Genomic DNA, 72,089 nt, shown 5'->3' on the forward strand with positions numbered 1-72,089 from the left:
GCAGCCTGCAAATACCCTACCCAATCGACATTACCCTCGAACTACTCCTTCTCTGCTGATCTTATCGCTGCCTCTCGCCCGTCAAATGGTGGCCTGGTTGGAAATCTCTGATTCTAGTCTTTCTCTCTCTCCTCCCTCTCTCTCCCTTAAGGGGTTGTTCTTGTGTGGAAGAAGACAATGAAGAATGATGGAGGAAAGCTTATCCGGATGAGACCGGATTGCTTCCGGGTGGATGAAGACATGAAGGGTGCTGACTTTGAAGATGTTGGAAATTAAATGAGGGCTAACACGCAGTCCCATAGCAAAACTGAGATCCCAAGACACAAAGCCTAAGCGGTAATTCAATTTTTATGAAGAAAAAATGAGTTTTTATGCTATTTGGGTGATGAAATATTGTTCCCATGGGCTGATTATGCATTATGTTGTTGTTTGCTATGAGTTTGATCAGTTTATGCTCAGAAATCAGAAGTGTTATGACTGAAATTAATGGTATAAAACCCGTAAAACACGCGTTTAAAGGGCAAAATGGGTTTTTTTTTTGCAAAATAAAGGGAAAACATGAGATATAACATCAATAAAACCTGAAATTTTACTGTCAAAGAACCTAAGGGCCACAGCCCACAACCAATCTCAATTTCTAGTCATTTTTTATTGAAGAAAATAGAGAAAAAATACAAAAAATGGTGGAAAATTGATTTTAAATGGGAGAAAATTAGGAAACGATAAAAGAAAAATGTCAAAAAATTACATAAGTGTTTGTGCAATGTATAATGAAGGTAGAGCATGAGGTTAGCCTCGGTTTACCCTCATTTCTATGTTTCTGTCCGTATTTATTGCTTTCTTTACAAAGAAATACACATAAAATGACTCTTACACCTATCAACGATTGCAAAACATTAAATGGTAGGGTGAGAGGGGAGTTTGAGCATCAAAATACAATCTTAAATATGATTTATGTGTTGCATCATGGCTATAGGATGTTGTTTTTAAAATAAAGGAAAAGGCATCATGAGCGTAAGGCTCAGTGTCTCTCCTCGTTTCAATACATAAACGTTAGCATGGAAATCATGAAAAAATTGGTTTCGCACGATGCACAATGCTGATTTTCTATTGCTTTTGCACTAAACCATTCACATTATGCACTATGCATGGTTCATAGTATTAAAGGAAAATGTCTTGGACCGCATAGCAATTGTTTTCTTAGGACTTTGACCCATGATTGAGAGTGTGAGGTTATCCCTTGCCATAGGATAGAGGGTCGGTTTCCTAAGGGACTGTGAAGTGAGGAAGCATGGTATATCTCCTGGAAATACGAGAAAGATAAAAGAGAGGAGTTTGTGCTCGTTTGTGTTATATGTTTAGTAGTGCATCAAAGGGCCAATCCCTGAGATGTAGGAGAGCTGCAGTGGGGCTCCGACTATTAGTCGGTGGAGTGTTGAGATATCGAGCTCCACTCGTGATATGCCAGGGTGACCATTGTGCATTTATGTCACCGACGTGTTAGTTGCAGATGCGGTTGGTACACCGCCCATGAATAATAGCTAGATGACAGCTATCCTTATCTACTCTAGTTATTGGCTCAGTTAGTATGCCACCTTAGTTAGTTGAGTTTGGTTTAAGACCCATATATAGGGTTCTTCTATTTCTTTGTACTAGAGTTCTTTTGGCTTACACAACTAAGAAGAGGAAAACTGTTTTCAGCCTCTACCTGTGTGTGTATTCTCCCATTGTGCAAGCAAAAAAGCTACAATTGACACTCCTTCCTTCTCTCCCACAATTTTGACATGGTATCAGAGCCTTGTTCGTGGTAAGGAGCTCAAGAAAGAAAACCAAGTTCGCGGTGTTCTGGTAAGAGGACCAGTGTTGCTTTCATTTTTCTGTTTTGGGAGCAAGTCTCTGTAGGTAGCACAGCCGGGAAGTGCAAGAGTGCATTGTCTCAGGTTGAGACGCCCTTCGCGATGAAGCAAGAGGGCAGTATATGCTGCGGGAGAGGGCTTTAGCCCATGGCGACCCTGTTTTTTTGATTTGAGGCCATTTCGGGGCCTGTTTTGGAGGCAGAAGTTTTCTGCACGCACTTAGGAAAAGGCCCAGTTTTATGCTGTGCGACCACTGTTCTACAGGTCGGTGAAAAGTTACTGTAGAAATTGCATCGTATGCCTGTGCGCAGAGACATTGGGAGTTACAGAATCATCCTTGTTGCCTGTTGATGCAAAATCGTCACTAGGAAGTGACTGCGTGGTCAAATATCACTTTCATCAGTTTTGCAGATTTTCCCTTGTGAGACTGAAGCTGTGTTCTTTGCAGTGACAGAATTTTTTGCAGTGTTCTGTAATGGCGTCTGATTCTCTTTCACAGATTGTCACTGAAAAGCTTGACAAGAACAACTTCCAAGCATGGAAGTTCAGAATGACGAATTTCCTTATGGGAAAAGGATATTGGGAATTTGTTGCAGGAAATGAAGAAGAACCAGTTCTTCCTGATGTTCCCAATCAACAACAAATGCAAGCATTTAAAGCATGGCATGAGAGAGCGAGGAAAGTTATGTACTGACTGTCTATCAGTATTTTGAGACTCTATGATTGTGCATATTCAGAATGCAAGTACGCCAAAGGCGGCATGGAATACTTTGTAAAAAATGTATAGCATAAATACGCAAGCCAGGAAAATGCAGCTCAAGCAAGAGTTGCATAATGTGCAAAGAGAAAGTATGAGCATCAATGACTACCACATGAAGGTGAAAAAGATTGCAGATGCACTTGCTTTCATTGGGTCGCTAGTGAAAGATGATGATTTAGTTTCTGTGACCTTGAATGGTCTAGGAAAGGATTATGCACAGTTTCAGACATCCATTTCAATTCGTGAAAGATTTCCTGACTTTGAGGAGTTGATTGCTCTTCTAATTTCTGAGGAGCAGAGAAATGGTGGTGCATCTTCTTTAGGAGAACTCAAAAGAAGCTGTCTTCTACTCAAATGCTGGAAGAGGTAGAGGCAGAGGTAGAGAAAGCCGATCTGGAGGCCGTGGTAGAAATCAGAATATGCAGCAAACTCAAGAAAACTAGTCCTATGGAGGAGGACGTGGTAACTCTAGAGGTAGGGGGAGCCAAAGAGGTCGTGGTGGATGGCAAAGAGGCCAAAATGCAAACAGTAATGTTGAATCCTACTACTATGGTAAAATGGGTCATATGGCTAAAGACTGCTATAAAAAGCAGAATGACATCATGAATGGAAAATTGCAACAAGGGAATTATGCATCTTCTAGTAGACAGGGTGATGATAGAAATGAGCATTTGTTTATGGTGCAGCACATGAACAATTCTATGTCAAGTGTAGAAGAAAGCAACGATGTATGGTATGTTGACTCAGGTGCATCAAACCACATGACAGGTCATGTAGAATGGATGGAGGATGCAAGGAAAATGGAAAAACTAGGATTTGTGGAGATTGGTAATGATACTGCACATCCTATTGTGTAGATTGGAAAAATTCCTTTGTCTATGCAGGATGGAAAAAAGAAATACCTGTCCGATGTATTTCATGTCCCGAATATCACCAAGAATCTAGTTTATGTTGGTCAAATGGTTGAGCAGGGCTTGTAGGTCAGATTTAATCCTCATGGATGCTTTGTTGAGGATATGAAAAATAAAGGTCGCTTGATAGCAAAAGGAAAGAAGAAGGGCAGAATGTTTACGTTGGATGCAGACATGTCTGAATTGAGTGCAATAATGTTTGCACATGGGACCGATGTAGTTGTAGATATTGATATCTGGCATAAACGCATTGGTCATGTTAATGTACAACGACTTAGATCAATGCAGGCCCAAAATATTGTTGCAAGATTGCCTAAATTCAAGGTTGCAGAAATGCATAAGGTATGTGAAGCCTGCCAATTTGGAAAACAGGCAAGGAAACCATTTCCTAGACATGTTCAAGAGAGTAAGAAGCCATTGGAATTAATCCACTCTGATATATAGACTACTAAAGCTGCATCTCTTGGAGGCTATCATTATTTTGTCACTTTTATTGATGACTATAGCAGAAAAGTTTGGGTGTATTTTATGAAAAAGAAAAGTGAAGTTTTTGGGCATTTCAAAACTCTTAAAGCTATGGTTGAAAAAGAAATAGGTCTACAAATAAAATGCCTAAGGTCAGATGGAGGGGGAGAGTACCTCTCAAATGAGTTTGCAAGGTTCTTGCAGGAGCATGGCATAAAGCAGCAATATTCATGTAGTCATATCCCACAACAAAATGGAATTGTAGAAAGAAAAAACAGGCATATTGGAGAGGTATCTCGCGCCATGCTCAATGAAAAAGACCTGCCAGATTTCTATTGGGCTGAGGCAGTTGCTACAGTAGTCTACATAATGAACAGGACTCCCACTGCAGCAATACATGAGATGACTCCAGAGGAGAGGTATACTGGTAGGAAACCAAATATTTCTCATTTGAAGATTTTTGGTTGCATTGCCTATGTTCATGTGCCAGATGAGTTGAGATCCAAGTTGGATCCAAATCTGAGAAGTGCATCTTTATTGTTTACTCTCTGCAAGAAAGGGTATAGATGCTATAACCCTTCTACTCGTAAGTTTACAATGAGCAGAGATGTTGTTTTTGATGAGACGAGTAGTTGGTATAAACCAGTAAATGTGATTGATAATGTAGATGCACAAAGTGGTAATGCTACATAGAATTCACAGCAGCAGTCACAAGATATTAGTAGACCTGGAGCGTCCTCTAGCAGTGGTTCACATTCTTTGCCATGGACAGGCAGATTGAGATCAGGAGAATCTTCTCAAAGCAATGCAGATAGTGGTATGCAAGTATCACGAAAAGGAAAATAGAAGGTAGATCAGCCCATGTTTGATGTGAATGCAGGTCACTCTTATGTGGATGGTGAATCCAGTGGCTCAGAATAGAGCATTGATGATGAGTTGGGTATTCCTTCTATTGTTACACCTAGAGTAAGGAAGACCAGGGATGTTTTGAGAGCACCTGGGAGTGAACTTACTTTGCGTAGGTCTACCAGAACTAGGTATCCTGTGGATAGGCTGAAATATGATGGATTTACAGCCATTCACTATGCATATATGGTCAAAGTGATACAGGAACCAGAACCCACTTCTTTTGAGCAAGCCATGGGAAAAGAAAAATGGGAGAAAGCCATGGATGAAGAAATGGATGCCTTGGAAGCAAATGCTACATGGGAATTGGTACCTGTACCTAAAGGTAAGAATGCAATTGGCTGTAAGTGGGTTTATAAGGTGAAGCACAATGCATATGGTTCTGTGAACAGATACAAGGCAAGATTAGTAGTTAAGGGGTATGCACAAACATATGGCATTGATTATGAAGAAACATTCAGTCTGATTGCAAGGATGGCAATCGTAAGAGCAGTCATTGCTATGGCTGCATCAAAGGAATGGTCTTTACATCAGATGGATGTAAAGAATGCCTTCTTGCATGGTGATTTGCAAGAAGAGGTATATATGGAGCAGCCACCAGGTTATGTGCATGCTGTTCATCCTGAGTTTGTTTGCAGGTTGAAGAAAGCATTGTATGGCTTGAAGCAAGCACCTAGAGCATGGTCTGACAAGATAGGACAATATCTTGTCACTATTGGCTTCAGATTTCCAAGGCAGATTTCTGACTTTATGTGAGAAAAACGGAGAAAGGTATTATGCTGCTTGTCATTTATGTTGATGATTTGATTATGACAGGTGACAATGATGAAGATATCCTTCATGTGAAAATGCTATTGAAGCAGAAGTTCGAGATGAAGGATTTGGGAGAGCTGTGTTATTTCTTGGGCATTGAGGTGATTAGATCACCAAGTGGGATACGGCTCTTGCAGAGGCAGTATGGATTGGACATGCTGTCCAAATATGGGATGATAGGCTATAGGCCTATTTCAGTTCCTTTGGAGCAGAATGTGAAGCTGAGCGCAGATGCAGATGATCTTCTGGAAGACCCTACTATGTACAGACACATAGTAGAAAATTTGATTTATATTACCAGGCCAGATTTGAGCTATGCTGTTGGATTGCTAAGTCAGTTTATGCAGGCTCCAAGGAAACCGCATTTGGATGCGGCTAGATGCATACTCAGGGATGTGAAGTCCACATTGCAGTATGGACTACTTTATGAGACTAGGGTTCAGATACAGTTGCATGGATACACTGATGCTGATTGGGCTGGTAGCATTTCTGATAGACGATCTACCAGTGGATATGTGTTCTCTTTTGGGAGTACTACAGTCACTTGGAGTAGCAAGAAACAACCTACAGTTGCCTTGTCGAGCACAGAGGCTGAGTACAGGGGTGCAACAATGGCTGCATGTGAGGTAGCTTGGTTGCATAAGCTACTTTATGATATGCATGAGCCTACAGATGGGCCAGTTGTCATTTATTGTGACAACATGAGTAGTATACACTTGGCAAATAACCCAGTCTATCATGCTAGAACAAAGCACATTGAGGTGTATTATCACTATGTGTGGGAGAGGGTTTTACTAGGTCTTATTGATCTAGTTTATGTTAGCATAGAGGATCAGGTAGCTGACATATTCACGAAGGCATTGGGCACAGAGAAGCTGCGCAAGTTCAGAGACCTGCTTGGTGTGCAGGAATTGGGATTGAGCTCGAGGGTGAGTGTTGAGATATTGAGCTCCACTCGTGATATGCCAGGGTGACCATTGTGCATTTATGTTACCGACATGTTAATTGCAGATGCGGTTGGTACACCGCCCATGAATAATAGCTAGATAACAGCTATCCTTATCTACTCTAGTTCGTGGCTCAGTTAGTATGCCACCTTAGTTAGTTGAGTTTGTTTTGAGACCCATATATAGGGTTCTTCTATTTCTTTGTACTAGAGTTCTTTTGGCTTACACAACTAAGAAGAGGAAAACTGTTTTCAGCCTCCACCTGTGTGTGTATTCCCCTATTGTGCAAGCAAGAAAGCTACAAGTGAGACACCTTCCTTCTCTTCCACAATCTTGACATGGAGTGCCTCCTATATGTGTGTGACGAGGTGTTATGCCTAAGTACTTTGGGATCTCTGTCTGAGGAGTTTTAGGAAAATATTGGACTATGAACTATAAACACAGGAATTAAGCTTTAGGGCAGTTTGTCCTTTAGCATTAGATTGGCGCTCTTGGTCCGTGAGGCCGTGAGGGTGTTTGTGTGTCATGAGCATGAGGTCCGGCTAGTGCTATAGCCAGTGCCGGCCCGTTTTAGGTCCCATAAGTGGTGCGTCTACCGGGAGCCACTTATAAGTGGTGGCTTTCGGATCTAGGGTTTCTAGGGACCAAAAGGAAGTTGGTTTATGTCCTTTGACAAGGACCGTCAAGCCGAAATCCAGAAAGCAGAACGTGCTGAGAGGGCTAGACGGCAGTTAGAGATTGTAAGCCGTTATTCTTCTCAAAGGAGTAGCCCAGTACGTATAGGAAGCAGTGGTCTTAGTCATTTAACTACTCCACCTATTCCATTAGGTGCAGGGGGAAGTGTAAGATCTTCTTCTCCTCCACCAAGTCTACCCACTTCAAGTGGGGGTGTGAATCCACCACTTCAAGCTCCTACTGCTAATCCGATTGTCACCATGGCACAACCTATTACGATTCCTGCAGGGACGCCGGATTTACCAGCCTTAGGAGTTCCCTTGCCCATTTTTAATGGGTTAGCGGAAGAGGATGCAGAATTTCACATTTGTGAATTTCAAAGATTGATTTTCAATTATCGCATCCAAGACGAGAGACATCTCATGATGTTCTTCAATATGACGTTAAAAGGAAGGGTTGCGGTATGGTATCACAGCATAGAGTCTGGAACCATAACCACCATTGATCAATTCTATGCAGCTTTCCGAGCAGAATATGCCCCTGAAAGAGGTGGCCAATATTGGTTGCGGGTCTTGAATGTAACACATCAAGATCCTCACGAGAATGTGAAAGCATATGCTAAGAAGTTGAAGGAAGTATTTCGTAAGTTGCAAACTTATATTCCCATTTTTCCGGCTGCCCAATTGCAATACTTTTTGCATGGGTTAGATTTTAATATCCAAGTACAATTGAGCAGTGTGGCCTTGGCAGATATAGACACTGCTATTACGCGGGTAGAGGGAGTGGAAGCACGATTACAAACGGCCTACTCCTCTCGAATGAATGTTAATGGGGGTTTAGTTGGCGGCAATCCATCATTGACGAATGGAAGTCAAGGGATGCCTATGACTAACCCTATTGGGAGAGGGAGTATGGTTTCAAATATACCTTTACTACCGGCTCCTCCCAGTGTGACTATGCCTATGGCAAGTCACTTGGCTCCACCAAATGTTGGAGGCCAAGTTTCAAATTCTAAGATTGTTCCTGTGGGTCAACAGCTAGTGCCAAATTAGATTGTTAGGCCAATGGAATGGCGGGTTGACGATCGAGGCTACGAGTCGAGTGCATCTAATGTCCTTGGCGAAGTTAAGGACATGATGAAGCATTATACCGATATGATTTCCAAACAATATCGACAAATAGCTGTCAACGTTAATTTTTTGAAGAAGCAACAAAACCTAATAGGGAGTCGACGCCCTGAAGAGGGTGGACCCTCTAGATTTAGTTGTAAATGGTGTGGTGGACAGCACTTCCCTAGAAATTGTCCAAATGTGAAATGTGACATTTGTGGGAAGTCAGGCCATTTAGCTGCTACCTGTTGGAGTAAGATTAGTTCTCTCCAACAAGGGAGTAAACAACCGGGCCCAGTGAATCATAGAGTGCAAGGAAATAACTTGCAGCATAATGATGCACCAAGACAAATATTGCAGAGGGGAAAAACAAATATAGAAGAGTTGCCACAAGGCAATGGAGTCAGCCTTATTAAGGCTGTACAAGTTAATGATGCTGAAACCTCTAACTTAAGAGCCGTGACAAGAGGCCAAAAGGCTAAAGAGGTTGGTAAAGATAATGCAAAACCGGTTGAGGCAAACCCTAAACAAGGGGATAAGGAGACACAAGTCCAGAATTCTAGCATAGAAGGGGGACCGCTAAGGCCGGTTGACAAGAAAGTTGACCCTAAGAAGGATGAGGAAGTGCCAAGAAAGAAGGCAAGATATGCCTTTTGAATTGAGGGACGGGCTATTTGAGGAGTTGCAGAAGCTAAGGAAAGTTGGTTTGATCTTCCCTGTTCAGCACACAGAATGGTGTTCACCCGTTGTTATCAGGAAGAAGAAAAACAAACAAATCCGATTATGTGTAGATTTTAGAGAGCTGAATAAGCAGACAGTTAAAGATTACTACTCCTTGCCATTTATTGACCAGATTTTGGATCAATTAGAGGGTAGGGAAATATATTCGTTTATAGATTGCTTTGCAGGATATAATCGGATGGCAATTGCAGAAGAGGACAAGTTGAAAATGACTTTTATTACTGTCTTTGGTACTTTTGCGTACCATGTGATGGCCTTTGGTTTATGCAATGCACCTGGATCGTGGCAACGAACAGCAGACAAGACCTTTGGTGACATCTCCCCAAATGAGTTGAAAGTATTTATTGATGACCTGGGGGCAGCCACTGTAAGGGAAAGGATGTTGGTTATTTTAAGAAAATGCTTTGAGCGTTGCAAACAATTTTGCATCGCTCTTAACCCACGGAAGTGTGTCTTTGGAGTGCCTTATGGGCTATTGCTGGGCCATGTGGTCAGTTCAGTAGGGATAGCAATTGACCCTGAAACGATCAAGGTTATAGTTGCTATGAGCCCACCACGCACTCTGAAAGAGGTTCATAGCTTTCTATCGTCGATAGGGTACTATCGGAGGTTTATAAATGCCTTGGCAGAAAGAACGTTGCTATTAACTAATTTATTATCCTTTAGCTGCTCATTTGAATGGAGCGACCCTTGTAAGGTAGCTTTCGAGGATGTGAAATAGGAGCTAGTAAAAGCACCCATTTTAAAAGCACCTAAAAGAGGCGAGGTGTTCTATATATTTTCAACAGCCACCATGCATAGTATTAGCTCTTCTATTTAGCCCAAATCTGGGAGGACAAGTGGTATCATCAGATAGCTTTTGCTAGTCGAAAATTGGGCATTTTAGAGATCAATTATATCTACATGGAGAAGTTGTGTCTTGCGATGGTCTTTGGGACTAAGAAATTCAGGCACTACATCCTCTATGAAAAGGTAGTGTTCTATACAAAGGTAGAAGGGCTTAGATTGCTTATGAACAAGCTACATCCACCTGATCATTTGGCAAAGTGGTTAATCACTTTGTAGGAGTTCGATTATGAGATTAAGAGTAAGCCACCAAGGTTGCAGGGTATTGTGGAATGCCTTGTGGATTTCGGGGAGCTGAAAGAGACTTTGGCTGAAGGAAGTGATATTGAGGAAATGTTTAAAATTGATACAGCTTCTATCCCATCTTGGTATGCTGCTATTACGCATTATCTATCAACAGGAGAGACGGGAGCTGGTTTGTCAAAGTCTGAAAAGAGAAAAATCAAACAACAGGCTTTGAAGTTTTCCTTGATCGCAGGGACACTATATCGTCAGGGTATTGATGATATCTACCGTCAATGTGTGATGCCTGACGAGGTTCCTTTTATCTTAGAAGAGTGCCATGACTCTGCATGTGGAGGGCACTTCGTTGGACGGTTGACGGCGCAGAAAGCATTAAGAGCTAGATATTGGTGGCCGTCCATCTTCCAAGATTCCTTTGAGTATGTTAAGAGATGTGATACCTGTCAAAGACATGACAGTAGAGAGAATAAGAAACGTCCACTTATGCCTATCATGGCTATCCTTCCATTTGAGAAGTGGGGCATTGATTTTGTGGGTCCTATTACCCTGTCGTCTACTACCCAGAAGAGGTACATTATATTAGCAACTTATTATTTTACAAAATGGTCAGAAGTGTGGGCAACGAGGCAGGACAATGCAAAAGAGACTGCAAGTTTCCTTTTAGAGTAGATTATCTGCCATTTTGGTCCACTGAAGGAATTAGTGTTGGACCGTGGAACCCATTTTTTGAACAAAGTGATCAAAAGCCTGACAGAAGCTTGGCAAATCAAGCACAATAAAACGACTCCTTATAATCCGCAAGCAAACGGACAAGTTGAAAGTACTAATAAGCAGCTTGTGGGAATCTTGTCTAAGATAGTCTCTGAGAAGAAACAAGACCGGGACATGAAGTTGTATGTGGCAGTATGGGCGTATAATACCATGTTCAAGCGAGCTACCGTCCATACTCCATTTAAATTGGTTTATGGGGAAGAGTGTGTGTTACCCCTCGAGATTGAGTTGCCAACCATACGGTTTGCAATTAACCATTCTTTGGGAGATAAGGATTCCCTTTTTGAACGTTTCACGACTATAACCCACCTGGAAGAATTGAAGTTGCAGAGCTTGTTACACCAGGAGGTAGCTAAATATCGGATGATGTAGTTGCATGACCTTAGAGCAAAGAAATATACCTTTAAAAAAGGGCAATCAGTCCTCTACTATGATGCGCATAGGGAGTTGTTTCCAGGGAAGTTAGAACCTAAATGGGATGGCCCCTACAAGATTGTCAAGTTAGGGAAAAATAGGTCTACGGCTCTATTAGCTGATTTACAAGGAGTAGAGTTTAAAAATAAGGTTAATCTTAATAAGATTGAACCTTATTATTTCTAAGTATGCTAATACAAAGAAAATGCATCGCAGGTCCATGCTGGGGATGATCTGAGACCTACAAAAGAGCTTAAAGTTGGTTGATGGGTCGGTTAATTCCTTATTTGGAGCACCCATATATGGAGCAAAAATATCATCAGGGGAAACTTATCTGGTGGAGCAAAGGATACAAAGTGATTGAGCAAGAAGACGGAACCTTTGTGTGGGAGATTAAAGTCTTCTGCCATCACTGTCTACGACTGTTGACAAGTATCCCTGTTGAGTTCAATGAAGAAGGTGGGATGGAGCCGTCAGTTCATCCTCCCAACATGCTAAACTTTGATTACCATAATTACGAATAGAGGAGTTCTGATGGCCGGCTATGTAAACCCATTATGGACGTATATATTATATTTTGACGGAGCGTCCAGGGGCCCTAATAAAAAAGGGAGTGTTGGAGTAGTAATCCGAGATCCCCGACGAAGAGTTATGATGAAGTTAGCTGCTTATCTCAGGGTAGGATTCACTAACAATATGGCGGAGTATAAAGCCTTGATTATGGGACTGCATATTGCCAAACAAGGTGGTATTCATCGGTTGTTGGTAAAAGGGGATTCCCAGTTGATCCTGAATCAGCTAGATGGGACATACACAGTGCGGAATCCCATTCTTTGTATGTATCATCGGATTGCTATGACCCTACTTGAAGAGTTTGAGAGAGTGTCTTTTCAGCTGATTCCACGTTACTGGAATCAGTTTGCGGATTCACTGGCAAATCTTGCTTATGAGGAAGACCTCTTCTTCAATTGTGGTCCTAGTTTGGATATTGTGTTCAATGATGAAACAGGACCCGGTCGCTTGTGGGGAATGTTATCAGAGCATGCAATATATGGCAGACGATGGTTGATATGGGTGATGCAAAGAGTAGCCGAGACCAATCTACCGTTATTATCCTGGACCCATAGGTTAGTTAGACAACATGTTATGCGTACGCCTCTTGCTATCTATGCAGGAGGGATGGGTCATAACCTTATGCATTTAGTTTAGGGCTACGAGCCCTGTGGTTTTCTCCTTGAAAAGGAGCCTATTATTGTATATCTGGATTCTTTTAGGGAGGGATGTGTATGTGCTATTCTGTTTGATTTTATAAGGCCAAGAGGGCCAGTGTTGCGAGGTGTTATTACTTTATTTCGTTAGGCCAAGAGGGACAATCCTTTTTTGTGGTGAAGTGTTTTATTTCATTAGGCCAAGAGGGCCAGTTGTCTGTTTAGTGCAGGTGCGGTTAATGGTTTCTTGTTTGAGTTTTGTGCTAGACAGGTTTGGAAGAAGAGCTTGGAAGGAGCCTTTGTTGCGTAGAAGCTTGTCGTGGCCCTATCCAGGTGATATCTCTCCTTTATGAGTACTGTGGTTTTTATGCTATATGTGTCTGAGTACTTGTAAGGGGGTCTTTCTTTCTTGTTGGGGACCGGCGTCCAAGGCATGAAGTCCCAAGTTTAGGTTGGATATGTCTGAGGGAGGCTTGAGTAGTCGTTGCCTCCTGTAAAGACATTGTCAAGCATCAAAAGACCTCTTTTAGACGGGAGTCCTAGTGACCCTGTTCTACTAGCCTGCTAGGCAACCATTCTAGGAGTTCTTGTTAGTTGTGAGGCAGTTAGAGAAGCCTGCCAGAAGAAAAATAATGATGATAAAGGGAAAGAAACCTTGAATATTTTAAAGAAAATAAAAATATATAGAGGTGTGTAAAAAGGGGTTCTAACCCCTATAAAAATAGAAAATAAAATAAATGAAAATTTATGAGCAGTTGATCATTGCCTTGCGAAGGCCTGGTAGGTTCCTGTGGACGAGTCAGACCTGGGGCCGATGCCTTGTCTTCCTAGGGGTGGCATCTTGCTAGAAAAGAAGAAAGTAAGGAAGGTCGGGAGCAAAAATAAAAGTGAGCATCATAAAAGGATTAAGTGTCGCCTTGCGAGGGCTTGGTAGGTTCTTGGGTATCGAGACAAGACTTGAGGCCGATGCCCTGTTCTCCTTGGGTCACTACACTCAGCTCCCTCCTTTTTACATGCTCGAGTATGAAAATCATAAAAACCCTAAAAGAAGAAATGCGCTAAAAGAAAATACTTCTTGATCAGGCTATAGGAGTCCTTGCCTAATAGGAGCTCCTAGTTGTGTTGTCCTTAGTTAGGTAGGTAGTTTAGACCACCACTTAGGGCAACCTCTTTGACAGTTCTTTTTAGTTTAGCAGTGCTGGAGCAGTTGGTTAGTGACTAGCTTCAGACCTTTTATCAGATTATGCTAGGCCTACTCCTTGTGGATGTCATGCCTTGGTTCTGTCAGGGGGTAGGGTGAGCATTGTGCTGTGTTTTAGTATATGTCTATTTTGTATCAGCTTGATGCTTCCTTTGGTTGTTTTGTGCAGATCTACTGTGGGATTCGACGAGTTGAGTCACCCTATCCCATGGTGGCCAATGAGAGTGGAGTTTTGATGCCGAGAAGTGCTTAAAAATAGCTAAAAATTATGAATATCAAGGGAAAAATATTCAACGTCGAAGGCGGCGGCTCGACCTAGGACGATTTTAAGCGTTAAGTGCTTAAAAGGCGCCCGAGCGATACTTGTTGATTTTTGATAAATTTTCAGACTGTCGTGCAGGTTTTTAGGAGTTGCCGGCCAATGCAAGATGTCAAGTCAGATGCCCATGATTTTTCAGAGCTCGATTCGGAGTCCGAGCGGGGAAATGGCCACAAGTTGGGCAAGATGCGAAGGGGTGGACATTAGAGAGGCCAAATGAGATGTGCCTTTTGGGAGGTTGGGGGCCAAAATTTTAATGTAGCGTCAAAAAGAAGAATCATGGTGAGAGAAAGATGGAGGAGCAGGCTGCCTATTGGACGCCGAAAATTGTGCCAACATGGAGAGGGATCATGGTTGCAGCCTGCAAATACCCTACCCAATCGACATTACCCTCGAACTACTCCTTCTCTACTGATCTTATCGCTGCCTCTCGCCCGTCAAATGGTGGCCTGGTTGGAAATCTCTGATTCTAGTCTTTCTCTCTCTCCTCCCTCTCTCTCCCTTAAGGGGTTGTTCTTGTGTGGAAGAAGACAATGAAGAATGATGGAGGAAAGCTTATCCGGATGAGACCGGATTGCTTCCGGGTGGATGAAGACATGAAGGGTGCTGACTTTGAAGATGTTGGAAATTAAATGAGGGCTAACATGCAGTCCCATAGCAAAACTGAGATCCCAAGACACAAAGCCTAAGCGGCAATTCAATTTTTATGAAGAAAAAATGAGTTTTTATGCTATTTGGGTGATGAAATATTGTTCCCATGGGCTGATTATGCATTATGTTGTTGTTTGCTATGAGTTTGATCAGTTTATGCTCAGAAAATAAAAAAATCATAAGTGTTATGACTGAAATTAATGGTATAAAACCCGTAAACACGCGTTTAAGGGGCAAAATGGGTTTTTTTTTTCTAAAATAAAGGGGAAACATGATATATAATATCAATAAAACCTGAAATTTTGTTGTCAAAGAACCTAAGGGCCATACCTCACAACCAATCTCAATTTCTAGTTATTTTTTATTGAAGAAAATAGAGGAAAAATACCAAAAATGGTGGAAAATTGGTTTTAAATGGGAGAAAATTAGGAAAGGAAAATTTCAAAAAATTACATAAGTGTTTGTGCAATGTATAATGAAGGTAGAGCATGAGGTTAGCCTCGGTTTACCCTCATTTCTATGTTTCTGTCCGTATTTATTGCTTTCTTTACAAAGAAATACACATAAAATGACTCTTACACCTATCAACGATTGCAAAACATTAAACGGTAGGGTGAGAGGGGAGTTTGAGCGTCAAAGTACAATCTTAAATATGATTTATGTGTTGTATCACGGCTATAGGACGTTGTTTTTAAAATAAAGGAAAAGGCAGCATGAGCGTAAGGCTCGGTGTCTCTCCTCGTTTCAATACATAAATGTTAGCATGGAAATCATGAAAAGATTGGTTTCACACGATGCACAATGCTGATTTTCTATTGCTTTTGCACTAAACCATTCACATTATGCATTATGCATGGTTCATGGTATCAAAGGAAAATCTCCTGGACCGCATAGCAATTGTTTTCCTAGGACTTTGACTCACGATTGAGAGTGTGAGGTTATCCCTTGCCGTAGGATAGAGGGTTGGTTTCCTAAGGGACTGTGAAGTGAGGAAGCATGGTATATCTCCTGGAAATACGAGAAATATAAAAGAGAGGTGTTTGTGCTCGTTTGTATTATATGTTTAGCAGTGCATCAAAGGGCCAATCCCTGAGATGTAGGAGAGCTGTAGTGGGGCTCCGACTATTAGTCCGTGGAGTGCCTCCTATATGTGTGTGACGAGGCGTTATGCCTAAGTACTTTGCGATCTCCCTTTGAGGAGTTTTAGGAAAATGTTGGACTATGAACTATAAACGCAGGAATTAAGCTTTAGGGCAGTTTGTCCTTCAGCATTAGATTGACGCTCCTAGTCCGCGAGGCCGTGAGGGTATTTGTGTGTCATGAGCATGAGGTCCGGCTAGTGCTATAGCCAGTGCCGGCCTGTTTTAGGTCCCATCATGCTCACTGAAGAGATCAACGTGCAGAGTGAGACATCTAAAAAAAGTGGTGAACAGGTCCAAGATTTCTACTCCAGTTCAGGAAGGGGACATGGCAGGCTCTCTTCAAGTGGCAGTGGTATAGGACGTAGTAGTGACAACCAGCAAAACAGATTGAATCAGCAATTTGGCGATATGTAGGTTTTAGGAGGTCGTGGTAACATTAGAGGCAGGGGGAGCTTTAGAGGAAGAGGTGGATGGCAGAACAGTGGTTCTAACAACTCTGGTATTGTGTGTCACTATTGTGGAAAAACAGGTCATATTGCAACCCAATGTTATGCTAAGAAAGATGATATTCACAGTGGTAAGTTGGAGCAAGGAAACTATGTATCATCTTCATGACAGAATGAAGACAAACATGAACATCTATTTGTTATGCAGCATATGCTGGATGCTGTTACAGGAAAGAGAACCCATGATGATGTTTGGTATGTTGATTCAGGTGCATCCAATCATATGACGAGCCATGCAGAATGGTTTGGAGAGATGCAAGATTTGCAAAATGTAGGTTATGTGCAGATGGGTGATGATTCATGCCACCCAATTTCACACATTGGAAAAGTTTCCTTGTCCTTGCATGATGGTAAGACAAAGAGTCTTTCAGATGTATTACATGTGCCATCTATTACAAAGAACTTGGTGTCAGTCGGTCAGATGGTAGAGCAAGGGCTACAAGTCAGATTTAATGCAAAGGGCTGCTTTGTAGAAGACTTCAATGACAAGTGCAGGTTAGTTGCAAAGGGAAGTAGAGTTGGATGTATGTTTACTCTGGATGCTTGAATTCCTATTATGAATACTGCTATGTATGCTAAAGGAAAAGGTTGAAATTAATGCAGTCCAAAGGGTTGGTTACAGGTTTGCCTACATTTAGAGTTACAGAATTTCATAAGATATGCGAAGTATGTCAGTTTGGTAAGCAAGCAAGACAACCCTTTTCACATGACAGAGATGTAAGCAAAAATATCCTTGATGTTGTGCATACAGACATTTGGGGGCCTACACAAAATGTATCTCTTGGAGGCAGTTCATACTATGTCACATTCATTGATGATTGTTCTAGAAAGCTGTGGGTATATTTTATGAAGGAAAAGAGTGAAGCATTTGAGCACTTTAGAACTTTCAAGGCTGCAGTTGAAAGAGAAACAGGATTGAAAGTAAAGTGCTTGAGGTTAGATGGAAGGGGAGAGTACCTCTCAAATGAGTTCAATGATTTTCTAAGGTCTCATGGGATGAAGAGATAGTTCACATGCAGGTATACCCCACAACAAAATAGGGTTGTAGAAAGGAAAAATAGCCATATTGCAGAAGTTGCACGTGCCTTGATGGTTGAAAAGAATATGCCTATGCATTTTTGGTCTGAGACTATTCATACTGTTGTTTATATTATGAATAGAACTCCCACAGCTGCAGTTCGTGGGATGACTCCTGAAGAATGCTTTACTAGCAAGAAGCCTGATGTATCGCACTTGAAGGTATTTGGCTGTGTTGCATACGTTCATGTGCCAGATGAGCTACGAAAGAAGCTTGATCCAAAGGTAGAAAAATGTGTCTTTATTGGATACTCTTTAGAGCAGAAAGGGTATCACTGTCATAACCTTGTCACATGTAAGTTCAGAGTGAGCAGGGATGCCATCTTTGATGAAATGAGCAGTTGGTATGCATCTAGTGGTGATGCATTGGATGATGATGATGATCATGACACTCATGTACATACTGAAAATCAAGAATAATGGACTCTTAGTGGACCATAGACATCATCTGGTAGTCCTTGGTCTGGGAGACTAAGGAGTAGCTCTACATCTTCAGGTGCGTCTAGTAGCCCTACATGTAAAGACAAAGGAAAGAATAAAGTGTCAGATGGCATCGATGTAGTTCTTGATGGAGACTCCAGTGGCTCAGAGAGCTTGGATGATGAGCTTGGCATTCCTTCTGTCAGGACACCAGGTGTACAGAGAGCTCATACTAATGTAAAGGCTCCATTGAGTGATCCGGTGGTACGAAGATCTAGCAGGGTCAGATACCCTATTAAAAGATTTGGTTTTAAAGGTTATGCAGCTCATCATTATGCTTATATGGTGAAACTAGTTGAGAATGTTGAGCCCACTTGTTTTGAGGATGCTATTGGTCATACTCATTGGGATGCAGCAATGGATGAGGCGATGGCTACATTAGAGGCAAATAAGACTTTGGATCTAGTATCATTGCTGAAGGGTAAGAAAGCTATTGGATGTAAGTGGGTTTATAAGATTAAGCACAATGCAGATGGTTCTATTAGTAGGTACAAAGCTAGGTTGGTTGCAAAAGGCTATGCCTAGACATATGGCATAGATTATGATGAAACCTTTAGTCCAGTTGCTAGGATGGCAATTGTTATATGTGTGATTGCTTTGGAAACATCCAAAGGTTGGAGGTTGCAGAAAATGGATGTGAAGAATGCCTTCTTGCATGGTGATTTGCAGGAAGAAGTGTATATAGATCAGCCAGCAGGTTATGAAGATTTAGAGCATCCCATGTATATGTGCAGGTTGAAGAAGGCGCTGTATGGTCTCAAGCAAGCACCTAGAGCATGGTCTGACAAGATTAGAGAGTATCTTGTCAATATTGGCTTTTATGTTTCTGATGCTGATCACTCACTTTATGTGAGAAAGGGAGATGCAGGTTGGGTCATCATAGTCATCTATGTGGATGACTTGATTATTATAGGTGATAGTGATAGTGGGATTATTGAAGTCAAGGACTTTTTGAAGTCAAGGACTTTTTGAAGAAGAAGTTTGAGATGAAGGATTTAGGTGAGCTAAGGTACTTCCTTGGCATTGAGGTGATCATATGTGATGATGGTATATGGCTGTCCCAAAGACAATATGGCTTGGATATGTTGTCCAAGTATGGTATGACAGCATGCAAACCACTTTCAGTCCCGTTGGAGCAGAATGTAAAGTTGAGTGCTAATGTTGGGGATGAGATAGAAGACCCTACTATGTTCAGGAGGATACTGGGGAGTTTGATCTACATGACCATTACAAGGCCAGACTTGAGCTACGCTGTTGGTCTTGTGAGTCAGTTTATGCAAGTACGTAGAAAGCCACATTTGGATGCAGTGAGATGCATATTGAGATATGTGAAGTCCACATTACATTATGGACTTTTTCTATGAGGCAGGTACAGATGTACAAGTGTTTGAATACACAGATGCAGATTGGGCTGGTAGTATTTCTGATAGAAGATCTACCAGTGGATACATGTTCTCTCTTGGTAGTGTAGCAGTTACTTGGAACAGCAAAAAGCAATCTACAGTTGCTTTGTCTAGTACAGAGGCTAAGTATAGAGGTGCTGCTATTGGAGCATGTGAGATAGTATGGTTGTAAAAGTTATTGGCTGATTTAGATGTTCAGGTGGAAGGTCCAATTGTCATTTATTGTGAGAACATGAGCAGTATACAGTTGGCTAGGAATCCTATGTTCCATGTTAGGACAAAACATATTGAGGTACACTACCACTTTGTGAGAGAGAAGGTACTAGCAGGTGAGATTGACTTGGTGTATATCAGCACACAGGATCAGATAGCTGATATCTTCATGAAGGAATTGGGTATAGAGAAGCTTCAAAAGTTTTGAAGCTTACTTGGAGTTGGAGAGATGCAATTGAGCTTTGAGGGGGAGTGTTGAGATGACAAGCTCAACACATGTGGACATTAATGATGGACCGCCTGGTTAGATGGGTCCACATGTCTACACTTAGCACATCGGTGATCATTATGACTCTCACATGGCCACTGACTCATTACTTATTATATTCAGGTTGTTACACCTATTTTCAGCTGGCATAGTTATAGCGCGAGTCGACTAGTGTAGTCGGTTATGCATTGTTTGACTTAGTAGGCCACTTTCCTTTATGTTGTATCTTATCTATACATTGTGTACATTGTAAAGTGTGCGGAAGAAGAAGAAAAAATCAGCAAGAAAACGTTTTGGCCTCCATCTCTCTTCTTGTCTCTTGAGTGAGTTTCTCCTTGTGCATTGTGTGTGTGTTCGGCGTAGCATCTTGAGCAAGTCCCCCCACCACGCGATTCTTGACAATCTGAAGAGGACGAAGGTGATAATGCGAAAGAAGATTATGAAAGCAAGCTAGAAGAATCTATCCTACTCATAGAAAGTGGAGATGAGGAAGAAGTTCCTAGTCTCAGAAGATCCCTCTCTGATTGACAAAATGATCATGGTACCTTTTGGACTGATTAATGAGTCACGTCATGAGAAAAGCCTTTATAAGAAATGGATTAAGAAGAAGAGGATTTGTCTTCTGAAGATGCATCCAAGAATGTCACATAACATTCTTGGATGCATCTTCAAAAGACAAATCCTCAAGCTAAGAAGTAATTCATCCCCAACCCAAATCCAAAACCTCAATGATACCCTTTCAAAGGGCGAGCTAAGTTCATTAAAAGAGAATAGTAGTTCCATTGCCTCATCAAAAGATGAGATCACTCCCTTGAAGGACCCAGACCTTTACCCAAAAGCAGTCCGTGGGACATTTATCTGTGAAGTGGAAGATGAAAAGCAATTGACGTTTGTGGATGTTGATGGTATTGAACGTCACCTAAAGGTGGGTCTAAATCTTATAGAAGATGAACTACTGGTCCTGTAAGACCTATTAGAGGAGAACTTAGACGTGTTTGCATGGTTGTACAAAGATCTAAAGGGGATTAATCCCATAGTATGCCAACTCCACATTGACCTAGAGCCTGATGCCAAACCAGTAAGGCAAAGACAAAGGCATATGAATCTCAATTATTCTACTCTGGTGAAAGCTGAATTATTGAAGCTCCTTGAAGCTGAGTTCATTTATCCAGTGGTTAACAATGAATGGGTTTTGCGTATTGTGGTCGTACCCAAGAAGAATGGGAAACTTAGAATATGTGTGGACTTTTGAAAGCTAAATTCCAAGACAAAGAAGGATCATTTCCCTATCCCTTTCACAAACCAACTATTGGACACAGTGGCAGGCCATGAGATCTATTCCCTCTTGGATGGATTTAGTGGATACAATCAAGTTAAAATTGTAGAAGAGGATCAATCCAAAACAACCTTCACAATAGAACGGGGAGCCTATGCTTACAAAGTGATGCCGTTTGGGCTTTGTAACGCTCCTGCTACTTTTCAAAGAGTGATGATGGTTGCCTTCTAGAACCATCTACATGATTTCATTGAGGTGTATCTCGATGACTTCTTTGTTTATAGCCTAATTTGTGAGCATTGGGGACACCTAGAGTAGTGTTTTGACATATGTCAAGAGTATTGGATTTCTCTCAATCCTGGCATATGTGTCTTTGGCGTCTCTTTAGGATTTCTTCCAGGCCACATTGTCTCTGCACAAGGGATACCAACAGATCTTGGTAAGATTGAGAAGATTGCCACCTTAACAGTGTTAAACAACCTTAAGTAATTAGGGGGATTTCTTGGCCATGTGGGCTATTATAGAAGATTCATTGCACACTTTGCAACAAAGGCAACCCCTTTACATAAACTCCTAAGGAAATATGTTGAGTTTACATGGACCATTGATTGTGACGAGGCATTTAACACCCTAAAGCAGCATTTGATTGAAGCACCCATCCTGCAACCTCTTGATTAGACACTACAAGGGAATGGGGCAATAGCGACGCCGATTAGCGACAACAGATATCAGCGTCGCTATAGGCGTCGCTATATGCGTCGCAATTAGCATCGCTATATGCGTCGCATTTGCGACGCAAATAACGACGCATATAGCGACGCCAATTGCGACGCCGCAGGGAAAAAAAGCGCGGCCGAAACCAGAGCACCGTTTTCATTTTGTTTTCTTCGCCTTTTGAGAGCGAGAGCGAGGGAGAGAGCGAGGGAGAGAGCCAAGGCTTTGTGAGAGAAGAGGAGGAAGAGACTTGCCGCCGCCGCCGCCGCCGCCACCACCACCGTCGTTGTTTGCGAAGGAGAGGAGGAGCCCTCGTTGCAAAGAGAAGCTGCCCACGCTCGCCATATCTCATTGGTGAGTCTCCCTCTCTCTTTCTTTTACTTGTTGAAGGTTTAAATTGTTCTCTTTTGTTTGTTTAGGAGAGGAAATGAAAGAGAAGGAGAGGGAGAGGGAGAGAGAGGGAGAGAAAGAGAGGGAGAGGGAGAGAAAGAGAGGGAGAGTGCATTCTCTCTCTCTCTCTCCCTTTTGCTTGTTTAATGTTTAAATTACTTTCTTCTTTGCTTGTTTAGGAGAGGAAATGAGAGAGTAAGAGAGAAAGAGAGGGAGAGGGAAAGAAAGAGAAAGAGAAATAGAGGGAGAGGGAGAGGGAGGGGGAGGAAATAGGAGAGGGAGAGAAAGAGAAAGAGAGGGAGAAGGAGGGAGAGTGCATTCTCTCTCTCCCTCCCTCTCCCTTTTGCTTGTTTAATGTTTGAATCACTTTATTTTTTGCTTGTTTAGGAGAGGAAATGAGAGAGAAAGAGAGTGAGAGGGAGAGGAAGGGGAAGGCAATGAGAGAGGGATAGAAAGAGAAAGAGAGGGAGAGTGCATTGTATCTCTCCCTCTCCCTTTTTCTTGGAGGATGTTTAAATCACTTTATTTTTTGCTTGTTTAGGAAATGAGAGATAGAGAGGGAGAGGGAGAAAAAGAGAAAGAGAGGGAGAGGGAGAGGGAGGGGGAGGGGAAGGAAATGAGAGAGGGAGAGAAAGAGGGAGGGGGAGGGAGAGGGAGTGAGGGAGAGGGAGAGGGAGAAAGAGGGAGGGAGAGGGAGAGGGAGGGGGAGGGAGGAAATGAGAGAGGGAGAGAAAGAGAACGAGAGGGAGAGGGAGAGGGTGAGAGAAAGAGAGGAAGAGAGGGAGAGGGAGAGAAAGAGAGGGAGAGGGAAGGGAAGGAAATTTAAGATAATATACGTATTGATAATGGTATGCAATGTGCTTTGCATACGGCCACGTACTTCATCAAAATGAACCCAAAATTATTGTTATAGAAGAAGAAACCCTTAAATTGAGTATAGGATAATTTCTCTCAGGTCTTATGACTATGAGTAGAATTGATTGAAATAAATTTTATTACTATAGTTATAAAATTTCATAGATGGCGCGCATTAATTTTAAAATGGATTACTTATACTCAAAGCCGAGATATAACAAAAAATTATCTACCGGGACAAACAAATCGTCGAGCATGATACAAGGCCGAGATATAACATCGGAAAATCTCTCGACTACTATATACAATGCAAGGTTTATGGTCAACTTGCAACTTGACGTACATCTCCATAAAGCTATCCATTTAAGCCTTGTTTGTTGTAATGTAGATAAGATGGCAAATGAAGAAGGTCCTATTGTTCAAGACCGCGAGTCGTATCTTAATCAGCGTGTCCCATATCCTTGCTCTCAATGCAAGTTGGCAATTAGACTAAAACGCCGATTGTCTATAGAACACGTACGACGATTTGGCGAGTTTCAATCTGAGATCATTGATCAGGCGATTGCAGACTTTCAGCAAACGGTAATTTGAAGTTAGCATTTTTCATGCATTGTACTCTCAAGCTAATTGAAAACCATACACAATAAGATTGGGTCTTGTTGGTAAATTTTGTATCCAGGGGGGTGATGTCTCGACCCAAGGGGGAGTGCACCCTTTGCGGCCAATTAGAAGAGTTCGTGGACATGCGATGGATGGATTGCAGGAGCCAATCGACCACTCGCAAGGCCCATCTATACCGTTAATGCTAGAGGAGACAGACAACCTTCCCGACTTGCCTACAATCTTGGAGCCTGAGATGGAGGCAATGATCGATGCATTGATTCCCATGGATGTTGAGACATCTGACCCGCTTAGAGAGGAAGCATCCATACCATTATATGATGGGTGCCGAGTATCTCGGTTGAAGACATTGCTTGCACTCTTAAGTGTGCAAGCAAAATACGGTTGGAGCAATACGAGTGTGATTGAGTTATTCAGGTACCTTGCACACAGACTTCATTGTTTTTTTTTTTAAACAGTATTATTGCAAACATGGATGGATTTTTCAAGGTGTTTTATGATTTTTTCAGGTTATTGAAATATCATATATTGCCACCTGCAAACACCATGCCTGAGTCTCGTGATGATGCGCGACATGTTTTACGGAAGCTTGGTATGGACTACAATAACATCCATGCATGTATCAACGACTGCATATTGTTTCGAGATGAATATGAGACTATGGAGACATGCCCAAAGTGTGGTGCTCACAGGTATCGACAGGACTTGCAAGGGCAGACCATCCCTCAAAAAGTCCTCAGACACTTTCCGCTCATCCCCCGCATAAACCACATGTTTCACACGTCTGCCATGGCAAGCTTGACAACGTGACATGTGCAGAATAGGTCCACGAATGGAGTGCAACGAATATCAGCAGATTCGCGCGCATGGAGCCACATTGACTCTACCTTCCCAGGCTTTGCGCAAGAGCCAAGGAATCTTCGGCTCGGTCTCGCCATGGATGGTGTGAACCCATTCGGTCTGCGCTCGACTTCTTACAGTGTGTGGCCTATAGTGCTTGTCAACTACAACATTCCTCCATGGCTTTCTACGAAGAAATGACATCTCATCCTTAGCTTGCTCGTCCCGAGCCGCTACAAAGTAAAAAATATGGACGTGTATCTTCGTCCATTAGTCGATGAGCTTAAGATTTTGTGGGAGGAGGGGGTCACGGTGCAAGATATGAGCAGGCGCCATGGTCGGCGGTCAACCAACATTCGAGCCATTCTCATGTGGACGATGCATGACTTTCCGGGATTGGGAGAGTGCTCAGGTGGGCAGACCTTTGTTCTCGTCGGTAATATCTATATTTTATTTCATTCAATCAAGTATTCACTAGGTCGTGGATCGCCTTGCAGGTCTCGTTACCTCAGGTTATCATGCATGTCCATTGTGTGGGCCACAGTTAGACTCCCGAAGGTCACGAACCATGAAGAAGATGGTATATCAAGGACATGCCACTTTCTTGCCGGAGGATCATGAACTCAGGGAAGGTTTTCTTGGACGATCTCCAGCACGTATGAACGCTGCAAGCTGGTACGAGCTGAAAATGGTAAACCCGGATTCACATCCAAATGGAATGCGGCGGTTCTCAGTTTTCTACGAGTTGCCATATTGGACCCACTTACAGGTCAACCACTTGTTGGATCCCATGCACATTTTTAAGAATGTGGGCAGCTTAATATGGGACCACATCACAGGAAAGAGAGACACTATAGGGTCACGAATGGATTTTAAGGAGGTAGGTAAGATGGAGGCGCTTTGGCCGCAGTCGAGTGCTGAAGGGGGAGTGCAGCTTCCTCGCGCTCCCTAGGTTTTGTCTACCAAAGAAGAGCGCATTGTGAAGCAAGTAATCAAGTCTATCCGCACTCCGACGGGTATGATGCGTTCTCTCAGGTCCGCATTTTCTAAAGATGACCAGATTTCTGGGCTAAAATCCCATGATTGGCATAAGATATGTCAGGTTTGTGAACAGAATGGATTTTAATTAGCGTGGACATTTTGAAATTTGAAAAGTGACCATTATTCTTAATGCTTTCTCATTTGTGGCAGTTTGTCCTACCGATCGCGATCGCGGGATGCCTAACTCCAGAAATTCGCGGGGCCATTTACAAGCTGTCGACTTTGGTGCAATGGATCTCACAGAAAGAGATTAAGACGTCCTCTATTGAATCCGCAAGGCGGGGAGCAGTTGAGACGGTCTGTCTCTTTGAGAAATACCTGCCCACTAGCATGCTCACGATACAAGTTCACCTTCTTGTGCATCTTGTGGATGAAGTGGAGATTGCTGGACCTGTCCATACGCGATGGATGTTCTTCCTGGAGCGCTTCATGAAAACCCTGAAAGGCTTTGTGCGACAACGAGCTCGTCCGGAAGGTAGCATGGCGGAAGGTTGGTTGGTGTCAGAGGCGTTAGTGCATATCTCACAATGGCTACCAACAGTGGAACCAGACAATGAAATACTATGGACGCTGAAGGACGATGACAGGCTGACTGGAGATGTGGTGGTTGGAAATGGGGTAGAAAAAAGAATGGATGCCTCAATGGAAGAGAAGGTGAATCGCTTTTGTATGTTGCACCATGCCTCCATGGAGACGTGGCTCGCCAAGTACCAGATTGCAAGGCAAGATCGAGAGGAAGCACGAGCTAAATTCCGATGCAGTACGCGTCACCGACCGATTCGATATCCCGAAGGCATGGAGGAGATGCCGCGGTTTATGTCAACACGATGGTTGCATGGAGCCTTGACCGCAACATCCAACGAAGGGACAGAGGTCTCAATGGAGGAGTGGGAGTTCTCGAGGGGATGTAGTCCAAAGGTAATGAGGGGTTTAGAATGTGTCGTATCTAAATTTGCTTGCTACATCTAATTTGAGTGTTTCAATGTGCAGTACAAAATATATAGTGCAGCGTGGTCGCGCGGACAGCATTTTCGGGTGGAGCGTATTGACAAAATGCGCTCCACAATGGACTGTGGTGTCATGGCAAGGTTTGAGCAAGAGAGCCGGCGACGAGCAACGGATCCGAACACGGTTGTGGATGAGATGGAGTATTTTGGGAATTTGCAAAGTATTATTACGATGGATTACCGTAGCTTCTCCATGATAATATTCGACGTGCAGTGGTTCAAAGTGGTACTTGGAGGAGTTGGCACAACAGTTCGACGAGGTCCATCTGGATTTCTCGAAATAGATTCCGAAAAAAAATGGATGGATTTGCACGACACCTTTGTGTTGCCGGCCCATTGTGAATAGGTGCAACTAGGCATTTGCTTGCTAATTGTAATACGACATGGTTTATGTCACAATGGTTTGAAGATGGTTTGTAAGTATTTGTGAACAGGTAATCTTCTATCCAAATCCCCGACAACCTCGATGGTGGTATGTTATACCTTCAACTCCTCGAGGTGCGAGAGTATACGATCAAAGCGATGTTCCAGGCATAGATGAAGAAAATATGCAAATAGAGGGATCGAAATTACAAGGGGTGGAGGCCACCGCAAGCTTGGAGCCCGCATCGGCTAACAATGATGGAAATACAGAAGTCGTAGAATTTTTTGAGAATGAGACAGACTCGTTGTTTTGTGGTGACATGTCTATCGACCTTCCAGTGTATGCAGAGTTGTGTCAGGAGATTAACATGGGACCATAGAATACTTCATTCTTGGAGAATTGTATTACTCAATTCGTTGTTTAGATCTTCCATAAAGGTAGATAAGATATGCATTTTAAGAGGGATTTTTCAAAAATGATTTTATTAATGTGCTTTGTATAGTTTAAATTGATTATTCTAACATTATTTTTTATCTGTGCAGGTATCGACATTTTCAGGATGAGTCGAGGGATGAGCGATGAGGAGTTTCAGGAGATGATGGCACGTATGTCTCCAGATCAGCTCGCAAGATTCAGAGAGATAGCAGATCAGGAGCTGTCTCGTTCTTCGTCAGGGCGCTCTGCTAGATCAGCTTCGGCGTGATCAGATGCTTCAGCTTCGAGTAGACAATCTCGACGCTCGTGACTTGGGCCCGAGGGAGGGACTGCGACTGCAGGAGGATCAGGGGGGTGCTGCTGTGGAGACACGGACGCGGTGTCTCCGTCTTGTCGTTCAGCTGGAGCTCGGTCACCTCCAGGATTTGTCACACCTGTGGGGACGTCCACTCCAGTTACTCCGGCTTTTGCGCAGCCGTCGGCAGATGTCACGCCTTTTGGTGGCACCCTCTCTGGTGGCACTCCTTTTGGTGGCACACCCTCTGGTGGCACCCCTTTGTGTGGCACTCCGGGAGAGGGTACCCCCGTCGGTACACCGGATGTTCAGGGGTCTCCTGGATATGCCCAGGAGCGTGGACGGAGATTGGAGAGGGCCCATACAAGGCACACTCCTAGGGATTATGGATACCTAGTGGATGGCAGGTCAGGAGCCATCATCATGAATGATGAGGGGAGGAGGGTGATGGCTCGCATGAGGGAGTTGTGCCAACAAGTTTTTCGGCACAACGTCCTGGATCATTGGAGGAACATACCGGAGGGGAGCAAGGAGTACATAGTAGCATCCTTGCACGAGGAGGTCCCGGTGCCAGCTGCAGTGGATAGATTCTCTACCGGCTGGATGATGGATTGCATGCGTGCATACATGTCACATAGACGATCCGACGCACGCAAGGCAATCAAGAGTGGGCCTCCAAAGCCCGAGTGGTTAGATGCAGACGACTGGCACCGACTGAGGGAGGAGGCTACAAATTCGCCAGGACGTTGGAGTCAGCAGCGGGAGGCGGCGAGGGCACGAATCGAGGCCGGATCGGTACATCATCTTGGGAGTGGCGGCCACAGGACATATTTGGAGGACTTTGTAAGATTCTCTTTTGTTTTGCTTATTTGTTTTTTTGAGATATTCTTTGTACTGACAATCATGTTTCTAACAGTTAGCATTTAGTTTTCTTTGCAGCACTCCATTACAAATCGCGATCCGCAAGGCCTTGAGACTCGATATGCGGAGAGGCACGGTCTCAGATCATTGATCCACCGATTGTATAGACGTGGCGGCCCAGTAAGTCACTCATCTTTCTTGTCCGTAGTTACCATGAGATATTTGAATGCATTATTGTATGGTGGATTGATATGTTGTTTCTTTTTCTGCAGAATCCGTTTGATGCTCCTTTACAGCGGGAAGAGCTTTCGGGGGACGACGATTTGTAGCTCGCCCTTGGATCCTTAGAGCTCACATACCTTTAGTTTTTAGTCGCCCGATCTATGTAGACATTTTCTATGTATTAGTGATATTGTTTTATGATTGTACCAATCGCATTTTATGCGATATCATGTATTTATTTCATCCATCAGTTTTATGATCTCAGTATACATTCTTTTTGTTTGCAAATGCTTTGTATGAAGCAGTGCAGAAACTATTTTGTATGGCTCTCATACAGCACACAGTGCTATATGTGGCAGGGCAGCTTGCTGCCCTGCCACAATTTTTTTTTTCTCTGTTACCGTCGCTATTTGCATCACAAATTTACTGCACGCGTCGCTATTGTCGTCGCTATCAGCGTCGCAAATTCTCTGTAACCGTCGCTATATGCATCGCTATATGCGTCGCTATATGCGTCGCATTTGCGACGCATATAGCGACGCATATAGCGATGCATATAGCGACAGTTATAGCGATGATTCTATGGCATCGTCAATAACGACGCTTTTTGCGACGACGGGGGCAAATTTTGTTGTTTGTATTTTCGTCGCTTTAAATGTCGCTATAAGGTCTATATCTTGTAGTGAGACGAAGAGTTCCATGTGCACAATGATGCATTAGTTGAAGGCTTGGTGTAGGCACAGTCTTATGCCAAAAGGGCCCCTCTAAGTTATATCAACCAATCTATTATGCAAGCTAAAAAGTAACCGACCAAGAGAAAACTACACAGTGACGGAGCTTGAGTGTCTAGCAATGGTATTTGCTTTGGAGAAGTTTTGACATTATCTACTATCGACGCATTTCAAATTCTATGTGGACCATGAAGCCCTGTCCTTCTTGATGAACAAGCCTAATATGAAGGGAAGAATGATGAGATGGGTCCGTTTGTTTTAAGAGTTTGACTTTGAAGTGGTTACCAAACCCGGTCGCTCTCATGTCCTGGCTTATCAGCTTTCGAAAATCCCTCAAAGCTGTGAAAGACATGGATCTAGAGCATGGCTATGGCAGATGGAAGATGAAGATTAAGTTCATGATGACATAGACTGAATACTTGACCAACAATTACTCAATTGAATTATGTTCCAAGATGAAAGCTTGGACTCATAAACACAATCTTGATTATGAGGCTAACAATGACCAAGACACTAACTAAGATGGAAAAGCATCATGATATTGTATTCATCATATATGTGTTAAAGTGGTAGTAAAGTACAATGCTTTATAGTTGTTGGATGGGTAGCAGTTTCCTTTTCTGTGCATATGGGATTCTGTTTGCCTGCATGGCCTAAGCCCAGAACTGCCTCATACAAAGAGGCCATAGTGAGTGTGACTGTAAATCTCAACACCCCTCCTCAATCACAACTAGAAAAAGTACAAAGTGTGTAGAGGCTTTAGTGAAAGCAACACCTACAAAGTGTGGGCACACCATAAACATGGCAAAACACCAAAGGTTGTCACAAAAAAGGCTAAGTGTGAGGTTGTAGTACATGGCTACATGAGGAGTTTACAAGCTTATAAGACATTTAGGCTAGGCATTACAAGACTAAAAAATTCTAGTAGAAAATTGGGTCAAGGACCGTCAAGCCCTTTCAGTTTTCAGCATTTCTTTTGACATAGATATTCAATTAATTGCACATCTTCTTGTCGATGTAGTCTAGCTTGATCTTGTACTTATTCTTCACTTTGTTTGCAGCTTCAATGTCCATCGCTTTGATATTTTTGTCCTCTTCTTCTAGGTTCTCCTATTCTGCTTCTTCATTGACTTTGCTTGCAACATTTGCATCAATCTTCATGTTCATGTCCCCCTCAAGCAAAGGTATCATCTTTGAGGCAAAAAAAATGACTTCAAACTCTTGCACTTTCTCCAAGGTAGTAGGTAGTTCTACAAATGGAAATATTGATGGCATTTGGATATAGGTAGCTCCTTGTCTTCCTACAAGTAAATCACAAAAATCTTCTATGTATTGTAGATAAGTAACACAAGTCATGTTACTCTTCATGAAGTGTCTCCACATAGAGATCTTCTTGTTTGTCATTGACATCAGTATCAAGTAAGTGAGATCAGACTAGCAATGAGTTGATTCTTGATTATGTTAAAGGACATAAGGAGGTAGTGTGAAAACACACTATGGGGTATCAAGAGATACTATGTTTGAGTTTGATGATGATTCTTGATGCTTGTCTTGTCCTTCAACTTGGGTCCCCTCCTTATTGATGTGACAGATAAAATTTACTTGAATCCTTGCTAGAAACTAAGCTAGGAGCTCAGATCAGAGTGGCAAAACCTTCCAATGGAGCGAGATGGAAGAGGAGCTTGATGATGATATTTGATTGAATATTCCAAGTCTTCCAAACACTCCACAAATGTCTTCACCTTGATGTTTATCACTAAGTAAGTTAGTGAATAAGAGTGGCAATGTCTTAATCCAAGTGATAGGAGAGAGAAAATGATGAGTTTTTTATGAGCTTGAGCTCAAAAGCTATGGAGGATTGTGTTAGGGTTTCAAACCCATTTGATAAAAATGACAACAGAAGCTCGATCCGATAGCCATTTGAGCTGATATTTGGTGAGAGATAGCTCATATGTTAGGCTTTGAATACCCCATGATCAGCATTGAAATTGTGTACTTTATGTATGATGTAGATTATATGACACAGAGATGGCACAAAAATAGGCAGTGGGCTGCTGCTTAGATGACAATGCTGAAGCAATAAGGTGATAATGTCAGGGATTGACATGATGAAGGGTTGTGCCCTAACCTAGAGGAGATATTCCTAGATGAAAGCTTCAAGACTTATGGCTTAGATAAGGAGATCAACAAGCTCCAACAAAGGTATGTGCTATTTGGCTATGGTAGAAAGACTCAAGGTCAAGATGAAGATGAAGTTGAAAATGAGTGCCTAAGTTGGATGTGAGCTAAGTAGAGATTATGAGAGGTGAGAAGAGACCGGAGAGGCAATGCCATGCTCAACTGAGCTCTGATACCATGTGAAAAGATGCGGATCTAGAGAATGGCTATGGAGGATGAAAGATGAAGATTAAGTTTACGATGACATAGATTGAAGACTTGACCCACTATTACTCAAGTGAATTAGGTTCCAAGATGAAAGCTTGGACTCATAAACACAATATTGAGTACAAGATTGACAATGACCAAGACATTAACTGAGATGGAAAAGCATCATGATATTGTATTCATCATATATGTGTTAAAGTGGTAAGCAAGTACAATGCTTTATAGTTGTTGGATGGGTAGAAGTCTCCCTTTCTGTGCATATGGGATTCAGTCTGCCTACATGTCCTAAGCCCAGAATTGCCTCATATAAAGAGGCCACAGTGGGTGTGATTGTAAATCTCAACAAAAGAAATGATGAAGAAGAGCAAGATGATCCACAACTTCCTGACGTTTCCTTGTTTCTAATCGAAACCGTTACCCCATGGTATGCAGACATAGCCAACCTCCTAACAACCCAACAATATCCCCTAGGTATCTCGAGCTATGAGAAGAAGAAGCTTTTGTTGGAATCAACCCCCTATACCCTATTAGGAGGAGCTCTATACATGTAAGGCAAGGAGGAAGTCTTGCAAATATGTGTGGCAGGAGAAGAGATTGGCATAATATTGAAAGCATGCCATGATGAGCCCTGGTGGACACTTTGCAAAAGAAGCGATAGCCAGAAAGGCATTACTTATAGGATATTGTTGGCCGACCCTCCATAAGGATGCCTATGATTACTCCAAATAGTGTAATGCTTGTTAGCGAATGGAAAAGCCTACCAAATCCAGTGCCATGCCCCTACACCTAAAGTCATTCAAGAAGTGGGGAATTGATTTCATGGGTCCCATTGATCCACCAACCAGAAGGAAACAGAACAATATATACAGACTACTCTTTACAGACTACATAACAAAGGGTGTGAAGCTAAAGTTCAGAAGTGGGAGGATGGTAATAGTGTGGCCTTGTTCTTGTACAAGAACATCATCACCCATTTTGGCAGTCCCCTAAAGCTCATCAGTGACCAAGGTATCCACTTCCTCAACAAGATTATGGAAGAGTTGATAGAACTATACAAAATCCTTCATCGTAAGTCCACGCCCTAATACCCCAGAGCCAATGGCTAAGTTGAAGTTACCAATCGTGTCCTCTGCTTGATTCTGACAAAATGATAGTCACACATCATCGTGATTGGGATGATTAACTTATAGAGACCCTTCCATAAGGCAGCTACAGGACAAACACCTTTCCAGTTGGTGTATGGAATAGATTCTATCCTATTGAACTCGATCTATCCTATTGGGATAACCTTCCATAAGGCAGCTACAGGACAAACACCTTTCCAGTTGGTGTATGGAATAGATTCTATCCTATTGAACTCGATCTACCCTCTCTGCACGTGGCCATTAACGAAAACTTGGGAGATGACAAGTCCCTGCAATGCTCTCTTTTGCACTTGGAGTGTCTCAATGAGATCTGCAGGATGGCTTTACAGTGCATGGAAGCCATGCAAGCTTGCACAAAGGTCTATCATGACAGCTTCATCAAGCAGAAGAAGTTCAAGGAGGGCAACTTAGTCCTTGCTTATGATTCCCGATCTGGCAAGTTTCCAGGTAAGCTCCAACAACACTAGATGGGCCCTTATAAGGTACTTGTTGTCAATCTGAATGGCTCAGTCCAAGTCCAGACAACAATTGATGCTTTGGATGATCCCTTCCTTATTAATAACTATCACCTCAAGAAGTATTACCTTCCCTAGGAATCCTAAAAATCATTGTCGATAGCTTCCTCATTCCTTGCACAATAGTCAAGACGGTTTTATCTAATGCTCTTGATAACCTTCTTGCTGAACCTTGTAATATGGTTTTGTCCTGACAGCCCCTAGCAACCACCTTCACCTCCCCCTTGGTTCCTTTTCGTTTGATGTAATAGAGGTGTCAATGATGGTTTTCATGCATGGAATTCCTGCCATTCTACTCTTCAACAACAATCTAAAAGAAAAAAAAAACAACAAGAAAAAAGAAAAACAAAATAAAAAATATATCGCTCATGGGAGAAAAGAACTTTTGTTCTTGTCATGTGGACCTATTCTTTGAGAAAATGTGGAAACACCCTTGGGAGTAGGGAAAAATGAAAGAAACGAAAAGGAAAATAAAATAAAATTTTTAAAAAATGTTATAGGAAAAAAGGGAGCAGTTCCCTGTCATAGCATGCCTCATTCCAAGAAAAGGTGGTAAACATCCCTAGGGGCAAGAAGCTGGCTGTGGAAAAGGTGGTAACACCTATGCCTTGTCATCAATAGATATGTGTGACATCATCAACTAGATAATACATGGATCTTCATCGACAAATATTGAGTGTTGTGAGCTTTCATCCTAACTGGATAGGGATGTGAGTATGGGCTACCATCTATATCTATCAAATGAGAGTGAGACACAAAGGGTGGGGTGAATGACTAGTCATCTTTCCCTTCAAATCAAACGAGAGGTGAGATGTGTGGAATGGAGTATTGCATGTGGGCCTCTCAATGCACAAAGCACAATTTGTTTCCGTTTATTGCACTATAAGGCTAAGAAATCGTCTCCTATTCCTTCTGAACCTCCTCCTATAGTTCCTCCTATTCATTTTGTTTTCTTAGCAAAATCTCTTCAAATGTTTTTGTTGAATTCTCCATCTTTTCCATCTTCCTTATCCCTTCACTTACCTTCATTTTACGATTTTTCTTATCCACCTTTGCAATGTTTCCCTCTTATTCCATTACCATCTCCATCTAAATCTATTAACCTTCCACCCCAATCAATGCTCGATACACCTGGATATGACAGTGATATTCTTCGCAGAAGGCAATGGACATTGCATGATTCTTTGACATGACTGATGTTTAACTGTCAGAGCTTGTTGGGGTTTGCTCAAGGGATCAAGAACATGTATTAGAGCCTATGTATGATGTCATCCATGCTCAGCATGAGTAGCTAAATACAAACTTGGAGTTGGAACTTTTGTGACTAATTTTTTATGGGAAGGATTGGATAGCTTAAGTCATCCAATGGTGCACTCTATTGCTCATGAAGGAGGAGCAATGCTATGTAAAGCTTGGAGAAGGTTGTTTGAGCATGGTAAAGTGGATGCTAATCTTCACAACCAGTAGGTTTGAGGTAAAAATATCTTCAGACAGATCATGTATTTGAGCCTGGCTGCTACCTACACTCTGCTCGTCTCTAACCCAAGGCATAAGAAGGGTGGATAGTGCTCTACTACTTGATGAATCACCTGCCAAGGGGTATGCAAGAACCCATGGTATTGATGCTTTGTCTTGAGCTCATTTTTGAGCTACATGGTTATGTGCAGATCTGAAAACAGAGATAGACTTGTTGCTAAACTTTCAAGGAAACAATAATGTATTGCTGGTTATAGTAGGATATTGACGTTTTTTTATTATTTGGAAGGATATTTGGATTCCATACATAATGTACATGCATTGTAGTGTGCCCAGTTGGACACGTATGGATACTTGCATGTAATAGCAATTTTTTGAGATGTCTTGGGGCTGTTTGAGGCATATACGCTCTATTTTTTGGTTGGAAGAGAAGATGTTGGTCACTCTCATTTGATGCTTACAGACTAATTGTTTGTACATGAACAATCTACTTGATTACATGCTGGTTATGTAGTGGATGCAGTCTATATATGCAGGCTACAATACATAAGTGATTGCCAACTGACAGGAGGTGAATGTACATTGTTTTTGGACTAAAACTAGATTGAAACACAACTTGCCTAAGCAGAGGGTATGCTGAAAACTGTCATAAACAGTTGCAAGCTGAAACTGAACTTTCAAAAAGATTTGGTTTGCAGGTAGCTAGCTAAGGTTTACATTATGGAAAATGTTGAGAGGACAGAAAATATTACCTAGATTCTGGGGGAAAAGCTAGACAGTAACAATTATGTCATATGGAAGTTCTGCATGGAGAACTTCTTGATAGGAAAAGGCTACTAGGAGCTAGTGACTGGATCTTAGCCCAAGGATGTGATTTTTTATGAGATGGCATCTTGGTATGCATCACCTATTGCAGTGCCATCTAATATGCCTTCTACACAAGTGTCTACAGGTGATTTGTAGAGCAGAGTATGGCATTGTCAGGTCCTACAGTGAGACAGATATTTCTTCTCCTGTGTCTCCTTGGAGAGGCAGATTGAGGAGGACTGTAACACCATCCATTGATGGCATTATGTCAGTGAGGGGGAGACATGATGTATGGGACAGCAAAGGTTAGGAAAAAGCCTTTGAGGATGCATTTGGTTTGATGATAACTAGTATCATGACTTCAATCTATGACTCTACTAGTAGTTTAGATAGTGAGCTTGGCATTCCAACTATCCATAAGCCTGGCACGAGACACATTAGGTACATTCCACCTCATGAGAGAGGGGAATTGAGCAATGCACCACAGATTAGACACTCATAAAGAGTCACATACTCTATTGACAAGTTGACTTACAATGGTTACTCTATGAAGCACTATGCGTCTATGACAAAGGTGATGGAGATTAAAGAACTAGTTGCATATGGTGAAGCAGTGAAATATGAGCATTGGTGCACAACTATGGATGAGAAAATTGATGCCTTGGCTGAAAATGCAACATGGGATCTTGTGCCATTTCCTGCAGGGAAAAAGACCATTGGCTGCAAATAGATCTGCAAGATCAAATGCAAGTTGGATGGTGTGTTGAAAGGTACAAAGCCAGGATGGTTGCTAAGGGGTATGCTCATCAGTATGGACTTGATTATGAGGAAACATTCAATCATGTTGCCAAGATGGCAACTGTACACGTAGTGATTGCATTGGCTACTACTAAAGGCTGGAAATTGTAGTAGATGGACATTAAGAATGCCTTTCTTAATGGTGACTTGGTAGAGGATGTCTACATGGATCAGCCCAAAGGATATGTTCACCCCAATTCTTAGCATTATGTGTGCAAGCTGAAAAAAAGCATTGTATGGGCTGAAGCTGGCTCCGAGAGCCTAGCATGCAAGGATCAGTAACTACTTGCAGCGCTTGGGATTTACTATTGGTAGGGTTGATCACGGTCTATTTACAAAAAAAAACTGATAGTGTTGGTCATATATGTTGATGATTTGATAATTACTGGGGATGATGACTTGGGCATACAGCATGTTATGGAAATGTTGAAATTAGAATTTGACATGAAATACTTAGGTGATTTAAAGTATTTCTTGGGCATTGAGGTGGTCAAAGTTGAAAATGGTTTATGGCTGATGCAAAAGAACTATGCCACGGAAATGCTAAAGAAGTATGGCATGGCTGAATGCAAACCATTGGATACACCTCTTGAGCAGAATGTCAAGATAGACATGAGCACTGGAGCTGAAATTGAGGATGTCACTATGTATAGGCAGATGGTCAGAAGTTTGATCTACTTGACCCCATCACTAGGCCGTCTGACTTGATCTATGTTGTAGGGCTCACAAGCCAGTTCATGCAGAAGCCCAAAAAGCTGCATTTGGATGTTGTTAGGCATATTATGAGATATATTAAGTCCATTGTAGATTATGGGTTGTTCTATGTGAGAGATAAGCTACAACATGGGCATTCTTCCTAGTGAGCTTGAAATTGGTTGGATACACGGATGCAGATTGGGAAGGATGCTCATATGACCATAGATCTACAAGTGGCTATGATTTTGGCTTGAAAGCAGAATGATCAGCTGGAACAACAAGAAACAACCTATAGTTTCTTTGTCCAGTAGTAAGGCTGAGTACATGGGTGTTGCATTGGCAGCATGTGAGATTGCATGGCTGCTCAAGCTTATGGCTGATTTGGACATACAAAAGGATGCTCTAGTGACTTTGCTATGTGACAATCTTAGTAGTGTACTCCTAGCTACCAATCCAGTATACCATGCCATGTCTAAATACATTGAGGTACACTACCACTTCATCAGAAAGATGGTTCTTGTAGGGAGAGTTGATCTCATGCATGTGAAGATTGATGAATAGGTTGCGGATATCTTTACCAAGTCTTTGGGTAAAGATAAGTTCAGTGTCTTCAGACAGTTGCTTGGTGTACAGATGCTGACTTGAGCTTGAGGGGGAGTGTTAGACTTCAAGCTCGACTTCTCTATCTTTGGTATGACTCTACCCAACACTTAGCATGTCCACTTGTACACATGCTGACATTGAATAAGTTAGTGTTTAGCTTAGCTATCTTTGGTGTGAATGGTCCTGTTGTGACCTTAGGTTGTAAGTACTCTCTTTAGTTATGTGTTATGGATAATGAAGAAATGTGTGTGAGCTCTCTGCTCTACACTATTGGATCCAACCCTTCTCTCACTTTCATCATTGATCAATCCTCAAATGCTTGATAAAGCCTCCGGTGGTCCAATGTTGCCAAAATAATCTTCAAGACTTGTGTATTTAATGCTTGAGAAGCTTTGGATGCTTAATATTGAAGTATTAAACCCGTTTCCCCAAAATTTGGCTCCATGGAAGCTCTTGAGCTTCAATCTTTGACCATGCTTAATCCTTGAAATTTCTTCAAGAATCCTTATATTGAAATGATCCCATGGGATGAAATGATGAAGAATCTTCAATAAATTGTTGAGAAATGAGAGGTTGGGCTGAAGCTTTCATGGTTGTCCATGGACTGCACAATTAGGGTTTACAAGAGGGCTGAAGATTCACAAATAGAGTACAATCTTCAAGGATTACTGAGTGTTTTCATTTGTCAATGATTAGAGGAAGTGATAGAGACTGAGGATGAAGCAAAAGCAGAAGAGAACACACTAGAATCAACCCAAAAAATGCCCCGCATTTTTTGGGGTTGTTTCTTGCGCCATAGCTGAGCTCCTCTCTAACAAATATGTAGTCATCATGAAGATCTTGAAGTAGGGAAGTTATATCATATGTTGCTTGGCCAAGAAGAGCAGGGGTTTGAAATTTATGAAGAGATCTTGGTAGTAGACTCCATGAAACCTGCAGGAAGCTCCAAGAAAGGGAAAAGAGAAACCTCTCTTTTCAAAGTAACCATAGTTTGTTTTCAAACTAAGCCCGATTAACTCCCATTTAACCTAGTTACCTCCAAATTGCATGAAAATTTGATGATGAGGACCTGCTATTTTAATCTTTGACAGTCATATCTGACCTTGAAGATCTCCAGATGTAGTCTCCTACTAATTGTAGATGGTCTGCAAACCTCTGCTAGTCAATGTCTTTGTCAAGTACCTATAGTACTTGTTTAAAATTGACTTTTTATGGAGAAAAATTGAACTAAAATAGAAGGAAAAATGGATCACAAAGACCAATGCTCTAATACCACTTGTCAAGAAGTGAACTAGAGAGAGATAAAGAGGAGAGAGAAGACTATAGAAGAGATAGAAGAAAGAATGCATAAGAGAGAGAAATAGAGTGATGAGGAGAGAGAAATACTAGAATAGGAGAGAGAAAGATAGAAAAGAGAAAGAAGTCATTGAAGTTGAGAGCAAGGTGAAGAGAAGAAGGACAATAGTGTATTAATGTGTCAAAAGAAGAGGCGTTGGTACAACATGTATTCATGCAAAAACAAATACATATTGTGCCCACTGTGCCCTTTCAATGAAACATTGCAAACAATAAGTATTTGCAACTCATTGAGAATGAGAAATTTCATGATAACTATGTAACTACTTGTCTTGTATTTACAAAAGTTTACCATTTGGATTGTTGTGAATGGTAAAATGTAAAGAGTTTCACACGTTCTTTTAAGTGTTACCACCTCAAAATTGGTAGATTGCTATTTGCGGGGCATACAACTAAGCAACTCGTAGAGGACCTTGTTTTTTTCTATGACTCTATTGCCCAAGGGGGGTCGAGAATATGGAACCCTTGAGTCTATGCACATACCAAATCTCAATAGCATAGAATGGCCATTGTGTAGTAGTGACATTTTACACATGTGTAGCACAAAAATTTTAGCAGACATATTGCACTCTATGAAGCCAAGCACTGACTCAAAGAATGTACATCTAAGTTGGTTCATACCGATTGTAATTTTTGCACATATGTTCAAGGAATGCAAGGGTTTGAGACATACCAAAAGCACATACATAATAAAAAGTGCATCGGAGGATTACATAACAAGGATTCTAGGTAAAACTTGGACATAAAAAAGGACTCACGGTTGTGACACAATGGAGCATTGAGTCATAACAAGGGACATGGCTTTTAGGTAAATTTTTTCTCTCTTAGTTGACTATTATTTTACTTTGGGATGGATCAGCTAACTTTCCTTTCCAATTACAAGTACTTTGTCACACGACACACTTTATGCGTAGTGTTCAAGTATCGTAGATAGATGATGGTCAAGGGTAAATGGTTGTGCCTTGATTAAGACACGCATGAAAGTGTAGCTATGGGTGTTACTGTCATTTGTGAGGGCCGTGAGCCCCAAGTGTTGCAAATGGAGGATGATTGGCCCTTGAGTATAATGTGCCAAGAAATTACAATGTTAATGTAGAATCCACCTGCTAGCTTCTATTTTAAAATAGATGGTAGGAAAATTCGAAGTCAATCTGAGGATAATGTTACCAGTGGAAAGTGTGTGGCTTCACATATTTTAGAAATTGTAGAATCTCCCTAAAAATACCAACACCATAGGCTATAATATCCAACACTTATAAGTTTTTGGAATTTTTTGGCCAATAGAATATTATCACTTGCAAACTTACAATATTTAAAAATTATGGTATTTATGCAAAATCATACACTTGCCATACACTTTACACGTCAATACATTTACATGTGTATGTAAACTTTACAAAGACGTTAAGTAAAGCCATAACTAAATATCGTATGCAAACAACCCTTAATGGTTTAAAACTTAAGGTTTTTAAGGTAGAATTAGTTTAATTCTTGTTTCATTGTTTCATTTCACACTTTCTCTCTTAATCTCTTTACATCCACCACATCCCTCCTACCTGCTATGATGGATGTGGATCCACATACTATCTTTTGCCAACTAGGGTGATGAGATATTTTAGGTTTTCTCTAAGAACTCCAACCTTGAAAGTGTGCTCTCATCGGTGGATCCCTCCTTCAATTTTTGGAAGACTTTGTGAGCACCATTGCTACCTGCACATACTCCATCGAGGGATCCAACATGACTCGGGTGCCTCTAGAACATCTCATGGTATTTCAGGAAGGGAAGAATCACCAAAAAGTGGTGAATAGGTGTCTGGCCCACATGGATCCTTCACATAGAGTATGCACTATTCCCATGGGCAGTGCACTAGGTACAGATCATGTGGAGTCTGATTGTGCATTGGCAATTTTTTTGAGATGACAAGCTCAACACATGCGGACATCAATGATGGACCACCTGGTTAGATGGGTCCACACATCTACACTTAGCACGTTGGTGGTCATTATGACTCTCACATGGCCACTAACTCATTACTAATTATATTCAGGTTGTTACACCTATTTACAGTTGGCATAGTTATAGCGCCAGTCGACTAGTGTAGTCGGTTATGCATTGTTTGACTTAGTAGGCCACTTTCTTTTATGGTGTATCTTATTTATACTTTGTGTAGATTGTAAAGTGTGTGAAAGAAGAATAATAAACCAGTAAGAAAACGTATTGGCCTCCATCTCTCTTCTCGTCTCTTGAGTGAGCTTCTCCTTGTGCATTTTGTGTGTGTTCGACGTAGCATCTTGAGCAAGTCCCCCACCATGCGATTCTTGACATGGTATCAGAGCCGTGCCACTGAGAGAGGTTGATTTCAAAGGCTGAAGTGAAGGAGAAGAAGCAAGGTTCGAGCAAGAAAGCCACGGGTAAGAAGCTCTTCCATTCTCTACTTCTCTTGGACAGTGCTTGTGGAGGCACCACAAGTAGGGCAGAGCAAAAATCTCAGATTGTAGTGAGATTTGGTGTGCACGAAGAGCGCTGTATATTCTGTAGATAAGCCCTATAGGGCTAGCCTGCTGCTATTTTGGCCATTTGAGGTTATTTCAGGCCCTGTTTTAAACTTGCAAGGTTGGAGACATCAGTTCGAGATACCCTGCAATTTCAGCTGTGTCTGCTATATACAGGTGCACAGATTATGGATTTCAGATCTATAAGTTCAAAGGTGTTTATAGTGAATAAAGGTTTATCTGCAAACTCGTTGCAGATTGCATGTATTGTTGAGAAGACAGTGAAAAAGGTTGTTTGGTGTATTGTTGTGCACTACAGGTCAAGGGTTGCATAAGATTTTGCTTACTGTTTGGTATTAGTTTCGTGATAATGGCAGAGAACAGTCGAAACCCCATCATTGAGAAGCTCAACAAGAACAACTACCCTTTATGGAAGTTCCGTGTCACGAACTTCCTTATTGGAAAAGGCCTCTATGAGTTTGTTTCAGGTGAAGAAAAGAAGCTAGGGGTGAGTGATCCTCCAACTACAGAAGAGACAAAGTCATGGAAGGAATGTAATGCAAAAGACAAAAAGGTCATGTATTGGCTATCTGCAGTAATTGACAATAATATGCTGGGACATATTAGAAATGCAGAGAATTCATATGCAGCTTGGACTATACTTGAAAGTATGTTTTCCATAAATACAAAGGCACAGAAGATTCAACTCAAGCAAGAGTTGAATACATTGAAGAAACGGAGGATGTCTATCAATGAGTATGCACTGAAGGTAAGAAGCATTGTAGATGCCTTGGCAGCGATTGATGCAATGCCCAATGATGATGATTTGGTGTCGTCTACCTTGGGTGGACTTAACAATGAAAAGGCTTGGAAGTCTTTTATAACTTTCATATATGTCAGAAAGCCATTTCTAGATTTCGATGAGTTGGTCTCGCGTATGATCACTAAAGAGATCAACATGCAAAGTGAGACATTTGAAAAAAGTGGTGAACAGGTCCAAGATTTCTACTCCAGCTCAGGAAGGGGACATGGCAGGTTCTTTTCAAGAGGCCATGGTACAGGACATGGTAGCCACAACCAGCAAAACAGATTGAATCAGCAATTTGGCAATATGTAGGTTTCAAGAGGTCGTGGTAACTTTAGAGGCAGGGGGAGCTTTAGAGGAAGAGGTGGATGGCAGAACGGAGATTCTAACAACTCTGGTATTGTGTATCACTACTGTGGAAAAACAGGTCATATTTCAGCCCAATGTTATGCTAAGAAAGATTATATTCGTAGTGGTAAGTTGCAGCAAGGAAACTATGCATTGTCTTCACGACAGAATGAAGACAAAAATGAACATCTGTTTGTTATACAGCATATGCTGAATGTTGTTACAGGAAAGGGAACACATGATGATGTTTGGTATGTTGATTCAGGTGCATCCAATCATATGACCAGCCATGCAGAATGGTTTGGAGAGATGTAAGATTTGCAAAATACAAGTTATATGCAGATGGGTAATGATTCATGCCACCCAATTTTACACATTGGAAAAGTTCCCTTGTCCTTGCATGATGGTAAGACAAAGAGTCTTTCAGATGTATTACATGTGCCATCTATTACAAAGAACTTGGTGTCAGTCCGGTCAGGTGGTAGAGCAAGGGCTGCAAGTCAGATTTAATGCAAAGGGCTGCTTGGTAGAAGACTTCAATGACAAGTGCAGGTTGGTTGCAAAGGGATATAGAGTTGGACGTATGTTTACTCTGGATGCTGGAATTCCTACTATGAATGCTGCTATGTACGCTAAAGGAAAATGTATTGTTGTAGATATTGAAATTTGGCACAAACGCATTGGACATGCAAATGTACAAAGGCTGAAATTAATGCAGTCCAAAGGGTTGGTTACAGGTTTTCCTACATTTAGAGTTGCAGAATTTCATAAGGTATGCGAAGCATGTTAGTTTGGTAAGCAGGCAAGACAACCCTTTTCACATGACAGAGATGTAAGCAAAAATATCGTTGATGTTGTGCATATAGATATTTGGGGGCCTACACAAAATGTATCTCTTGGAGTCAGTTCATACTTTGTCACATTCATTGATGATTGCTCTAGAAAGCTGTGGGTATATTTTATGAAGGAAAAGAGTGAAGCGTTTGAGCACTTTAGAACTTTCAAGGCTGCATTTGAAAGAGAAACAGGCTTGAAAGTAAAGTGCTTGAGGTCAAATGGAGGGGGAGAGTACCTCTCGAATGAGTTTAGTGATTTTCTAAGGTCTCATGGGATAAAGAGACAGTTTACATGCATGTATACCCCATAGCAAAATGGGGCTGTAGAAAGGAAAAACATGCATATTGCAGAAGTTGCAGGCGCCTTGATGGCTGAAAAGAATATGCCTAAGCATTTATGGTCTGAGGCTGTTCATACTTATGTTTATATTATGAACAGAACTCCCACAGCTGCAGTTCATGGGATGACTCCTGAAGAATGCTTTACTAGCAAGAAGCCTAATGTATCGCACTTGAAGGTATTTGGCTGTGTTGCATATGTTCATGTGCCAGATGAGCTATGGAAGAAGCTTGATCCAAAGGCAGAAAAATGTTTCTTTATTGGATATTCTTTAGAGAAAAAAGGATATCGTTGTTATAACCCTGTCACATGTAAGTTCAGAGTGAGCAGGGATGTCATCTTTGATGAAATGAGTAGTTAGTATGCATCTAGTGGTGATGCATTGGATGATGATGATGATCATGACACTCATGTGTAGGCTTAAAAAAAAGAATAATGGACTCTTAGTGGACCATAGACATCATCTGGTAGTCCTTGGTCTGGGAGACTAAGGAGTAGCTCTACATCTTCAGGTGCGTCTAGTAGCACTACAGGTAAAGACAAAGGAAAGAATAAAGTGTCAGATGGCATTGATGTAGTTCTTGATGGAGACTCCAGTGGCTCAGAGAGCTTGGATGATGAGCTTGGCATTCCTTCTGTCAGGACACCAGGTGTGTAGGGAGCTCATACTAATGTAAAGGCTCCATTGAGTGATCCGGTGGTACGCAAATCTAGCAGGGTCAGATACACTGTTAAAAGATTTGGTTTTGAAGGTTATGCAACTCACCATTATGCTTATATGGTGAAACTAGTTGAGGATGTTGAGCCCACTTGTTTTGAGGATGCTATTGGTCATACTCATTAGGATGCAGCAATGGATGAGGAGATGGTTGCATTAGAGGCAAATAAGACTTGGGATCTAGTATCATTGCCGAAGGGCAAGAAAGCTATTGGATGTAAGTGGATTTATAAGATTAAGCACAATGTAGATCATTCTATTAGTAGGTACAAAGCTAGGCTAGTTGAAAAAGGCTATGCCCAGACATATGGCATAGATTATGATGAAACCTTCAGTCTAGTTGCTAGGATGGCAATTGTTAGATGTGTGATTGCTTTGGCAACAGTCAAAGGCTGGAGGTTGCAAAAATGGATGTGAAGAATGCCTTCTTGCATGGTGATTTGCAGAAAGAAGTGTATATGGATCAGCCAGCAGGTTATGAAGATTTAGAGCATCCCACGTATATGTGCAGGTTGAAGAAGGTGCTGTATGGGCTCAAGCAAGCTCCTAGAGCATGGTCTGACAAGATCAGAGAGTATCTTGTCAATATTGGCTTTTATGTTTCTGATGCTAATCACTCACTTTATGTGAGAAAGGGAGATGGAGGTTTGATGATTATAGTCATCTATGTGGATGACTTGATTATTACAGGTGATAGTGATAGTGGGATTGCTGAAGTCAAGGTTTTTTTGAAGAAGAAGTTTGAGATGAAGGATTTAGGTGAGCTAAGGTACTTCCTTGGCATTGTGGTGATTAGATGTGATGATGGTATATGGCTGTCCCAAAGATAGTATGGCTTGGATATATTGTCCAAGTATGGTATGATAGCATGCAAACCACTTTCAGTCCCATTGGAGCAGAGTGTTAAGTTGAGTGCTGATGTTGGGGATGAGATAGAAGACCCTACTATGTTCAGGAGGATAGTGGGGAGTTTGATCCACATGACCATTACAAGGCCAGACTTGAGCTACGTTGTTGGTCTTGTGAGTCAGTTTATGCAAGTACCTAGAAAGCCACTTTTGGATGCAGTCAGACGCATATTGAGATATGTGAAGTCCACATTACATTATGGACTTTTCTATAAGGCAGGTACAGATGTACATGTGTTTGAATACACAGATGCAGATTGGGCTAGTAGTATGTCTGATAGAAGATATACTAGCGGATATATGTTCTCTCTTGGTAGTGCAGCAGTTACTTGGAGCAGTAAAAAGCAATCTACAGTTGCTTTGTCGAGTATGGAGGCTGAGTATAGAGGTGCTGCTGTTGCAGCATGTGAGGTAGTATGGCTGCAAAAGTTATTGGCTGATTTAGATGTGCAAGTGGAAGATCCAGTTATCATTTATTGTGACAACAAGAGCAGTATACAGTTGGCTAGGAACCCTGTGTTCCATGCCAGGACAAAACATATTGAGGTACACTACCACTTTGTGATAGAGAAGGTACTAGCATGTGAGATTGACTTGGTGTATGTCAGCACAGCATTGGGTACAGAGAAACTTCAAAAGTTTCGAAGCTTACTTGGAGTTGCAGAGATGTAGTTGAGCTTTGAGGGGGAGTGTTGAGATGACAAGCTCAATACATGCAGACATCAATGATGGACCGCCTGGTTAGATGTGTCCACACATCTACACTTAGCATGTTGGTGGTCATTATGACTCTCACATGGCCAATGACTCATTACTTATTATACTCATGTTGTTACACCTATTTATAGCTGGCATAGTTATAGTGCCAGTCGACTAGTGTAGTCAGTTATGCATTGTTTGACTTAGTAGGCCACTTTCCTTTATGTTGCATCTTATCTATACTTTGTGTAGATTGTAAAGTGTATGAAAGAAGAAGAAGAAACCAGCAAGAAAACGTTTTGGCCTCCATCTCTCTTCTTATCTCTTGAGTGAGCTTCTCCTTGTGCTTTATGTGTGTGTTTGGCGCAGCATCTTGAGCAAGTCCCCCCACCACGCGATTCTTGACAAATTTACCTCCTTGCATTGGATACACCCCTAGAAGAGGAGACCAATGAAGATGCAACTCCACAAGTTGTTACTATCACACACACGAGAGAAGAGTTGATTCAAGAGCTCCTAAATATTGAAGAGGAACATCGGGTGGTGGTAGAGCAAGGGTTGGCTCTCATAGTGCCATCTTCTTTAGAATAGCCACAATTCGAAAAACCCAATCTTGCCTCCTTGACGCCCATTGAAGTAGATGGTGTACAGTACTTGCTTCTGTCACATGTGCTACAATACTTGGAAATGAAGGAAGAAGAGTTGTTTTTCATCCTAGTTAGGGATTTGATGGAATACATGATTAATTATGATTACATGGATATGCATCTGATGATGGCAGAGATTGGAAGATATGATGGCACAAGCTTAGATATAGTGAGTGCCATCATAGTAGAATAGGAGCAGATTACCTCGGTTGAAGAAGATTATCTTGTGTTGGATACTTAATTTGAAGCACTATAGCATGATCTGTTCAGACCAAGGCCCCAGCTTCTGACCAAGAGGTTTGTAGATCCCTCTACCCAAAGAGGTGCCTCGTTGACACACGAGGAAATGAAGATAAAAAATGATCTAAAGAAGGTGAGATTTCTAACTACCATATATTTTTATGCAACAAGACTTGACGGTAGGGTGCATCGGGTCCCTCGGAGTCCGCCGATGAAATCTCGGCAAAGAATGATGCATGCAGGCTACTTTCTAGCATGCACGCATCATTTTTTGCCAAGATTTCACCATTGGACTCTAGGGGACCTGATGCACCCTACCGTCAAGTTTTTCCACTTTCTGATAACTCTAAGTTAGTTGCTAATTATATTTTTTGATTTGGATTTGTCATTCAGGACATACTATATAGAGATGAGTTTGTATCAAGGCAAGGAGGAGCTCCGCATGTGGATCAACGAAAGGATTCAACTCTGAAGGAGTACATTGGCAACCTTGTTGTAGACTTGGTGGTCTTCCATAAGAAGTGCTCACCACGAGGGCAGGAAACAATCATGAAAATTTGATCTTGAGCAAGTTTGGACCTTTTTGAGCAATACTTGTAACATCTAGCTTGAAGAAGGTGGTGCTAGTAAAGTGGTCAAAGCTTCTGTACTTGTTTGACCAAATACATGGTGAAGCAATGCGTGTGCTTGCTACATTAGGTAACCTTGCTAAAGTGTTAGATCCGCTTCTCTTGGAGAAAGAACTGAAGGGGGAGCATGTCATTTTTGAAGCAAAAAAGGAACTTATAATTTCATTAGAAGCTAGCCCCTCCTCTCCACTGATGAAAAAGCCAAGGAATGAATGAGAGTTCTTGTTTACTATCGGCTTTTTGTATCTACCATCACTATCAGCCATCATATGCATGTTTCTAGATGAATATAAGATATTTTACTTTGTCCCTATAAATAAATATTTATTGAATAAATATGTGGTCCGTATAAGTGTGACGATAATATATGGTACGTGAATGACGCATTCACATACGTTAACATAATCTAATTTAATTATGTCAATGCGTAGTACTACACTTGTGATTGTGCATAGGCAATAACGTAACTCGTATCCTACGTATTACTACTTTTGATACGTGCATACGTTAAACAAAAATTAAGAGTCATGCATTTCAAGAAACAAAACAAAACAACTTTACTCAATTATTTGAATTCAGTACACATCACATAATATATATATATATATATATATATATACATATATGGCAATGTGGTAGAGTATACAAAATGTTTTGGCCTTCCAAGATGCCATGGTGCTATAACACTCATTACAAAACTCTGCATCATTAATATTGTAACGTATGGAGGAGTCCCCTTGCCGTGTCGAAGCCAAATGATAAAGTTCATAACTTTATTTGTGATTGTGACATGCTTTGCATGGATGGCCACTAGCTATGTATCATCGAAGAAGTTGATGAGAAACCCCTCCGCAGTCGTTTGTAGGGCCTCCATAGTTGTAGCAGCCCACCTTCCTATTGGTGGGCCATCCCACACTCATGCCCAAAATCTTCCTATTCCTTTTAGCTCCAAGTCTTGCATAACTTCCCAAACAACCTTATGAAAAGATATTTTCAAGATGAGAAGCTTATATTTACACTGGATTCTCTTTATCTCTTGAAGGGCAATAGTGCTCGATTTCCATCTCCTCTTCTTCTGTGGTGGTCGTTGTGCTCTATGGGGAGCACTTAATACTACACTAGAGGAGGCTCCACCTGGTGCTTCAGGTGGTGGACCTTGGTGTGAGGCCTTCTTATGGACAAAATGGCAACATGCTTTCTTGGTGCGTGCCATGCAAGCTTGAGGAGGGCAAGATGGAGAAGAGATAAAGGTTGGGAGTGTGAAAATGGAGAAAGCAAAAAAAGCAAGATGTGAAAATGAGAAGAAGAATGAACTTTTAACCCATTTAAACTCCAAAAATGGATTAATTCAACATCATACAATGTAACCTATCCCCCTGTCCACTTGTAGGACACGTCTTAGTAGCCCATCGGGAAGAGAGTCTAGAAAGCACTGCCAGGCACTCCCAAGGAATGTCACGGGGTTTGCGATCTAGGTCTTCCTGAGTCTGCCACAAAGCAGAAGCATTCCGGCCATTCCCACTTAGGACTGACCTGAACTCAGGGGGTTCAATATATATATATTCGATGGGACCTGAAATAGGCCAGCATTGGCTATAGCACTAGCCGAACCTCATGTTGAGATATCGAGCTCCACTTGTGATATGCCAGGGTGACCGTTGTGCACTTGCAGATGCGGTTGGTACACCATCCATGAATAATAGCTAGATGATAGCTATCCTTATCTACTCTAGTTCATGGCTCAGTTAGTATGCCACCTTAGTTAGTTGAGTTTGGTTTGAGACCCATATATAGGGTTCTTCTATTTCTATGTACTTGAGTTCTTTTGGCTTATACAACTAAGAAGAGGAAAAACCGTTTTCAGCCTCCACCTTTGTGTGTATTTCCCCATTGTGCAAGCAAGAAAGCTATAAGTGAGACTCCTTCCTTCTCTCCCACAATCTTGACATGGTATCAGAGCCTTGTTCGTGGTAAGGAGCTAAAAAAAGCAAACCAAGTTCGCGGTGTTCTGGTAAGAGGACCAGTGTTGCTTTCATTTTTCTGTTTTGGGAGCAAGTCTTTGCAGGTAGCACAGCCGGAAAGTGCAAGAGTGCATTGTCTCAGATTGAGACGCCCTTTGCGGTGTAGCAAGAGGGTAGTATATGCTGCGGGAAAGGCCTTTAGCCCTAGGTTGCTCTGTTTTTTTTATTTGAGGCCATTTTGGGGCCTGTTTTGGAGGCGAAAGTTTTCTGCACGCACTCAAGAAAAGGCCCTGTTTTATGCTGTGCGACCACTATTCTACAGGTCGGTGAAAAGTTACTGTAGAAATTGCATCATATGCCTGTGTGCAGAGACATTGGGAGTTACAGAATCATCCTTGTTGCGTGTTGATGCAAAATCTTCACTAGGAAGTGACTGTGTGGTCAAGTACCACTTTCGTCAATTTTGCAGATTTGGCCTTGTGAGGCTGAACTTGTGTTCTTTGCAGTGACATAATTTTTTGCAATGTTCTGTAATGACATCTGATTCTCTTTCATAGATTGTCACTGAAAAGCTTGAGAAGAACAACTTCCAAGCATGGAAGTTTAGAATGACGAATTTCCTTATGGGAAAAGGATATTGGGAATTCGTTGCAGGAAATGAAGAAGAACCAATTCTTCCTGATGTTCCCAATCAACAGCAAATGCATGCGTTTAAAGCATGGCATGAGAGAGCTAGAAAAGTTATGTACTGGCTGTCTATCAGCATTTCAGACTCTATGATTGTGCATATTCAAGATGCAAGTACGCCAAAGGAGGCATGGGATACTTTGCCAAAAATGTATAGCACAAATATGCAAGCCAGGAAAATGCAGCTCAAGCAAGAGTTGCATAATGTGCAAAGAGAAAGTATAAGCATCAATGACTACCACATGAAGGTGAAGAAGATTGCAGATGCACTTGCTTCCATTGGGTCACTAGTGGAAGATGATAATTTAGTTTATGTGACCTTGAATGGTCTAGGAAAGGATTATGCACAGTTCCAAACATCCATTTCCATCCGTGAAAGATTTCTTGATTTTGAGGAGTTGATTGCTCTTCTAATTTCTGAGGAGCAGAGAAATGGTGGTGCATCTTCTTCAGGAGGAACTTCAAAAAAAGCTATCTTCTACTCAAATGTTGGAAGAGGTAGAGGCAGAGTAGAGGAGGCCGATCTGGAGTCCGTGGTAGAAATCAGGATATGCAACAAACTCAAGAAAACCAGTCCTATGGAGGAGGACGTGGTAACTCTAGAGGCAGGGGGAGCCAAAGAGGTCGTGGTGGATGGCAAAGAGGCCAAAATGCAAATAGCAATGTTGAATGCTACTACTGTGGTAAAATGGATTATATGGCTAAAGACTGCTATAAAAAACAGAATGACATCATGAATGGAAAATTGCAACAAGAGAATTATGCATCTTCTAGTAGACAGAGTGATGACAGAAATGAGCATTTGTTTATGGTGCAGCACCTGACCAATTCCATGACAAGTGGAGAAGAAAGAAACGATGTGTGGTATGTTGACTCAGGTGCATCAAACCACATGGTCATGCAGAATGGATGCAGGATGCAAGGAAAATGGAAAAACCAGGATTTGTGGAGACTGGTGATGATACTGCACATCCTATTGTGCAGATTGGAAAAATTCCTTTGTCTATGTAGGATGGGAAAAAGAAATACCTGTCGGATGTATTTCATGTCCCGAATATCACCAAGAACCTGGTTTCTGTTGGTCAAATGGTTGAGCAGGGCTTGCAAGTTAGATTTAATTCTCATGGATGCTTTATTGAGGATATGAAAAATAAAGGTCGCTTGATAGCAAAAGGAAAGAAGAAGGGAAGAATGTTTACGTTGGATGCAGACATGCCTGAATTGAGTGCAGCAATGTTTGCACATGGGACCGGTAGTAGTTGCAGATATTGATATCTAGCATAAACGCATTGGTCATGTTAATGTACAACGACTTAAATCAATGCAAGCTCAAAATATTGTTATACGATTGCCTAAATTCAAGGTTGCAGAAATACATAAGGTATGTCAAGCCTATCAATTTGGAAAACAAGCAAGGAAACCATTTCCTAGACATGTTCAAGAGAGTAAGAAGCCATTGAAATTAATCCACTCTGATGTGTGGACTACTAAAGCTCTATCTCTTGGAGGCTGTCATTATTTTTTCACTTTTATTGATCACTATAGCAGAAAAGTTTGGGTGTATTTTATAAAAAAGAAAAGTGAAGTTTTTGGGCATTTCAAAACTCTTAAAGCTATGGTTGAAAAAGAAACAGGCCTGCAAATAAAATGCCTAAGGTAAGATGGAGGGGGAGAGTATCTCTCAAATGAGTCTGCAAGGTTCTTGTAGGAGCATGGCATAAAGCAGCAATATTCATGCAGTCATACCCCACAACAAAATGGAATTGCAGAAAGGAAAAAAAGGCATATTGGAGAGGTATCTCGTGCCATGCTCAACGAAAAAGACTTGCCAGATTTTTACTGGGCTGAAGCACTTGTTACAGTAGTCTACATAATGAACAGGACTCCCACTGCAGCAATACATGGGATGACTCCAGAGGAGAGGTATACTGGTAGGAAACCAAATATTTCTCATATGAAGATTTTTGGTTGCATTGCCTATGTTCATGTGCCAGATGAGTTGAGATCCAAGTTGGATCCAAAAGTTGAGAAGTGCATCTTTATTGGTTACTCTCTACAGAGCAGAAAGGGTATAGATGCTATAACTCTTCTACTCATAAATTTACAGTGAGGAGAGATGTTGTTTTTGATGAGATGAGTAGCTAGTATAAACCAGTAAATGTGATTGATATGGTAATGTCGCACAGAATTCACAGTAGCAGTCAAAAAATATTAGTGGACATGGAGTGTCCTCTAGCAGTGGTTCACATTCTTCGCCATGGATAGGCAGATTGAGATCAGGAGAATCTCCTCAAAACAATGCAGATAGTGGTATGCAGGTTTCATGAAAAGGAAAAGAGAAGGTGGATCAGCCCATGTTTGATGTGAATGCAGGTCACTCTTATGTGGATGGTGAATCTAGTGGCTCAGAACACAGCATTGATGATGAATTGGGTATTCCTTCTATTGTTACACCTGGAGTAAGGAAGACCAGGGATGTTTTGAGAGCACCTGGGAGTGAACCTACTTTGCGCAAGTCTACTAGAGCTAGGTATCCTGTGGACAGGCTGAAATATGATGGATTTACAGCCATTCACTATGCCTATATGGTCAAAATGATACATGAACCAGAACCCACTTCTTTTGAGCAAGCCATGGGAAAAGAAAAATGGGAGAAAGCCATGGATGAAAAAATGTATGCCTTGGAGGCAAATGCTACATGGGAATTGGTACCTTTGCCTAAAGGTAAGAATGCAATTGATTGTAAGTGGGTTTATAAGGTGAAGCACAATGCAGATGGTTCTATAAACAGATACAAGGCAAGATTAGTAGTCAAGGGGTATGCACAAATATATGGCATTGATTATGAAAAAACATTCAGTCCGGTTGCAAGGATGGCAACTGTAAGAGCAGTCATTGCTATGGCTGCATCAAAGGAATGGTCTTTACATAAAATGGATGTAAAGAATGCCTTCTTGCATGGTGATTTGCAAGAAGAGGTGTATATGGAGCAGCTACTAGGTTTTATGCATGCTGCTCATCCTGAGTTTGTTTGCAGGTTGAAGAAAGCCTTGTATGGCTTGAAGTAAGCACCTAGAGCATGGTTTGACAAGATAGGACAATATCTTGTCACTATTGGCTTTCAGATTTCCAAGGCAGATTTCTCACTTTATGTGAGAAAAACAGAAAAAGGTATTATACTACTTGTCATTTATGTTAATGATTTGATTATGACAGGTGACAGTGATGAAGATATCCTTCATATGAAAATGCTATTGAAGCAGAAGTTTGAGATGAAGGATTTGGGAGAGTTGTATTATTTCTTGGGCATTGAGGTGATTAGATCACCAAGTGGGATACGGCTCTTGCAGAGGCACTATGGATTGGACATGCTGTCCAAATATGGGATGACAGGCTATAAGCCTATTTCAATTCATTTGGAGCAGAATGTGAAGCTGAGCGTAGATGCCGGTGAGCTTCTCGAAGACCCTACTATATACAGATGCATAGTAGGAAGTTTGATTTATATGACTATTACCAGGCCAGATTTGAGCTATCCTGTTGGATTGGTAAGTCAGTTTATGCAGGCTCCAAGGAAACCGTATTTGGATGCGGCCAGACGCATACTTAGGTATGTGAAGTTCACATTGCAGTATGGACTATTTTATGAGATTGGGGTTCAGATACAGTTGCATGGATACACTGATGCTGATTGAGCTAGTAGTATTTCTGATAGTCGATCTACCAGTGGATATGTGTTCTCTTTTGGGAGTGCTGCAGTCACTTGGAGCAGCAAGAAACAACCTACAATTGCCTTGTCGAGCACAGAGGCTGAGTATAGGGGCGCAGCAATGGCTGCATGTGAGGTAGCTTGGTTGCATAAGCTACTTTATGATATGCATCAGCCTACAGATGGGCCAGTTGTCATTTATTGTGACAACATGAGTAGTGTACACTTGGCAAATAACCCAGTCTATCATGCAAAAACAAAGCACATTGAGGTGCATTATCACTATGTGCGGGAGAGGGTTTTACTAGGTCTTATTGATCTAGTTTATGTCAGCACACAGAGGATCAAGTAGCTGACATATTTACGAAGGCATTGGGCGCACAGAAGCTACACAAGTTCAGAGACCTACTTGGTGTGTAGGAATTGGGAATGAGCTCGAGGGGGAGTGTTGAGATATCGAGCTCCACTTGTGATATGCCAGGGTGACCATTGTGCATTTATGTCACCGACTTGTCAGTTGTTTTGTAGATGCGGTTGGTACACCGCCCATGAATAATAGCTAGATGACAGCTATCCTTATCTACTCTAGTTCGTGGCTCAGTTAGTATGCCACCTTAGTTAGTTGAGTTTGGTTTGAGACCCATATATAGGGTTCTTCTATTTCTATGTACTTGAGTTCTTTTGGCTTACACAACTAAGAAGAGGAAAAAGTGTTTTCAGCCTCCACCTTTGTGTGTATTCCCCCATTGTGCAAGCAAGAAAGCTACAAGTGAGACACCTTCCTTCTCTCCCACAATCTTGACACCTCATGCTCATGACACACAAACACTGTCACGGCCTCGCGGACCAGGAGCATGAATCTAATGCTAAAGGACAAACCGCCCTAAAGCTTAATTCCTGTGTTTATAGTTTATAGTCCAACGTTTCCCTAAAACTCCTCGGAGGGAGATCCCAAAGTAGATAGGCATAACGCCTCATCACACACACATAGGAGACACTCCACCGACTAATAGTCGGAGCCCCACTACAGCTCTCCTACATTGCAGGGATTGGCACTTTGATGCGTTGCTAGACATATAACACAAACTCCTCTCAAGATACCAATATTTTACGTTCCAGGATGTACCATTCCTCACTACAATCTCCCCTTAGGACCCAACGACTAACCTACAGCTTAGGACATCCTCTCACGCTCATCGTTGGTCACAACCCTATGAAGACAGTTGCCATGTATCCAGGAGGTTTTTTTAATGATACATTTTAATTATTATGCTTAATGCAAATTGTGTATGACTATGTGCTCAGACAAAAGAAAGATCAGCATCGTGCATAAAGCATAAAGCATTCTTTCCATGAATTTCACTAACGCGTGCTGCGTTGAAAGGAGGCACCGAGCCATATGCTCATGCTACCATCCTCTTTATTCAAACCGTTTCCTATTTGCCAAGTGCAATGCATAAATCAAATCTTTTCTTTATCTTTCACTGTTTCAGCATCTAACTCTTACCGTTTTCCATCATTGATCGGTTAAATAGGGTTTCTATGCATTTTTTCCTTTTAAAAGAATGATAAATATGCACAAAACATAGAAACGAGGACAAACCGAGGACAACCTTGTGCTTTGCCATCATTATACATTGCACAAATATAGATATAATTTTTTCTAATTTTCCTCAGCCCATTTTCCATTTTTTCCTAATTTTAAACCCATTTTTCTCCATTTTTGAAATTTTTCTTTATTTTTCTTTAATAAATAATGGCTGAAAATGAAAGTTGATTGTGGGATGTAACCCTTAGGCTCATTGATAGCAAAAACTCAGATTGAGTTGGTGTGACATATCATATTTCTCATTTATATAGCAAAAAACCCAAATTTACCCTTAAAACGCGTGTCTTTCATGCATTTTAACACTAATTCTGGCCAGGTAGCCTTATATTTTCTGATTTTTAGGTTGCAAACAGTTGAAACTCATGGCAAATAGTATTATAATGAAATTTCATCCCATATGAACAAGGTTTCATAGAGCAAATAATATAAAAAGATCATTTTTCTTCATAAAAATAGCATTACCGCTTATTTTCAGGTCTCGGTTTCTTGGTCTTGATTACGGGACTGATTTCTAGCATGCATTTAATGCTCATCATCTTCAAGAACAACACTTTTCATGTCTTCATCCATCCGGAAACAATCCGGTCTCATCCGGACAAGCTTTCCTCCATCATTTTTCATTGTCTTCTTCCACACAAGAACAGCCCCTTAAGGGAGAGAGAGGGAGGAGAGAGAAATACTAAAATCAGAATTCTTCATCAAGGCCATCATTGCGCGAGTGAAGGGCGACGATATGATCAGTAGACAGAGGGTAGGCAAGCCCCAATGTCCATTGGGTGGGTTGTGTTGAGGTTGCATCCTCCATCTCCATGCATCAAGCGCATTTTTCGGCGCAAAACTGGTGCCCTCTCCTCAAGTTTTCTTCATCTTGATGTTGCCCATGATTTCATGCTACATTAAAATGCTACAAGCCCCCCCAAAGGTCATGACCATTTGGCCAAAAAGAAGTCCACCCTTTCAAATCTTGCCCACTTGTTGGCCATTTCCCCGTCTGGGCTCCAAATCGAGTGCTATAAATTTCTGCGCGTTCGGCTTGACATCCCGCATTGGCCGGAAACTCTTGACAACCCGCACGGCTATCTGAAAAATTATCAAAAATCAACAAGTGTTGTCGAGCGTCTTTAAAGCACTTAACGCTTAAAATCGTCCTAGCTGGAACCGCTGCCTTCGACGTTGAATATTTTTCCCTTGATATTCGTAATTTTTAGCTATTTTTAAGCACTTCTCGGCACCAAAACTCTGCTCTCATTGGCGACCATGGGATAGGGCGACTCAGCCCGTCGAATCCCACAATAGATCTGTACAAAACAACCAAAGGAAGCATCAAGCTGATACAAAATAGATACATACTAAACATAGCACAATCCTCACCCTACCCCTTGACAAAACCAAGGCATGACATCCACAGGGAGTAGGCCTAGCATGATCTGATAGAAGGTCCAAAGCCAGTCACTAACCAACTGCTCCAATACGGCCAAACTAAAAAGAACTATCAAAGAGATTGCCCTAAGTGGTGGTCTAAATTACCTACCTAACTAAGGACAACAAAACCAGGAGCTCCTACTAGGCGAGGACTCCTATAGCCTGATCAAGAAGTATATTCTTTCAGCACATTTCTTCTTTTAGGGTTTTATTTTATTGACATACTCGGGCATGTAAAAAGGAGGGAGCTGAGCATAGTGACCCAAGGAGAACAGGGCATCGGCCTCAAGTCCTGTCTCGGTACCCAAGAACCTACCAAGCCCTCGCAAGGCGACACTTAATCCTTTTATGACGCTCAATTTTATTTTCGCTCCAACCTTCCTTAAATTTCTTCTTTTCCAGCAAGACACCACCCCTAGGAAGACAAGGCATTGGCCCCGGGTCTGACTCGTCTCCAGGAACCTACCAAGCCTTCACTAGGCGATGAGCAACTACTTATAATTTTTTCTTTCTTTTTCTTTTCTATTTTTATAGGGGATTAGAACCCCTTTTTACACACCTTTGTATTTATTTATTGTCTTTAAGATACTCAGGGTTTCTTTCCATCATCATTATTTTCCCTTCTGGCAGGCTCCTCTAACTGCCTCACAACTAACAAGAACTCCTAGAATGACTGCCTAGTAGGCTAGCAGAATAGGGTCACTAGGACTACTATCTAAAACAGGTCTTTCAATACTTGACAATGTCTTTACAGGAGGCAATGACTACTCAAACCTCCCTCAGCCATACCTAACCTAAACCTGGGACTTCATGCCTTGGTCTCTAGTCCTCAACAAGAAAAGAAAATCCCCTTAACAAGTACACAGATACATATAGCATAAAACACGGTACTCATAAAGGAGAGATATCACCTGGATAGGGCCAGGAGAATCTTCTGCGCAACAAACGGCTCCTTCCAAGCTCTTCTTCGAACTTGTCTAGCACAAAACTAAAACAAGAAACCATTAACCGCACCTACACTAAACAGATGACTAGCCCTCTTGGCCTAATGAAATAAACCATTGCACTATAAAAACTGATCGGCCATATTGGCCTAATGAGATCAAACAGAATAGCACCTACACATCCCTCCCTGAAATAGCACAAATGTACAATAATAAGCTCCTTTCCAAGGAGGAAAACATAGGGCTCACACCCCTAAACTAAATGCATAAGGTTATGACCCATCCCTCCTGCATATATAGCAAGAGGCGCACGCATAACATGTTGTCTAATCAGCCTATGGGTCCAGGATAATAACGGTAGATTGGTCTCGACTACTCTTTGCATCACCCATATCAACCATCGTCTGCCATATATTGCATGCTCTGATAATATTCCCCATAAGTGATCGGGTCCTGTTTCATTATTGATCACAATATCCAAACTAGGACCACAATTGAAGAAGAGGTATTCCTCATAAGCAAGATTAGCCAAAGAATTCGCAAACTGATTCCAATAACATGGAATCAGCTGAAAAGACACTCTCTCAAACTCCTCAAGTAGGGTCATCGCAGTTCAATGATACATACAGAGAATGGGATTTTGCACTATGTATGTCCCATCTAGCTGATTTAGGATCAACTGCGAATCCCCTTTTACTAACAACCGACGAATCCCACCTTGCTTGGCAATATGCAGTCCCATAATCACGGCTTTATACTCTGCCATATTGTTAGTGAATCCTACCCCGAGATAAGCAGCTAACTTCATCGTCACTCTACGTCGGGGATCTCCGATTACTACTCCAACACTCCCTTTTTTATTAGGGCCCCTGGACACTCCATTAAAATATAATGTATACGTCCACAATGGGTTTACACAGCCGGCCATCACAAACTCCTCTATTCGTAATTATGGTAATCAAAGTTTAGCATGTTGAGAGGATGAACTGACGGCTCCATCCCACCATCTACATTAAACTCAACAGCGATACTTGTCAACAGTCGTAAGCACTGATGGCAAAAGACTTTGATCTCCCACACAAAGGTTCCGTCTTCTTGCTCAATCACTTTATATCCTTTGCTCCACCAGATGAGTTTCCCCTGATGGTATCTCTGCTCCAGATATGGGTGCTCCAAATAAGGAATTAGCCGCCCCATCAACCGGCTTTAAGTTCTTTTGCAGGTCTCAAATCATCCCCAGCATGGACCTGCAATGCATTTCTATATTAGCATACTTAGAAATAATAAGGTTTAATCTTATTAAGATGAACCTTATTTTTAAACTCTACCCCCTACAGATCAGCTAATAGATCCGTAGACCTATTTTTCCCTAACCTGACAATCTTGTAGGGGCCATCCCATTTAGGTTCTAGCTTCCCTGGAAATAGCTCCCTACATGCATCGTAATAGAGAACTAATTGCCCTTTTTTAAAGGTATACTTCTTCGCTCTAAGGTCATGCAACTGCTTCTTTCGACGCTTAGCTACCTCTTGGTGTAATAAGCTCTGCAACTTCAGCTCATCCAAGTGGGTTATGGTCGTGAAACGTTCAAAAAGGGAATCCTTATCTCCCAAAGAATGGTTAATTGCAAATCGTATGGTTTTGGCAACTCAATTTCAAGGGGTAACACACACTCTTCCCCATAAACTAATTTAAATGGAGTATGGCTGGTAGCTTGCTTGAACGTTGTATTGTACACCCATACTGCCACATACAACTTCCTGTCCTAGTCTCGTTTCTTCTCAGAGACTATCTTAGAAAGATCCCTACAAGCTGCTTATTAGTACTTTCCACCTGCCCATTTGCTTGCGGATTATAAGGAGTCATTTTATTGTGCTTGATTTGCCAAGCTTCAATCAAGCTTTTGATCACTTTATTCAAAAAATGAGTGCCACAGTCTGACACTAATTCTTTTGGTGGACCAAAACGGCAGATAATCTGCTCTAAAAGGAAACTTGCAGTCTCTTTTGCATTGTCCTGCCTCGTCGCCCGTGCTTCTAACCATTTTGTAAAATAATTAGTGGCTACTATAATGTACCTCTTCTGAGTAGTAGACGACAGGGTGATAGGACCCACAAAATTAATTCCCCACTTCTCAAATGGAAGGATAGCCATGATAGGCATGAGTGGGCATTTCCTATTCTCGCTACTGTCATGTCTTTGACATGTATCACATCTCTTCACATACTCAAAAGAATCTTGGAAGATAGACGACCACTAATATCCAGCTTGTAATGCTTTCTGCGCCGTCAACCATCCTGCAAAGTGCCCTCCACATGCGGAGTCATGACACTCTTCTAAAATAAAGGGAACCTCGTCAGGCATCACACATCGGCAATAGATATCATCAACACCCTGCCGATATAGTGTCCCTGCGATCAAGGAAAACTTCAATGCCTATTGTTTAATTTTCCTCTTTTCAACTTTTGATAGACTAGCTCTCGTCTCTCCTATTGATAAATAGTGTGTAATAGCAGCATACCAAGATGGAATAGAAGCTGTATCAATTTTAAACATTTCCTCAATATCACTTCCTTCAGCCAAAGTCTCTTTCGGCTCCCTGAAATCCACAAGGCATTCCACAATACCCTGCAACCTCGGTGGCTTACTCTTAATCTCATAATCGAACTTCTGCAAAGTGATTAACCACTTTGCCAAACAATCAGGCGGCTGTAGCTTGTTCATAAGCAATCTAAGCCCTTCCGCCTTCGTATAGAATACTACCTTTTCATAGAGGATGTAGTTCCTAAATTTCTTAGTCCCAAAGACCATTGCAAGACACAACTTCTCCATGTAGGTATAATTGATCTCTGAAATGCCCAATTTTTGATTAGCAAAAGCTATTAGATGATACCACTTTTCCTCCCAAATTTGGGCTAAATAGTAGCTTATACTATGCATGGTGGCTGCTGAAAATATATAGAACACCTCGTCTCTTTTAGGTGCTTTTAAAACTGGTGCTTTTACTAGCTCCTATTTCACATCCTCGAAAGCTACCTTACAAAGGTCGCTCCATTCAAATATACAGCTAAAGGGTAATAAATTCGTTAATGGCAATGTTCTTTCTGCCAAGGCGTTTATAAACCTCTGATAATACCCTATCAATGACAGAAAGCTATGAATCTCTTTCAGAGTGCGTGGTGGACTCATACAACTATAACCTTGATCTTTTCAGGGTCAGTTGCTATTCCTAATTAACTGACCACATGGCCCAGCAATAGCCCATAAGGTACTCCAAAGACGCACTTCCGTGGATTAAGAGTGATACAAAATTTTTTGCAATGCTCAAAGCATTTTCTTAAAATAATCAACATCCTCTCCCTTACAGTGGCTGCCCCCAGGTCATCGATAAACACTTTCAACTCATCTGGAGAGATGTCACCAAAAGTCTTTTCTGTTGTTCGTTGCCATGATCCATGTGCATTGCACAAACCAAAGGACATCACATGATACGCAAAAGTACCAAACACAGTAATGAAAGTCGTTTTCAACTTGTCCTCTTCTACAATTGCCATATGGTTGTATCCCGCAAAGCAATCCATGAATGAATATATTTCTCTACCCACTAATTGATCCAAAATCTGGTCAATAAATGGCAATAGGTAGTAATCCTTAACTGTCTGCTTATTCAGCTCTCTAAAATCTACGCATAATCGAATCTGGTTGTTTTTCTTCTTCCTGATTACAACTGGTGAACACCATTCTGTATGTTGTACAGGGAAGATTAAACCATCTTTTCGTAACTTTTGTAACTCCTCAAACAGCCCGCCGTCCCTCAATTCAAAAGGCATACGCCTTACCTTCTGACGCACAGGACGATTGCCTTCTTTTACAGGAATAGTATGAACAGCTAGGCTGGGAGGAATGCCTCTCAGCTCATCATAACTCCAAGCAAAGATATCACAGAATTCTTGAATCAAGGACACATAGTCCTCCCTTTCTGCTGAATTGATCATGGAACCTAATTTAATTGGCTGCGAATCATTCGGCATGTCAGGGTCTAACTCAATCACATCCGCGTCTCTTATCCTATCTTACGGCTCTATCGGCTCATTTAGAGTTATCTGATAGATATCCTCTGTGTAGTGGACCCCTCTTTAGATTCATCACTAGATGATGTCTCACTACCAGATGGATCATCAGCTGTCTCTAATTCAGTAGAAGATAAAGGGGCTCTCTCACTTTGAGGAGACTCTGGTTAAGCATCGACTACTACTCGATTAGCACCTCTACCTAAAACCACTCGACCGGCAAGTATATCAACTTGACAGTCTATTCGTAAGATCCAAGGCCTACCTAGCAAAACTCGATAGCTAGGATGTCCTGCAAATCTTATCACCCTAAAGTCCAAGAAGCATTCTACACTTACCATTGTAGCATGGACCTTAGTAACGCAACCTTCTAGTTGTCTCAGACTATCATTAGCCATTTTGAGAAGGGTGGAGCTATCTTTTTGGATGCTTAGACCCAACCTCTCCATCAACTCTGAACTCATGATATTGAAAGAGTATCTAGTGTCTACAATGGCATGTTCCACCAATATTCCATCCACGTAAGCTGGAACCCTAAGGCAGTTCTTTTCAGCATGATCAAACCAATCTTCCCCTACTCGTGCTATGCCCAAAGGTTCTACAATATACCCAATACGCAGGATCTTCTTGAATTCCTTGTGTACTCCTGGAGATAATTTGATCAATTGCAAGAGGTTCACATCTGGTTTGACTTCGCAAAGAGAACTTGCCAAATCAAAGTCATGATAAGTGGCCAAAGCTCTCTTTTCTCGCCAAACCATCCTCTCTTTTGTTCTTTGAACTGGTTGTGGTGCTTCTTTCTTGGCTCTTGCCTTCTTTCTTGGCACCTCCTCATCCTTCTTAGGGTCACCTTTTCTGTCAACCGGTCTTAGCGGTCCCCCTTCCATGCTAGGACTCTGGACCTGTGTCCCCTTATCCCCTTGTTTAGGGTTTTCCTCAACCAGTTTTTCCTTATCTTTGTCAACCTCTTTAGCCTTTTGGCCTCTTATCATGGCTCTTAAGTTAGAGGTTTTAGTATCATTGACTCACACAGCCTCAATAAGGCTGACTCCGTTGCCTTGTGGAAACTCTTGTATAGTTGTTTTTCCCCTCTGCAATATTTGCCTTGGTGCATCATTCTGCTGCAAGTTATTTCCTTGCGCTCTATGATTCACTGGGCCCGGCTGTTTACTCCCTTGTTGGAGAGAACTAATCTTACTCCAACAGGTAGCAGCTAAATGGCCCGACTTCCCACAAATGTCACATTTCACATTTGGACAGTTTCTGGGGAAGTGCTGTCCACCACACCACTTACAACTAAATCTTGAGGGTCCACCCTCTTCAGGGCGTCGACTCCCTATCAGATTTTGTTGCTTCTTCAAGAAATTAACGTCGATGGCTATTTGTCGATATTGTTCAAAAATCATATCAGTATAATGCTTCATCATATCCTTGACTTTGCCAAGGACATTAGATGTACTCGACTCGTAGCCTTGATCGTCAACTCATCGTTCTACAACAGGCGCCGGTGTTAATGTCTTGAGCCACACAGTTCTACAAGCCTGGGGAAACCCACCTGTGGAAACAGCTAGGTTCAATATCACATTGGCCAATGGAATGAAGGTCAGACCATTCGAGGTCCTAAAGAACTGGTCAGTGAAGGTCGCAGGGGTGCAGTTTTCCGTGAACTTCATTGTCATGAAGGGAGTGGACTATGACATACTACTAGGTCGACCCTAGATGAGGAATACGTGAGTTATTGAAGATTGGGATAACAATCTCATCTTCTTGGGGAATAGAACAGAAGCGGTAAGGGTTGAGATGGATACTTGGAAGACTACCCCAGCCGACCTTGATGCTATCTCAACCATGCTAAAAGGTGATGCACAAGCAAGAAAACCCTATGGGTCATTGACCAAGTACATCCCCTGCCCTGAGGACGAGCGGGATTGGATGCATGTCTTGACAACTATTGACCTACCGTTCTCAGATGAGGAAGAGCTATATAGGCGATCTACTAAATCCCCAAGCACGCCAATAAGGGAGCCCATCGTGCCACTCTGCATGATGGCAAGAAGCTCACATAACCCAGGGAAACCGGTCTCGTTCCATATTCCCACCAACAAGCTCGAGCTTCAGGGAATCATAGAGTGCCTGACTGATAAACTTAAGGGCAACATGGCTGCCAATCTAAAACCTCTAAGTGATCTTTTGGCTAAGTCTGAGTGGAAATGGACCAAAATTCAGGATCTTAATATGTTATACAATTGGGCTTTAGTCACTGACAAAAAGGAGATTGGAGAGGAAAACCCGGGGGATGACATGCAGCTAGAGGGGCAAGACTCTGATGATGAGGAGTACAAGGACTGCTGCTCTATTGGGGATAAGAGTGAAGAAGAGTTAGACACGATAGAATATGACACAGAAGGGAGAGCGATCGAACAAATCAAGGCAGACTCTAGGCCTAGAAGGGAAAGGGCAGGCTGGAATGAAAGAGGAGTCATGCGGATGGAGTGCGATAGATCCTGGTTGGAGCACATAGGAGCCATGGATTAGGAGCAGGCACGAGTGGCACAACCATTGGTAGTTCCTGTGCTTATAACGGATACACCTACTGAATTACGACCCCCTGGCGAAACTCCTTCCTCAAGCAAGGGATGTTAGTTTAACTCGGAGTCAGAAGTTAGTATGGAGAGTGATCCCAAAATACCCCAACCCTCTAAGGTCAGACGCACCAAAGGGGACTTGTCAATCCACCTAAGGTGCAGACGGCTAAAGGAGGAGGCCTGGAAGCGAACTAAGGACTCAGAATGAGAGAGGCAAAAGAAGCCGTAGAATCTGCCCAAATGCTGCACAAAGTTTAAGAAGGGTGATAGAGTGGTGATTTTTCTAGGAGAAAAGAGACAAGGGCAAACCAGTGAGCCAATTGAGGGACCTGCCAAGGTCAAGGAAGTCAACTTGGCAGGGGAAGGCGAGAAGCCTTGACCTGTGTCCATTGCTGACAACTTGAACAAGGATGAGGAGGCTAAACTTGTTGCTCTCCTACGAGAGTATGTCGACGTGTTTGCCTGGTCCTTGGAGGAACTTAAAGGAGTCGATCCTAGGGTTGTGACCTATAATATCCCAATGGTTCCAGATGCGGTGCCAACAAAGTAACGACCTTACCCTATGAATCCTAAACATGCCCATGCAATGAGGGAGCAAATCGATAAGCTCATGGAGACAGGATTTATATATGAGATTGAGCACACGGATTGGGTATCACCTATAGTGATCGTTATGAAAAAGAATGGTAAAATTCGAGTGTGCATGAATTACAAGAAAGTTAATGCCGCTACGAAGGGGGACAACTACCCCTTACCGTATACCGAGCACATGTTGGAGAGGGTGGTAGGCAAAGAAGCCTAAAGCTTCCTGGATGGCTTCTTTGGCTATACCGAGCACATGCTGGAAAGGGTGGCGAGCAAAGAAGCCTACAGCTTCCTAGATGGATTCTTTGGCTATAATCAAGTGCAAGTGCGTCCTGACGAGACAGAGGCATAAGACAGCCTTGGGCACGGAGTGGGGTGTATTTGCCTACATCGTTATGCCCTTTGGGCTAATGAGTGTGCCTGAAACCCTCCAATGATTAATGTGCACCATCTTCAAGGATATGCTTAGATGCGAGCTAGAGGTGTTCATAGACGACTTATGCATACACTCTAGTTGGGCCGAACACTTAGAAAAGTTGAGAGCTATCTTTGAACGGTGTCAGTTATACAATCTCTCGTTGAACTCCTTAAAGTGCTAGTTCTGGGTGAAGCACAGATGCATCCTAGGGCACTAGTGTCAAGGAATGGCATTGCCACCAACTTCTCAAAAGTCAGGGTCATTGTTGATCTACCACCACCCATTAACTATAAGGGCGTTCAATGTTTCTTAGGCCATACGGGATACTATCGACGCTTTGTACTAAATTACGCACTGATTGCTAGACCATTGTACAAGCTGCTGATCATATTCGAGTGGACTGAGGAATGCCAGCGTGCATATGAAGAGTTGAAGAAGGCTCTCACCACTACACCAATCTTACGAACCCCAAACTGGAGCATAACATTCCATGTATACATAGATGCCTCTAAGTTTTCTATTGGAGTTGTTCTATGCGAGCATGGTGAGCATAACCTAGATTACCCCGTGGGTTTTACCAGCAGGCAGCTCACTGAAATGAAGATGAACTATTCCACTACAGAAAGGGAAGGGTTAGCCATGGTGTTTGCTGTAAAGAAATTTAGGCATTATCTGTTGGCCACACCCTTCGTCTTTTTCGTTGACCATCAAGCCTTGCTTTATCTTGTGAACAAGCCATGTGCTACAGGTCGCATAGCTAGATGGTTACTTCTCTTGTTGGAATTTGGTTTTTATGTGGTTATAAGTAAGAGAAAGCAGCACTACATGGCTAATCACATGTCCCGCATACCCACAGGAGAAGCTGTTGGACAAGGCATACCTGACGACCTACCGGACACTCATCTATTTGTCATGTCTAGCAATAGAGACTTGTTTAGGGCCGATCTGATGCCATATTGGGTTGATGATGTAGTTCAAGTGCTAGAGAATGGTCTGCCTGAGAGACCTATTGAGAAAGTCAAGCTAAGGAGACTTATCTTAAAGATCGAGCCATACGAACTGATCGCTGGCCAACTCTATAGGCTAGGACAAGACGGTTTGTTGCGTAGATGTGTGTGTTAATACGAGATGCACGATGTATTGAGAGAAGCGCATGGTGGAATAGCTGTAGGACACTTTAGTGGGGATACAACAGCCAGTAAGGTGCTACAATCCCAACTATGGTGGCCCACCCTATTCTGTGATGCTGCTAGATTTGTAAAGCACTGCGATGAGTGCCAGAGGACTAAGGTGCCCATGCGTAAGGATAAGATGGAGTTGACCCTCGTAATAGCATGACAACCCTTCGAAAAATGGGGCATTGACTTCATTGGACCTATTAGTCTTGTGGCATAGTACTCCCAGGCATGCTACATCATTGTGGCAAGTGATTACCTGACAAAGTGGGTGGAGGCAAGAGCCACTAGGAAGAACGATGCTAGAACCACTGCGAAGTTCTTGTGGGAGTAGGTCCTTTCACATTTTGGTTGTCCAATTGAACTAGTAAAAGTGATCAGGGTACGCACTTCATTAATGAAGTGATATCCCACCTGCTCTCGACCTTCCTGATCATTCATAGAAGATCCTCGCCCTACTACCCTCAAGAAAATGGCCAAGTAGAATCCACGAATAAAATCCTAGTCAACGTGCTTACTAAAATAGTATCCACATCACGAAGTGACTGGGATAACAAATTAATGGCAGCCTTGTGGGCCTATCGTACAACTTATAAAACGGTTGTAGGACAGACGCCCTTTAGGCTTTGACTTATGGAACGGAGGCCATTCTAACCTTAGAGTTCTTTGTTCCTAGCTTAAGGATAGCAGCCCAGGAGCGTTGGGAGGGAAGAGAGGCTTGGACCAACCACTTAGTGGAGGGGTATCCATACTTCAATTCAATGAGTAAGCAAATACATGCATGTTTGGAAAACAAGGAAGAAGGTTCAATAAGAGTGTCTCACAGAGACTTGACTCTTAGCCACCCATGCTCTGATTTGTGAGAAGGCATGACAAAAGATGTGGTTTGACAAGCATGTCAAACGGCACAACTTTGATCAGGGGGACCTCATTCTACTATACTCTATGAAGGGCCACAAAGAAAAATGAAATTTCTAGGACTAGGACCTTTCTAAGTACGTACAATTAGTAGAACATGCAATGTTGAGTTGGAGACACTCGAAGGTGAAGGAATAGGCTTCTTCAATGGCAGTCGCATGAAAAAATACTATCCTCCTTCCCATCCGTTGCACAAGCCACCTATGCTCGAAGCCCCTGTCAACATCTGCGTGGCTACTATTACCGAATTGATAGATCAAGATGAAGAAGCAGTGGCACCCGCCTACCTACGAATCACGGTCACTGCAGAATGGACGTATTCTTTTGATGCCTTGATCGACGAAGGTGCCGACTATAATATCTTGACGCATGACCATTGGACACACATTGGTCAACCTAAATTATAGCCTACAAACGCTAAACTCAGCCCATTTGGGGGCAACACTTACTACTCTTAGGAAAATGCAAAGTGGCCGTCTCTATCAAGTCTGAAAGTGTACCAGTCTTCTTTTATGTATTGCCAAACACTAAAGAAGGGGCCGGTAATAAGTCACTACTAGGTCGCACTTTTAAAAAGCAAACCAACTGCAATGTGGACTATAACCTAGATCGCATCCATCTTGCTATAGGAAATGTGCGCATAGTGACTACTTTCAGCAAGGGTTATCTTGATCCTTCTACAATTGCAAAGCCACCAATAGAGACCCCTACGACCACGCCCATGACCAAGCCTAGGGAGAAGGGCTGTGATATCTCACCCCACGCTCAAACTGCTAGAACTAAGCCCACCAAGGCCATTCACAAGGCCAAAGAGTCCATGCTCATATGGGTGCCCAAATGACAAGGGCCACCTCCTTGTAAACCACAGAAACGTGCTTCTAAATGCAAGAACTATCAGCCACAGCCTAAGAGGTAGTTCATACACTATCGACACAGGCGCACTACCATGCCGCGCTGGATCCCCAAAGATCTCTTGCGAGCACAAGGATATTATGAGGGCAACCCTTAGATATGGGTGCCTAAAAGTGGACATTCAAGAGGCTCAACTCTAAGCAACCTCACTCCAGCTAGAGAGGCTTGCACATACAGAGCCTAGGCTACAAAGCAAGCTAGACCAGTACCAGTTGTGGTTAATGAATCCCAACACATTTATCATCCTAAAATAGATTCCCTTGCATTATCCAAGTCAGAGGAGTTGAGCACCCCCATGCTAGCTGAGATAGAATGCAACATACCTCCTATTCCACTAGAGCCCCCTGCAGCATCTCAAAGTGCTCCTGAGTGCAAAGTCCCATCTGTGACGCCATCAATGGAGTCACCACCATCCATCCCAATTGCACCATCACCACCCTAGCAAGTCTTAGGCCTTCGTATGAAAGACGATCTTTCCTTTCAGTGGCCAAGGATCTTGTTGAGACCTCGGGAGATGACGTAGTGACATGCATCAAGGAGTTAGGTAACACCTTCACCACATTCGCTAGGAGCTATGAGAGGCTTGACTTAGGACTTCTTGATGAACCCCTTGCTTCTGATGTTCATGCGTTGCCATGCACTTGGGAAGCCATGGCTACGTCGGCTACGTGAGAGGTAGCCATGGCTGCTTGGCTTGAAACGCTTGATCAATAAGCGGTCCGTAGGTCTCGGGGTAGAGCTTAGTAGCTTCCCTCCACATTGGCTCTCTAGATCAATAAAGAAGTCGGATGATGATGCATTCCATACTTTTTCACACTATGTCCTCATAACATCACGACATCCACCCCCTTTGAGCCTGCACATCCTCTGGTATGTGCCAAAATCCTAGTTGTCACTGGATTCTGAGTCCTCCTCATCCTCTGCAACCATATCCTTTACTTCTTCATCTTCAATATCTTCATGGCTAGCCCCTGTATCATGACCACTATTTTCTTCCAATTCTGGCAACTCATAGGTAGTAGATTTCCACCTTTTGAATAATTTGATTTTTTTCCTTGTTATCGGAAGTTTGATGGCTATCCCATCTAGCTCATTTAATGCATAAGTAGCATTATCAAACACCTGTCTTACCACATAGGGTCCAAACCATCTTTTGGAAACTTTACGCATGGCATTATGCTCGTTATCTAAACTGCTATCATAAACCAATACCCAATCCCCATCTTGTATGGTTCTTAGTCTCAATCTATGTCTTTTGTCAAACCATTTTTTGTTCTGTATCCTTGTTGCCCTTAACTTTGCAGTTGTTGCCTCTATGTCTTCTGACTTTGTTTCCAACTGTCTAATGCGTAAGGCCAACAACTCCTCTCAATTCAACTCCTCCTCCCAAGGTAACACACACCATGTGATTGTCATTTCTTCTATTGGCATGATAGGTTTTTGACCATACATCAATTCTGCATGCATATATCCTATAACAGCACTATGAGTTGTTCTGTCAGTCCACAAAGCATAAGGGAGCAATCGTTGCCACTCTTTTACCTTCTCTCCACATGCTTTTGCCAATGCCTTCACAATAGGTGGATGACCTCTTTCACTTTTACCATTTCCTTCAGGGTTATAGGCTAATGTTAAAGCAAGCTTTATCCCCAACCGTGCAAAGAAATCGTGAGCCTCATCTGCATCTACCTCACCCCTATATCTGTTGTAATTTTTCCCACACATCCATATCGACAAAAGATCTCTTCTAAGAGAAAATCACATATGGCATTCGTCGTCTTAGTATGTAGAGCTCTCCCTTCCACTTGATTAGTCAAGTCTTCACGAGCAAGCACAAGATACCTCATTTTCCAAAGACTTGTAGGCATTGTGACTAAATCCACCACCCACTTAAAATGAAGAGACAATGGATATGTGGGTTGCAATCCATCCCGATGTCTCACAGTTGAATACATTTGACATGTCATACATGTTTCCACAAAGTGAGCAACATCCTTATACATACCCAGCCACCAATATCTTTCTTTGATCTTTGTAAAAGTACCCCAAACACCTCTATGACCATCCCATAAGCTTTCATGAAATTCTTGCATAACAGTTACTTGTGAAGCTCTATCACCCAAAACTCGCAATGGCATACCCTATTTCTTTTTAGCATGTTTCCATAAGTATCCATCTTTTAAGAAAAATCCATAGGCTTTCCTCTTGATCTTCTTAAATTCCTCATCTAACCATTCATCTCTCTTTGTTAATGTACTGAGATATTGTCCAATTCTCAGCCATTATCCTGCATATTTGTCTTCCAGAAACACTTCTACACAAGATGCAAAACATCTAAAGTGTCTTCTCTTTGTTGTCCAAGCTTCTGTTAATGTTGTAACAACACCATGCATTGCTAAATTCACTCTTGCAACATCATTTTCAGCCATAAGAAAGTCATCTTCTTCCTCCTCATCCATCATCCCATCTTCATTCTCATAGCGTGCTCGAGATAACATGTCTACCACTAGGTTATCTCTTCCTGCAATATGCTGAAATTCAGGGTTCAAAGATTTGATGTATGCAATCCATCGAAGCATAGCAATGTCTGGGGTAGCACAACTAGTAATCATACCCAATACTGGCAAACAATCAGTCTCAATGACTACATGAGCACCCATAAAATACTCCTTAACACATTTAAGGGCTGTCACAATTCCCCATAATTCTCTTTTTACCTGTGGATATCTTCTCTGTCGTGAATCTGTCCTTTAGACAATATTTTTGCACCAAAGTGTATTGCATATATTTGCCCTTCCTAATCATCTTGCCCAATTGCTCATCCAATCCCAATTGGGCTTGTATCAACGGTAATAATGATAGGCTTTCCATGTGAATAGTCAGCCTTTCTCAATGTAGGAGCAGATTTTAAGAGTTGCTTCAATTTCTTCATTGCTTTCTGATGCTTCCTTTCCCAATGAAATTTTTGACATTTCCTTAGAATCTAATAAAGAGCATCGACTACATGTGCAAAGTGAGGAATCCATATCAAATAGAATACACATGCACCCAAGAATCTACGCACCTCTGATAC

This window comes from Lygodium microphyllum, chromosome 6 (assembly GCF_053477565.2).
Source record: "Lygodium microphyllum isolate KBCC chromosome 6, Lygodium_microphyllum_v1.1.10, whole genome shotgun sequence".
Lineage (NCBI taxonomy): Eukaryota > Viridiplantae > Streptophyta > Polypodiopsida > Schizaeales > Lygodiaceae > Lygodium > Lygodium microphyllum.